Raw genomic sequence first — 66,462 nt, 5'->3', positions numbered from 1 at the left:
AAAAAAAAATTAAATGGTGAAAAATGCTTAAAAAAAAAAAAAAAAAAAAAAAAAAACTACCAATAGTTCTATTTTTCTTGTGCTACGAAAGAAACTCTCTATGTTTATATTTTTGATATAATCTTTCCATATTTCTCTAATTCCAGTATTATCAATTTCCGTTCATTATTATTTTCCGTATTACTTTTTCTAACAATAGCTTGTATGAGCAAATCAGCAATAGTGCTATCCTCAATTCGGTCCTCTTCAAAAGCATTGGGATTCTACGGATGCACTGCCAATAAGTTGGCTCTGGATCTTGGTCTACCGGGACAGGGAGTCATTTTTTAACCAAAAATTAGGAGTACACGGCGGCCAAATTGTATCAAACGTTGAACGAACTTGGACACTTATTTCCAACTGAACTGCAAAACAACAAAGGGGGGGGCTTTTGTTTCACGAGGTTTTTATTTTTAAATAAACAAGGAAGTGAGTTACAACAGTATGCGCACCTATAAAATGAGGCATCTGCCCCTTTTTCGCGCATCTTTTCAACCTTTTTATCTCTCTTTGAAATTTCTTCATTCTAAAGTTTGCATGTATGAGAAAGAAATATGATAATTAAAAAATAGAGAAATTGCGGTTAAAGAAGTTCTATTATCAAGTTCTAAAAAAATAGGTAGATTTGTTGTTGCTATTGAGATTCACGAAAATCTCCGTTGTTGCTATTGACGATCATGAAAATCTCTGATTTGTATTAACAGAGATTATTGTGACGAAAATCGTGAAAATCTCCAGAAAATATATCTTGAAAGCATAACTGAAAGCTATCTCTTCACATTTATAGAATAAAATTTTTGTATTTATTTATATATAGAATAACAAAAATGAAAATCTACGGTTTGTATTAACAGAGATTATTGCAACGAGAATCATGAAAATCTCCAGAAAATGTATCTTGAAAACATAACTGAAAACTATCTCTTCACATTTATAGAATAAATTTTTTGTATTTATTTATATATGAAATAAAATTTTTGTATTTATTTATATATTAATAGTTCGTATAATAATTTGCATATTATTATATATCAATTACATTTTATGCAGAAAATATACTTAAAAATGATATAATATTAATTAAAAGTAAATAAAGGTGGACATTTTATTTTGGGACAAATTTCATGTTTCCCTCAAAATTATCACATTGTCACAAAATGCTCCTCCAAACTTTAATTTTAGTTTTTTCCCTTTCGAACTTCAGTAACTCTTACAAATTTTTCCCCTCAATTAAAGTCTTACTTCTCACCATTGGTGAACCTCTAAAGCTCCTTAGGTCAAGCGAATTAAGGAGAAAGTTATGCATAGTAAAAAAACAACCATTCTTATTGCATGATTGTACTTCTGTGTGACTGCATTAATTGTTCAACGACACTTATTATTTATGTAATACGTGTTACTTTTGCGCTAAGAATTAACAGAGGGGAAAATTTGAGTTACTAAAACATAGGGAGTGAGGAATTAACAATAAAGTTTGTGGTGTATTTTGTGACATGGCCTATAGTTTGGAGAGGGGGAAATGTGAAAATTTTCATTTATTTTTTCATTAGTAATGAAATAATTTAGGGGTTGTTTACAAGAATGCCATACTTATATGCCTTGCCATGAGAAAAAATGTTTGTAAAAAAAAAACAAAAAAAAATGTCATGCTATGTCATAACATTGTATTTAAAATACCTAATATACATTTAAGATACCAACCAGTAACTATCCACCATGATACTTTGTAATTACCGATCTGTAACCTATTGTCTCTACTATGATACTTTGCAGGCACCAACTAGTAACCGCTAATATCAACCATGATACTTGGCAACTTTTGTCATAATCACCAGTATCTACCCAAAAAATTTCTATTATTGGCAACTGCCAATCGTACAACCACAAATTTTTCTCATCGATATACTTGAAAAAAACAAAAAAACAAAATCCACTAAAATCACATAAAATCTACTAGGCCACGAAATTCTTTCCTAATGGTATTAATTCTTTGGTTTATCTCCTTGATCATGAAATCAAGATGGTTAAGATTGAACCTTATGTTTTGAAGTGCTCTTTGGTTAACCTTGTCTGTACTAGATAGTTCTTGAGTATGTTGAATGCCAATGGGTACCTCCATTCTCATGAATGGAATTGAATATCCGACTTATGTGTCCCTAAGCCCGTCCATCGGGAGCACCCATGAATTTGTAAGGCACTTCTCAAAATAAGGGCCTACACAACTAGTGTTTAGAGTGAATTCTCAAGTTTAATTAGGAGTGGTGTTTAAAAGATTTGATTGTACTATTGCTATATGTCCCAATTTTTAGTATGAATGGTTGCACCTATTCTCTCTTCTATTTACCTTATAGATCGGCCAACAACATTTTATAGTCTAACACAAATGTCCCCAAATGATCTTAGGCTTAGTTTGGTATTGCTTTTTCCTTCCAAAATCAGCTCATGTTTGTAGCCCAAGCTGATTTTAGTATTTGGTAAATCTCCTTAAAAGTTCTTTTTAAAGAATTTTTCAGGAATCTACAGTCAAAATCAGAAGCAGCCTAAAGACAACTTTAGCTTTTAAATTGTGCGGGAATCAGCATAGTACAATTAATGAAATTTTCATAATACCTATAATACCCCTAATGAAATTTAAAATTTATAATATTCACAATCTAAAATTCAGACTCGTAATATAATATAATATAATATAATAGTAATATTGTGACAAATAATATCATAATTATATTAATAACTCTAATATTATTATTTCATCATATAATATGATATTATAATAATATTATAATTATTTTAATAATATGATATTATAATTATAATATAATTATAATATGATATTATAATTATTATTTTATAATATATTATAAATAAATATATATTATATTCTAATTATATATTATATTATAGTATAATATAATATAGTTGTAATTTTTAAAACCTCATAATTTACTAAACGCTATTACACTAATTTTAGAACCAGCACAACTACTATAATTATAGTTTACCAAACACTCAGCTGCTTTTTGTAACATCTGTTTCTTCCTTTAGCACAGCTAAAAGTAATTTTTTCAAAATCTACAACACTACCAAACTAAGCCTTATTCTGTTGTATAAGAATCTTTTAAGTAGGGTTTTTTGCAGTCTGGTCATCTTTAAGTAAAAACCATTGAGCAAAATAGAAATAATTTTTCATGCAGTTTGGATTGCTTGATCATTTAAATAAATATTAAATTAAACCAAACTAATTATTATTCGTTTGGTCAGTTTAGGTTTAAGATTTAAAAATTTTGATATCGGACAAATATTTAAAGTTTTTTTTATATGATTTCAAAGTTTGTCATTTAACAGCAACATAACAAAATTAAAATATTTAAAACTTTTACTTCCCTATTTAGTATTGTAGGGTACACTTTGCTATTTTAAAACCTACTTTCTATAAGCAATAGAAATTATATTACAAAAATTTATTATAAAAATCTGACATTTTCATTGGTGCATTTTGGTAGTTGCTCATGTTTAAAACACTAAGGGTCTGTTTATTTTATGCATTTGAACCTAAATTTTGATTCTGTTACAGTAATTTTCTCTCACAAAAAATTTGAATAAAAAAAGTTTCTGCCAATAAGTTCTTTCAGGAAATTTGAATTCAGAATCAAAATCACATATTTAAACGCGTGAACCAAACGGATCATTAGATATAAATATTTGGTGGAAAAATTATATTCCCAGTTGAATCTCTTGCTCAAATAGCATAATTGCAGTAAACTAACGACCCTTTGTATTCAAGAAAAGAAAAAAAAAAATCTCACATTGACTACGAAAAGTAATATGTATAAATACAAGGGTGATTTACTATTATGCATCTTGCATTTTGAGTTAATTACCAAAAATGTCTTTTAATTGTTATAAAGATTGTGCCTCTGTATTTCAAATTCATGTAAAATTTGTATATTTTCTTAACCAATAATTGATTTTGTTCCTTAGACGAACATACCTTTCTTAGCTTATACATAACCCTATAACTAAACACTAATTCGCGTCATGTTGAAGGAAAAAAAAATACATAAAAATCATAAAATTATATTTTCAAACTAATATAGAATAAAATTTTCAATTACTATTTATTTTCAGGTTTATCCATAAATTATGAAGGCTTAATTTATGAATTAATTGGTCAAAATTATTTGTTGGCCAAAAAAAGATAAATTTAACATGAATTATAATTTGATGGCACAATCATAAAAATACTGAAACTAGAGAATACAAGGTATATACTTTTGGGTTGATTACAAAGTTATACTTTTTACTTCTAATTATTTCTCATTTTGTCTTCTGTTTTTAGAAACTACACGGGTATCCTTTGAATTTGGAATATTTTATTTTATTGTTATCCCGCGCATACCTCTTGTTTGGAAAAATTTGAGCGAAACGACATGAATGCCCTTGATAGTTTATGAAAAAAGATTTCCTACGTTAAAAAACATTAAGAAAATAAAAACATCATTTTATTTCAAGAAAAGAGTTCTTAAATTTTATGATTTTTAAATGTTAAAATATTTTTCAAAATTTTTCTAGAAAAATAGATTCTTTTTCAAATATAAATTCAGTCTAATTAAGGGTATCTTTTTGTTTTCACCTTGTATTTTTGTTCACAAAAATATGGTAAGGATGAGATTGAAATAAGTTTTTCAAATTCAAAATATACCTAGTAGTTTCTCAAAACAAATAGATAAATTGAGAAATAATTAAAACTAGGCCGTAGAATTATTTACGTAACTAACACTTGTATTTTTATAAACTCAAAATGTAAGATAAAAAATAATAAATGTCCCTTAATAGAACTCCTAGTTTGATTCGAACTGGGTAATTCAATGGCTGATTCCATGAAATCAAACATAAGTTGTATGTTCTTTTAAAAGTTCCTTCTAATTACGATAAAAATATCCAGGAAGATTGCTAGTAAAATTAAAATCCTATTAGTTTTCGTATAAGTACATTAGCCTATACATACATACGTACATATACATATTATATATATATATATAGTTTTGGTTGAGAATTTAATCACACAACCGAGCTTGTGTTAGATTAGGGTTTACAGAATTAACAACATCATGTCGAAGAATGCAAATGGACGAGCCATTCTGCGAAGATTGCATGGAAGATTATGATCTACACGCAACACACGATGTTATCAAAATACGTAATTAGTCTTTTTTATTTTATTTATTTTTTTACAGTTTATTAGCTTTTCTTAAGAAAATTTTTTTTCTTTTGATGCTTTTTTTTTTTTTTTTTGGGGTTGGCCGGCGGGTTGATCATCAGGTGTGCAAACTTTCACATCACACCGTGATTAAAAGAATAGACGTTGGAAATTTGTTGTTGGCGATCAATGACTTACAAAGTTATTTGGTTGACTCAAAACCAATAGTTTTTCTCTTATGATAGAGCGCAGAAAAATTGGGAAAAGTTGCCTGGTGATGATCATGTGTCTAACAGGTGCAAGATTTGTCGTCGGTTATTGGCTAAGGATTTGCTTATCAAGGTTTGTTCCATTGAATGTAAAGTGAGTACATTATTATAAAAATAATGTGTGATTTTAATTTTACTCATTAATCAAATTTTAATTTTCTTTTAATTTTTTTACACAAATTTGGGTTTTAATACTATCTATTGGGTAGGGAATAAGAGTAGGCGTTGATTTTTTATTTTTTTTATTTTTTGGGATAAAGGTAAGAAGCAGTAATGCAGATTTAGAGCCCATGATCATCTGCTGACTTCATTCATCAAATTGTGGGTTAAGAAAAAGAAAAGTGACGCCTAAAACATGATCTCTATTGTTTTAGAGACTGGGCACAACTCCTTAGAAAGCTGACAATTTTCTGCATTTAATTCTTTTTTCGCTCAAGAAATTGTCTAGTCTTTTTAGAAGTTTGCATTGGTTGGGATTCGATAATATACATTTGATGCTTGAGCTAAACACATTCTTCACTAATTGACGCTTTTTCGTTCTGTTTGTCACTCTGGTTCTTAAAATTTACATGTTTTGATATGTTTCATGTGGTATTGCTTTGTTATGGCTCATTTGAGTGGATACCTAAACTTATTATTGTATTTTTCATTTTTTAGAAATAAATTAGAGTCTTCTAATAGGTGTCAAACTAATTGTGATGTTGTTTCAGGCTTGGACATCACTTGTTCCTTCATTCAATTCAAATATAAAAAAGAGATTGCAATTGTATTTTAATTTGTCTAGGACACTATTATAACTACCTATTATCTTTTATAAAAACATAGTTTTTGAGAAATTTGCATGATCTACTTTCATTTGAAGAACTTCCGTGTGTTTTAAGAACAATAACAATATAATATTTACCACTGGGCGGCTGATACGAAGAGATGGGCTGTGCCAATTAGGAAAATAGGCCCAGTTAGCAGTATGCGAGTCGGCCTGGCCCATGTGTTTACTTAAAGAAAATTACTAAACTTGAATGAGTTTGGATTCTTATCCTTACTCTTAATTAATACTTTTTTATTAATATAATTATTTAACTAAAAATTGTATCAATCTTTTGTTAATATAGTTATTTAACTAAAAATGGTATCAAAGGTAAAAATGAAAGACTCATATTTATCAACATCTCTTTTTTTTTAATGTATTTTTTCCCAACAGGCCGGGCCACGGGCCAGAAGCATAAGACCCACCCAGGATTCATCCTTATGCGAATTCGGCCTATCACCAAGCCGAAGAAGCGGGCTTGCAAGATTTCAGTGAAAAAAAAAAAAAAAAAAAAAACAGAGAAAATAATAGGGTGGGCTTAGAACTCATTCCATAATGATTTTATTTTTTATATGAAAATAGAAATGAAAATATTTTCAATCTTAAACAAAAATTATTTTTGAAAATGTTTTTGATAGTTTTATCAAGAGATTATTTTCAGTATAAAAAAACTCATTAATGTCTCTCTCTCTGCTTGAGAGAGGAGAAAATGAAAATAAAAAATAAAAAACGACTAAAAGTCATTTTTTATTTTTCTCTCATTTTATACTAAACCAAAAAATAATTTTCATTTTTGTTTATTGTCTTTAATTGTTCCAAACGCCGTTTTAGAATTGTTTTCATTTATTCGTTCTCGAAAAATGTGAAAAATAAAAACAAGAACAATTCCAAACACGGTAATATATTCTAACTTCTTATTTACTTGACTTACTAAAACTAGTATTTTTAAAAAATTATATCTCTTGACTAGTTCTAGGATAATGGTAATATATGGGCTAATATTAAAAGGTATAAATAAAAAGAAGTGCCATTTCAATGGATATTTTAAAAAATTGCCCCAAAAAAGGTAAGAAAAGGCCCAAAAAACAAATAAATAAGCTTCAGGGTAAAATGGACCAAAACGAAAAAAAAAAAAAAGGATAAAGTTTTAGAGGCAAAAATTAAAAAAAAAAGTAACAAAAAAAAGGGACCAAAACAAAAAAGATAAAGTTTTAGAGGCAAAAATAATAAAAAAAGACCAAAATGAAGAAATAAATAAGTTTAAGGGTAAAAGGAATCAAAACGGGAAAAAAAAATTTCATGGCTAAAATAAAAAGGTAAGAAGAGAAATATAGTATAAATAAATAAGTTTTAGGGTAAAAGTAATGAAAGCAAAAAAATAAAGTTCAGTGCAAGAATTAAGAAAAAGGTAAAAATAAAAAAAAAAGGATCAAAATGAAGAAATAAAAAGTTCTAGGACAAAAGGAAAAAAATGAAAGATAATTAAATTTCAAGATAAAAATAAAAAATTGGTTGAAAAAAGGACTAAAATGAAGAAATAAATAATTGTTAAGGCACCACTGAAAAGAAATATCTAAGTAGGATAATATCAAAAAAAATTAGTGAAAGAAGAAAAGTTAGAAGTAAGGGCAAGAATGAAAAATATAAAATTTTGGAAGAAAAAAGTAAAAGAAAAGGAGAAGATGGAAAAGAAAAAAAAAACTCACAAAAGATAAAATAGAGAAACTAAAGTTTAAGTAGTGTTTTTGTATTTATATGAATAGTAAAGGAATTTTATCTTCTTATGTATTTATAGATTATAGATTATAGGTTATATATCATAGATTATGGATTATAAATATAGATTATAGATTATAGATAGAATCAGGGGATTTTTTTTTCTGGGTAAAAAGAAGGTCATATTTATATTCCCTTGGAACACAATCAACCAAATGCCTAACGCATAATGCTCATTACTCTCAAATATTTGACCGTTGCTTCCCGCCTTAACAACTGCTTCCCTCTTCGTTCTCTATTCACAACTCTCTCTACAACCAAACCCAACCATTTCACTCACCAATTCAAAACCCCTATTCACCAATCCCTTCACAATCTCTTAGAAAAATGCTCCTCCATGAGAGAACTCAAGCAAATCCATGCCCAAATCATCATCCACGGCCTCTCAAAAGAAATCCTCACGCTCGGAAAGTTTATATCTTTCTGCGCCGTTTCCGACACCGGCGATCTCCGATACGCCCGGCTTGTGTTCGACCGGATTCAAGAACCCAATAAGTTCATGTACAATAGTCTCATAAGGGGGTACTCAAACAGTGATGACCCAGAAACGTCTTTGCTATTGTACCGGAGAATGACCGGTTCGGGACTTTCTCCGAACGAATTTACTTTGCCGTTTGTTCTTAAGGTTTGCGCTGGAATGTCGGCGTATTGGGAAGCGGTGGTTGTTCATGGCCAAGCTGTTAAACTAGGAATTGGGTCTCAAGTTTGTGTGCAGAATGCTCTCATGAATGTTTATGTTGTCTCTGGGTTGATTAAATGTGCTCGCCAGGTGTTTGATGAAATTTACGAGAGGACACTGGTTTCATGGAATACGATGATTGGCGGGTATTCTAGAGTGGGATTTTGCGGGGAGGCGTTTTGGTTGTTTCAAGAGATGAGAGAATTAGGAATGAGGCCTGATAAGTTCACTTTTGTTCATTTGCTCTCTGTTTGTTCACAGAGTTGTGATCTCGATTTCGGTAGATTTGTGCATCTTTATGTTGAAATTTCTGGAATTGAGATTGATCAAATTGTGAGAAATGCTCTATTGGATATGTATGCTAAGTGTGGGAACTTGCAGTCTGCGCAAACTATTTTTGATCGAATGTCTGATAAAAATGTGGTTTCATGGACCTCCGTCGTTACTGCATATGCGAAGAACGGTTTGGTTGAATCTGCCAAGGAGTTTTTCGATCAAATGCCTGTGAAGAATGTGGTTTCGTGGAATGCAATGATCTCGTGTTATGTCCGAGAAGGTCAATTTAAGGAAGCTTTGGATCTTTTCCAAGAAATGCGTATCTCTAATGTTTTTCCTGATGAGGCTACCTTGGTTTGCGTTCTATCAGCCTGTAGCCAAATTGGTGATTTGGTAGTTGGAAGGGAAATCCACAAATACTTGTGCAATAGCAATATAGCCCTCACTATTACTCTTTCTAACTCCCTTATAGACATGTACGCAAAATGCGGTGCGCTTCAGACTGCTATTCATCATTTTCTCACAGCACCCAGAAGGAATTTAGTTTCATGGAATGTTATTGTCGGGGCCCTTGCATTGCACGGTTGTGGACTAGAAGCAATCGAGAAATTTGAAGAGATGCAAGGGCATGGAATCTGGCCAGACAAGTTCACTTTCACCGGATTGCTTTCAGCCTGTAGTCACAGCGGTCTTGTAGATATTGGTAGATATTACTTTGACAGAATGAATTCTTTTTACAAGATTTCACCTGAACTTGAGCACTACACTTGCATGGTCGATCTTCTGGGGCGAGGCGGCCTCTTAGAAGAAGCTGTTAGACTGATAGGAAGAATGCCAATGAAGCCTGATGTTGTTGTTTGGGGTGCTTTACTTGGTGCATGTAGAATCCATGGCCATGTAGAGATTGGAAAGCAAATACTGAAACAGCTGTTCGAGTTAGAACCACACAGTTCTGGACTGTACGTCCTTCTTTTGAACATATTTTGTGAAGCTCAAAGATGGGAAGATGTGAAAAACATTAGGAAACTGATGAAAGATGGTGGGGTCATCAAGTGTAAAGCAATTAGCTTCGTTGAAATCAATGGTTGCGTTCACAAATTCACAGCTAATGACAAACTACACCAACTTTCAAGTAGGATATACGTCGTGCTTGATCGATTAACAAATCACTTGAGGCCCGTCGGACCCTTGAACAATCTTCCAAGTGCATTTTAATTTGTGTTTTCAAGGTGAAAGAAAGAGCCTGGATAATGGCCAACTTACTGGACTTCTCTGGAATCCAAACTCCTTACAGGGATCAGATCAGTCCTCGGTTGGGGTTTACATACAACCGAGGCAAAAGTGGTCTCTGATTGAATCTCAAAGGCATTCTTATCATTTGGTAGATCCAAGTCCATGGCCGCAGCTTCATCAAATTCTTCATTTTAGCTATCATGTCTACCTGAACGATTACCAAGCCCCAGCCCCTGACTCTCCTTAATAAGTGAACTTTGACCCGGGCAGTCAAAATAGCTTGCTCTTGCCTGGGCATACAAGAGATGTGACATTGATGTAAAATGTTCCAAAAAAATCAAACCAAAACTATGATTAATTGCCAATAATTCTTTCTTCTTTCAATGAACAAGCATGTGGTATGCAGGGTTTAGTGTGTCTGAATTCTTTCAGTTTAATAATTATTAGTCTTTTTTTCTTAAATAGAGAAAAGAGGACCTTCATTCGTTAAAGACATGTGCATTATTTAATGATTAGTACTTTCTTAATGATAATTGAGTACTACTTTGAAAATGAAAAAACAATTTGCAAATGGGGTGGCACATACTGGCCTTTTGGGTTTGACCAAGAGAGGATCTTGGTGAGGGGCCAAAAGTCGGCCATGACAACTGTGCACGGGAAAAGTGCATTGACAAGGAACTTTCATAGTAATGACAATGAGCAACTTGTGAATTGGATCAGAGATAACCATGGCAGATATTGTCTGGCTTCGGGAATTCTCTTTTTTTTTTTTTGAGGCTTTATAAATCTAGCACAATGTGTTTCAAGATCGGATTCTCTTCAGAGCTTGTCTGATACTCAGAATCTTACATAATTTCTAGTGTAATGACTTTTTGCCGGGTTGGTGGGCTTCACTATTTGCCTTGCCAACCATGTTTTGCTTCTATAAAATAAACCAATTCCTTCTGCAAAAACATGTCAAATCCTCAGCAGTATGGGACAGAAAATACATGATATGAATTAACCCCTAATCTCTACTTAATAGCAATATCAAAAAAATAGAGTAAACTTTTGTAGTGATTCACTTTCAATACGAGAACTACGTATCCGGTATACTTTTTCACGCACTCATCTCACAATAGTATTTCATTTTTCTCTACAAATTGCAAACTAACCGCTTAAAAATTCTTTATATAATATAAAAAGTTCATATGTTAAATAGTGAATACAGAGAGGAGAGTGATAAAAAGAGTGATGCTAATATTTCTCAGGATACAAATACTAAGACAGAAAAATACATGATATATAAAATACCTAAGATACCCTTGAAACATTCGTGAGAGAGAGAAGTGTACAGTATAATTAGGCTCCATATAACTTTTACCAGAGTTATTTATTTCTACCTCGCACTCTCCTCGGGGTAGGTGAGACTTGGACACAATTGGGCCGGTAAAGATAAGTTGCAAGGAAAATAGAGGCCCATAATTAACATGGGCCGAGCCTAAACTGGACAAGATTTTACTTTGTGTGGTGGGAGTGGGACAAAAGAAGCAGGAGGTCCGAGGTCAGTTTCACAAACAAAAAGGCCTATTGTCTTGTAGAACATGAAAGGGAATTGAAAAACACTTGAAAACAAAAGTAGTGGAAGACTTGTTTGTCAGAGAGAGATGAGATTGCGTATACATCGAATCTTATATGAATATTTTGGGTGATTGATTTTTCGGTGGGAAGGAGAGAGCTAGCTGAAGAAGCTTCAAGGAAAAAAGGGTAAGGAAATTTTGAGTAGAGTGTGGGACATGTTTCAATTATCAGTCCCATTAGGCGCTACTCAAAAAGTTGTCCATAAAAAGGTGACTAGGTTCAAAATCTGTTTTCAGGAAAAATGAAAATAAAAATAAAAATAAAAATAATGAGTTTTTGAACTTGGATAAAAAAGGGTGTAACAACTTTTTAAAAAGTTGACAAGAAATGGAGATAATTATAAGGGCCTTGAATTGAACACAAGAGCACAAGTTAAATGCCATCTTAACGAACTACTACTAGACACTCTAATGGGAGTAAATTAGGTCACATATTTAACATTTAGTTGCTTGCTTGTTATGCAACTAATTAGTAACAAAAATCACCATTAAGCATTACTTCTAGGGTCTTTCTACATATGGGCCTTATAACGGTAGAGTACGATTTTTGCCGTTAAATATAATGAAAACCACATCAAAATTAAAAAAAAATATGCAGAATAAACAATTTCTAATACATATCTTAATTTTAAAACATAAAGGCATACTAGTAATTATTTTTTCGATTTTGAAGCCGAAATCTCCTTACATCTAACGTAGACATTTATCAATAAATAAATAAGATTTAAATCCATCCTCAAATGTTTCACACATTGCTGCACATTGCACATGTTCAGGAAGAGTAGAAAATTAAAAAAAAAAAAAAAGAAACTAGCTTAAAGTACATTCTTTTACATGCAAAATATTAAATAATAATATTGCTAAACAACATCATTATGGCTAATAAATCATCGAGAGCCTTGCATATGGGACTACAAAACAAAATTATATGGTACGACAAAAGATAACTGAATCTCATACCATAATAGGACAATATTTATTACATTCTTAAATATATATGTGGTGATTATATTGGGAATCGCAGTGCGCATTTGGTATTTTTCAAGCAAAGAATCGCAAAAGGACGACCGAGTTTTGGAATTGAAAATTTGGAAGCTTTCGATCGACGGATCGAGGAAGGAACAAGGAGAGTTGTACAGTACGATACGAAAGAATACATAATAAATTCAATGTTATCAATTTTCATTCGTTAAATTATCATGTATCTATACTCTTTTTTTTTTTTTTTGTATTACTTGATTTTAATCGGTTCCAAATTGTATTATTCGTTTTTCGTTAGAGAATTCCTTAATAATATATTTAAAAAACACTATTAATCAGTGAGCGCAGAGACAAAAATACTTGCAGGAGGACAAACGAAAATAAATACTTACTAAATAATTAAGATCACATAAATATTTAGTAAATACTCTCTCTTATAAAATAAGGGCGCAATGATAGTTTACAATTCTTTTTAAAAGTAAAAAAATTAAATTTTAAAATGTAACTTGCATTATTAACGAGATTCTGCCATAATTATTTGGGTGACAAAATTTTTAGTCGGCAAATTTTCATTGCTCTCAAATGGTCATACTTTATACATATATGACGATTGAAAATTATGTACTTGCAACTAATGAAGCATTATTTTTTAATATCTTGTGATACAATTAAGATATATGTTTTCATGTCCTATCGTAAATTGCGTAGATTAACAAAAAAAATGAAATATTGTAGTCGATCTGTTTGTGAATTATGCATATTGTGGATCTGTCCGTTGCGTGTGTTTTTGTTCATGGGTGTTTATAATAAACAAACAAGCAGACAGAAAAACAATAAAGAAATGGCGGGAAGTGGTGTGCCGGGATACAAGGACCCTGCAGGTTTGGGGTTAAACCAAGCAAGAACCGGATCAGCTTACGCCATCCCTTGTCGGATTGTTGATGAATGAAGAGATAGAGAGTGAAAGAGAGAGGTTATCCTTACGCCAGATTCTTTGATAGGCTACAGTAAAACGCTAGCTCATTTTATGAATCATATAAAATTATATTTTAATTTATATTAAAAATTTAAATTTATTAATAAAATTTTTTTAACCGTTAAATATGCGTAATTTTTTAATTTTTACATCATTTTATATAAATCTGATCTACGTAAAATTTAGTTTACGGTATGGTCGCGTACAAGAGAAGATTGTTACACTTAGATCTCATTTATTTCACCCATTTGAGTTTAAAATTCAAATTTTACTATAATAAAAGGCTATCGTTAAAAAGTTACATCTAAATTTTTTATTACAATAAAAAACTGTCATATAAAGTCACATCTCAACTCGAATCGAACCATAATATTTGTATACACATTTTCACAAATTCCAAGGACCTTCTCGTATTTCCACGTGGCTCCGCCGTGCCTTGCAGCGAAGCACCACCGCGCTCCATGGACTCCTCTGCTCTCCACGTCTCTCTCTCTCACTGCCCTTTCTCTCTTCTCCAAATCACCCTCCCATATGTCCATTATTTACATAATTTGCCACTCTCCTACGCTACTAGAGCAGTTTTGTCTCTGCATGTGTATAATAAGAGTGTCTTGTCACTTATCGCCTGCTCCAAAAAATGTGGCCTTCAAAACTTTTCACTTTTCTTGTGAAATAATTATCAGTAAGAAGAAAGAAAAAAATCAAAGATAAGGATAACTACTAACTAGTACTATTGTAATAATGTGTGTGTATATATATATATATATTATAATGTATATATCAATTCCTTTCAAGCAAAGAGCGAAAAATAAAATAGCAAATAATCACTTTCGTTGTATCTCATAAAGTTGTTCAAACATTAGACCAGAAAAGAAATTGGGTTTGTCTTATTCATCAGAATCTTGGACCATGTTGTGTTACTCCATAACAATGATTGCAAATGTACAAATTAAAACACTAGTTAACTGACAATGGTGTTTTTGTTTTGAATGAATTTTTAATTGACGCAAATTCTTGTTTTGTCAAAATAATTTTTTGTAAGCAACTTCTTAAGGAGCAAGGCTAATCCACACATAATAATGATGTTGATGCCTAATTTATTATGCACACCAAACACTTTTTCAAAAATGTTTTTAAGTGTTATTTAATAACTTCCAAATTATGCAAAAGAAAAGCTTAATGATCTTAAGCAAATTATTTAAGCTGTATTCCGATAAGGACAAGGGCATTTATCCGCTGATTACCACACTTAATTGACACTCAAAGGGCTATGCAATACTTGGAAATATTTGGTAGATCCAACGGTAACGAGACAACTACTTAACAAATTTATCCACTGATTCTCACATATGCATCAATGGCTTTTTTTTTTTTTTTTTTTTTTTAATTTCAAAAAGCTTAAGTGGGCCACCCACAATATGCCTTTCCTAATTTTTGCAAACAAACTTTTACCCACTTTTTTCCCAATACCCAATTCAGATCAGTTCCCACATTAGAGAACTGAATTATTCAACACATATGGTGGGTATTAGAGGTATCACTCTCCAATTATACCTTACCTCACGTGAATGTCTTCTTTAAAAAAAAAAAAAAAAAAAAAAAAAAAAAAAAATCCTAAAGAGAGAAAAAAAAAAAAAAGATGATTGCATAATTATACTTTTTGATTTAATTTTTTTTCTCAATTCATGATTTTATTTTTAGAAACGGCAAAAGTATATTGGGGTTTTGAAAGAAAAACAGTATTTATTCATCCCTCCATTGCTGCTTCGTGAATGAAAAATTGGACAAAGAAAAAAATACTCGTAAACAGTTTATGCAAATTTTTGAAACAGTTTTTTCATAATATATATATAATATCTTTAACTTTATGCTTTTTAAATGCTTAATTTTTTTGCCATAATTTTTTTCTTAAGAAAGACATTTTTTTTTCAAATAAATTCGATTTAAATAAGGATATTTTTGTCTTTGCTCTTTTTTTCATAAAGGTGCATATGCTGATTTAAACAAGTTTTTCTAAATAGAGTGATGAGTGCAAAAGAATTAAAACTAAGATATATATATATATATTTATGTAATTTCCTTAAGAAAAAAATGTTCCATGTATAAAAGATAGCGTATTCAAATAACTCAACAGGGCAATTAATTCCTCCTATTGTTATAAAATTGATTTGAACTCAAAACTTTATCAAGAAGAACAAACAATATTATCAACATAGGTAATGAAATTGGCTTGCACAAAACCCTCATCTAAGAGAAGAAATAATCTTGCCACCCCATCAGATGACTGGTTGGTTGTTCATGAGGATGCCTTGTTTGCTATCGTTTCTAACGTTTTTCTAAAATGATTGTTTCTGAAAATATGTTTAAAAAAACGTTTTGTTTCCGTCTTCGTCAAGAGGATAAATGAGAAGAAAACGTGTCACAAGAAGACGATATAAAGTAATTGTTCCTTTTCATTTTCACTTTTTAGGTTTATATACTCAATAAATATTTGAGTAATATAAGCATATACAGTTACTTGTTTTTTTTTCTTATGATCAAAACAATACATTTAGAAAACCAACTATTTAAATTATTCAATTTCATTTTTTATACTAAAAAAATCATTTATATAAAATGTTTGATGACGAATTATATTAGAATTTTTGAATTTAAATTATATAGTTATTTTTGGTATATTTTATATTTAATATCTAAATGTAAATTTACATTTATATTTATATATAGGATGATTTGGAATATTTAAATGATTCAGGTAAAAATTTGTCTTATTAGTTTCATATTTCTATAACTACCCTTAAGGTGAAATTAGTATTTCTGATAAACAGTAACCTTCTTTGTCTCGCTTTTATTTTTTCCACTTATCACATTACCATCACCTCAATCGACGGTGATAAACAAAGGTCCACACGGAACAAAACAATACAAGAATCACACTGTAAAAAGCAACTTCTTTTGGTAAAGAGATGAAAACACAACACAGACTCCAATAGAGCTCAGTCCCTTTCCCGTAATATCACCCATAAATGAGGGCTGTTTTGGAAGTGTGCCTAATTATATGCACATACAACCTGTCATCACCAACTTACAGCCTGGCGAGCCCTGCCCACTGATCGAAAAGCAAAAAAGGAAAATAATAATAAAAATTAGATAAGTAAACGACAAATCCGACGTGGCAACTTGGTACAATCGACGATGAAAAAAAAAAGGAAGAAAAAACTCACACCCTAATTTTTCCCTATATATACACCTCCACCCCACTCTCTCTCTCATCCGTCAACTCTTCCCTCACTTTCTCTCTCATCATTTTTTTTTTTTGACTAATTTAAATTATATAGTTATATTTGGTATATTTTATATTTAATATCTAAATGTAAATTTACATTTATATTTATATATAGGATGATTTGGAATATTTAAATGATTCAGGTAAAAATTTGTCTTATTAGTTTCATATTTCTATAGTGAAATTAGTATTTCTGATAAACAGTAACCTTCTTTGTCTCGCTTTTATTTTTTCCACTTATCACATTACCATCACCTCAATTGACGGTGATAAACAAAGGTCCACACGGAACAAAACAATACAAGAATCACACTGTAAAAAGCAACTTCTTTTGGTGAAAGAGATGAAAACACAACACAGACTCCAATAGAGCTCAGTCCCTTTCCCGTAATATCACCCATAAATGAGGGCTGTTTTGGAAGTGTGCCTAATTATATGCACATACAACCTGTCATCACCAACTTACAGCCTGGCGAGCCCTGCCCACTGATCGAAAAGCAAAAAAGGAAAATAATAATAAAAATTAGATAAGTAAACGACAAATCCGACGTGGCAACTTGGTACAATCGACGATGAAAAAAAAAGAAAGAAAAAACTCACACCCTAATTTTTCCCTATATATACCTCCACCCCACTCTCTCTCTCATCCGTCAACTCTTCCCTCACTTTCTCTCTCATCATTTTTATTTTTGACTCGGAAGAACCAGAACCATAACTTCACCGGGAAACGGCGAAATGGGTATTTGCAGTTCGACGAGCGCGACCCACGTGGCGACGGCGAAGCTGATCCTGCAAGACGGGAGATTGCAGGAATTCGCGTACCCGGTGAAGGTGTCGTACGTTCTGCAGAAGAATCCGTCGTGCTTCATCTGCAACTCCGACGAGATGGATTTCGACGACGCGCGACGGGGAGGAGCTCCAGCCAGGGCAGCTCTACTTCGCCCTCCCGCTCTCCAGGCTTCGGCACCGCCTCCAGGCGGAGGAGATGGCCGCATTGGCCGTGAAGGCGAGCTCTGCGCTCATGAAAAGTGGCGGTGGCGGGGGAGAGAAATGCGGGTGTCGCCGGAATTTGGTCTCGCCGATTGTGTTCGCCGGCGAGGGTTGTAAGGGTTCTTCCCGGAGAGTGGCTGATGCCGGCGGAGATGGCGGTGGTGGAGGGGCGAGGAGGATGAGGAGAGGGAGTGGTGGCGGCGGGAGGAGGAAGTTTACGGCGTTGTTGGGTTCCATACCGGAGTAGGGGTAGGGTAGGAAATTCACATTGGCGTGGTGTTGTAAATATTGTAATGGTATTGGGTAAAAATGTGAAATAACCCAAAAGAGAAAAAAAAAAAAAAGATTTCTAGATTTGTTGTAGAGCCGCTATCTGATTAGCGGGTTTTAGTGGGACAGTTCCTCGGACGATATTTTTTTCCTTTTCTTAATTCTCATATGTCGCTCATTTTGGGGTCGTGTTACAATTTTACCCTTGGATGGGTTGATAAGCTGTATACACCAAAACATAAAAAACGCAACCATTTCTTCTCTGAAAATGGGACCATTAGAGATGATTTTGCGTTAAATGTTAATTTTGCATGCTAAAATTTCAACCATAATATAGGATACAAAAGTGGAGCCGGTTTTAGAGTAAGATTGTAACTGCGTGAAAATCAAGTACTTTCCTGCTCGAGCTTTCTGCGCATTAAATTTTAATCAAAATTACATGAAAATATGTAAGAATTAATAGATATCTGAACCTTCTTATCTAGAACTTTCCATTATAATTATTTTAATTACTTTAAAAGTGGTCAAAATCAAATCCACATAAAAAGATATAGAAATTAACAAAATCTGATACGGACTTTGACGATGTAAAACATTGCTCTGCTATTGGATTTCATACCTTGTAGAATTTTTCTTAGTTAAACAGTAATTAAAAAGTTAATTTTTCCTTGGTTAAATATCAATTAAGTTCCAACGGATCGGATAAAATAAATTAAATGGAACAGAATATTTCACGCGTAACGCGTAGGGCGAGAACGACCTATGCCAACTTGGCAGCAAGGCAAACATTGTAGACTAATAAAACGACGCGGAATTGGTTTATTTGTGATGATAGGAATATAGGATTCACACACAATAACGGAGTTATTATTAGGAGGAGATCTTTACAGCTGTGTATATTTTATCATCCATTATTTATTACCAAATAATAATGGTAGATATTTTTAGTAGATGCATTCTTTTCCGTGAGAAAAAAGTATATTTATAAAAAAAAAAAAGCCGTTTGTTTTATGGGACAAAATTAACTTTAGTGACGTTGATTAACGGTATAGTTTTAGTTTAAAAGTGTTCGTGATATTATACGAAGTACTAGCAATAATGTGAGATCATATAGAATAATGATCAACCATAGATATTTGTCACTAGCTAAAGGCTGTTTGTTTCATAAGACCAACATTGAGGTTAGTCTTCAATGAAAGTCAACGCTTGAAACTATTTATAATTTATCGATCATTTAGGGTTTTTTCTTTCACATGATTTGAGTTATAATTTTAGTTGTGTGTGTAGGAAAAAATATTGTAGTAGAAAAAATTTAAATTTAAATTTTTATAAAAGAAAACAAAATACTATGACTTGAGTCGTGAAATAAACATTCTTTTAATATTTAATTAGTTTTTGATAGAATTTAGATGACGCGCTTCGGCTCTCAAGATAGCAATGGTATGGTGAGGACGTTTTGGTTTATAAATTCAGAATTATTCTCAATTTATGTGTATTTTTTATAAAAAAAAAATATTATAACGAGTCGCGAACTATGATCTGAACTATGACACGGATCTATCCTGCACTTTTATTTTACCAAAAGGCGTGCTTTGTTATATGTATGATAGGTCACTTTTTTACGTTTTGGTTTTTTATTACGTGGGTGATAATTTCGGCCATAATATTTGGCATATTGATCAGCAGCTAGCTGATCTGAGCGCGTTCTTTTGTATATTTGCTTGTTTTGCTTTTCAGGGGGGGGATTTGAAAGAATAGCATTTAGCATGGAGTTCTTTCTGAACAGCTGTTCTGGAGATATCACTATTCCACTGTGGATAAAGACATGATAAAATTACTTGTATAAAAAAAAAAAAAAAAAAGACGTTGAAATCGGGCTCTAGGTATTGTTCACAATAACACTAATCTAAAACAAAAATGGTTTATTGGCAAGTGTAATTAATTTGTCAGAGTAATAATATTATACATAATAATGTTGTAGGACACTAATAATACTTAACACTACCATCTAATAAAAAATAATAAAAAATAAGAGTGGAGTTCTCTTTTTTATTAAAGAGTAATGTTTAATACCGATAATGTTCTTAACTATTTTTCTATTATAAACAATTAAAAAACTACAACACGTACTGTACGTACTTTCATATGTATGCAATATTATATATAAATAATTTACTCTATGTGGTGTTGAACAAGAGAAATATTAATATTATTTATTATTTATTATTTATTATTTATTATTTAATATGTAAATTTTATTAATATAATATATTATTATTTAAATAAAAAATGAGATAATAAAATGAATGTGTTAAATAATAAATATAAAAAATGATAAAAAAATGAGCAAATATTTCTCGTAAACCAATTATTTCAATAAAAAAAATGTGAGTAGTTTTTTCCTAGGTAATCCTAGTGAATCATCATGACGTTTGTACGTGAAAAGAAATAGTGCCTGGACGTGTAAATTGATAAATATACGGTTATTCTCAATCACTCACTAGAAATGTGATACTGAGAAGAAGAAAGTTCAAGAGTATATAGGAGAATAATTTACCTACTATATACATCAAACTCATTAATAAAGTACCAAAATATGAGAGAAAAAAAAGGGGAAAAAATGATAATTGATACGGATAGTCTTTAATTTTTTAATAGGTACCGGTTTGTTAAACAAAATAATTCTTATAGTCATTAAATTAATTCAATTAAGTCTTTTTTATTTAAATCCGTTAAATTTACAACAGAATCTCACATATGATTATCATTGATCTCTTTTTTAAATTTAAAAGACAAAAATATCCTCGAAATCTCACCATAAAAAATAAAAACAAGAAAACAAACAATTCTCACTAGCTCACCAAAGCCATCGAATCCACGCCATTTTCCATGGGTTCTTCTTCTACAAAACCCATCACAAATCAAGAACATCATCACCAAAACCACTCATCAAACCAATCAATTTACCCATCAGAATCTTAAAACTCACTCACCACTAAAATCCAATCCCCCGAAGCCCTATCTCTTTCAACCCCCTCGCCCGCTACCTCTAGCAAAAATGGTGAATCCACAGGCGATCACTTTTGTAAAAATAAAAAAAGTTTTTAAAATACCGTTTGACGTAATAAAAATAAAAATAATTTTTTAATTTAAAATAAAATAAAATAAATAAAAAATTATTTTTTATTTTTATTTTAACATCTCTTAAAAAGAGATATTAATAAATTTTTTTATATTAAAAATAATATATTAATAAAATTATCTAAAAATAATTTTTAAGGTTAAAAATATTTTTATTTTTATTTTTATATAAAAAATAAAATTATTTTAAAACGAATTTTAATCCCGTCCTTGTTTCTCTCACCTACACGGGTCGGTCCCGGCGCCTACTTCGATGTATCCCGCGCACGGCGGCTATCCGATGATGCGGTGGTGGCGCTGAAGGAGGTCCACGACTACCAGTCGGCACCCAGATCGGCGGCGGAGAACGATCTTTCCCGCGCCTTTCCCTCGAGTTCCGACCCAACCCTGAGCTCCCTCCACTGGCGCACGAACACCGACAATACGCAGATCAGCCGGCGACGATGCGTTGGACGAGGAACGGAGGCCAGCAGGCCGGCGACGCGCCGGTCCGCCGGCCTCGACACTCTCTCACTCTCTGCTTCCCTCTTTCTCGTGCGCATGAATCTCTAGCGATGGCTTCGGAACAGCATGATCGTGGCCTCCACCGCATCTCCGAACACTGACGAAGCCAGCACGAAGGAGATTTCATCGGATCTCTCTACGACACCGCGCGATGATGGCTCCGTCCTCGAGGCCGCAGATCATGACGGCGATCAGAAACGCAGATCGTGGAGATCTGAACAAAGATCGGAATTCACCGATCTTCTTTGCGTTGAACTCGGCCGAACACCACCAAACTCGAACTCTACCGAACTCCGTTGAGGGTTGAACTCCGTCAAACTCCATTTGTGAATGTGGAGACTCGCAGATGAACTCCGCCTGTCCCCTCTCCTACGCGGCGGCACTTTAGCGGCGGCGACCACAGCTCCGACAAAGGACTTGCGCAAGGAGCCACTAGCGATCTCCAGCAGATCTGCGGCGGAGTGAGTGAGCGAGAGAGGAGAATAGAGGAAGAGTAATTCGTGGGTTAATCTAATTTCAGGGCAATTTCGTCTTTTCAGCGTAAAAATTAGTCACGTGGGTCGTTACGTCTCTTAACCCGTTATTATTTAAAACGGATCTTGATAAAAAAATATCTTAATTGTCCTAATTTAAAGAATTTAAAGATTGTTTTATTAAAATTAAAAAAATAAAAATCAAACTTTCACTTATTAAAAAAGTTAAAAACCACTAGTGGCAACTAAAAAAAGGGCCACATTTGGTGGATTAGCATGCATGTGATAAACAAGTGGAAAAGTAAAAAGCCCCAAGAAAGGGAACATTTTTGAAAAATCTTTTACATTATAGTAAACGCTTATTGGATGGACCATGACCAACTTCTCGTGAGGTGGTCCATTCAAAGTGCCATACTGTTATTACAATTTAAAAAAAAAAAAAAAAAAAAAAAAAGAGAGAAACACCGGACTACAAGTTGGTACGCTGTTCTCAAAAACTACGTACGAAAGGCACGTATAAAACAATCAATATTAAACGTTGTTTTGAGTGCTGATTTTCAAATCCCGATTGGGAGTATTAAATACTGCCTAATTTGAACACGATCTTATCCGCAGGCCAACCTCTAATTAACAAGAGAAAATTAAGTTATTATTTAAACAGTTGTTTGTGCAAATCCTCTATTGGTTGGGGTGGTAATGATGATGTCTCAATGAATACTTAATTAATTAAATGAAAATCTTTTTTTTTTTTTTTTAACTAATAGACACATAAGAAGAGGTTTTTACATTACGTATTATATAGTCAAAAGCGTACATTTTATATTGTTGAAGTGGAAGTGCTTTACCTATCCCCAAGGTCTTACAATGAGAAATACATGTCCACAAAAAATTCAGATAACTATATCTTGATCAAGTATATTCAAATCACTAAAAGATGAAATTAACCTGCCGTATCATGATCAACACCTCATATGATGTCAAGATAACTAATTCATTTGATATTGCATACATGCATGCTTATTATAATTACCAATATTATCGATATATATGCTACATACTTATAATTACATTCCTAGATACCAACAGGGAAAAAGGATTAATTTTTCTGTCTGTCCCAAATTGGGTTTCATTAGGACCTCACTAGAGAAAAGGATAGTTCATGATCACTACTTCATGGGAATTCGTTTGAACTGTACTTGTCACGAAATCACTAGTACATCCTGCAGGTATAACTTCATGATATATACGTGTGTGCCCTTTTTCCCCACATTGCTTGTAGACAATCAAAATCTATAACCTATAAATATAGACCAAATACTTAGAGAGGTATAATATTACATGCTTGATTTGATGATTTTTCAGATATATACATCCACACCAAACTAAGACCCGCCTCGTTGATGTATTTAAACCTAACTTGATTTTAATTCTGTTATAATATTTTTTCATCACAGAAAATTTAAATTAAAAAAATTTTCGTCAATGGTTTTTTTAATAAAATTTCAGTTAATAAATCAGAATCACTAACTTGAACGCATAAACTAATCAGACTTAAACTATAGAATATTTGGATTTTTGTTGGGGCTTTTCAAGATCACTTTCTTGAATAAAATTATTATTATTATTTTTTTAAAGTTCTCTCTTAGTTTGAGAATGGGAAGATTCCAACTTGCTTGTTTTAATTGCAACTGGGGTCCTTCATGCATATATGTAGTGTACTAGCTAGCAGCAGTGCCCACATTAGATATATCATTTTTCTCCTTTTGAGAGCTACTGATTATTTAATAACAAGTTAGGTATGTATTTCACCACCTTTAAAGGTCTTTGCCTATCTTGGGTTTGGCAGATAGCTTCATGTATATATTGTATCCATTTTCAATCAATATTGGCCCCATAATCATAGCTTTCATTGCCTTGGAAGTAGAGCCTTTTGAATCCAGTTGTGTTTCATATTATTCTAACTTGTTGTTATTTTTCTTTTATTTTTCGTTAAATATTTGAGATGAATATAGCTAGCCGAGGTTCTTGGACTTTGCTCAAGAAATGGTAAAAAGAGTGGAATTATTTGACTATGATCTAATAATTCAAAGCAAAAGGGAGACTATATACTATTTAAATATATTGTTGAGCCACAATTTCTATTACTTCTTTCTACTACAAAATCTGTGAACGGTTTGATTTTATTAATTTCCCACAAAAGCATTGATGGTTTTGTTCAAACTTCACCGCTTGTTTGATTAGTTGGTCGCCAATTAATTCTCAGTACTTCAAAGGAAAAGTGTGATTAATCTATTTGGAAAAAAAAAAAAAAAAATTTCAGATAATAATAATATATTTTTAGGTAGCTAGCTCTTTATATGTTCTTGAACTAGTTCTATAATATTGTATCTATTCGGCTTTTCAATACTACTTTTAATGAGCAATTTGTTTTATAAGAAAGTTAGCTCTCGATGGTCCGGCGAAATTAGAAAAGAAAAGCTCCCACTATATAGGATTTAATATCTTATGCAATCATCAGTATTATTGGATCTCTTCTTATCATTAATATTGAAGTTTTCTAAAACAAATTAGTGCTTCAACTAAATACTTCTTTCATTAATTAAATTGTTATGTGTAGATGCAATGAATTATTCATGCATGTAACTTATAAGTTGGGGAAGGGGGTCCGTACGGCCGGCTTCCAATCTCATTAATCATTAGAGTCCATAGTTTGGATCTTAAGAGATTGATTCAAATCATAAGCTATTAATTCCAAATCTTTTCTTTAGTATTATAAAGACTAGTTTTCTGTTGTAACAACCTAATTTAGCAGAATCTTACTAAAAAAACTTTAATAAAATGCTCAAGTACTGTCACTGATCTCTTATAATTATTAATAACTGAACATTAATTGTTGAGGGAATTTCCTCCACATTGAATAAGAACATGACACGTGGCCTTGGAAGTCCAACAATTAAAATCAACGGAGGTCGAAGAATCAGGTTCCTTCGGCCTATTAAAATGACGCCGTCTGATGACTTTGCGTCCATTTAATTTGTTAATTTGAGTTGATTTATGATTTTATGTGAAAATTTTTTATTGTAATATAAAAATTAAATGTGATTATTTTTTAAAATTTTTTATTATAATAAAACTTAAAATTTAAATTTAAATCGGTGAAATAAACGAAATTTTTTAATTTATCTATCGAGATAGAAGTAACAATTAGATTAGTGTGGATATTTTGATCACTATAATTCACGTTACGTTGAACTCGAATAAAAGATCAGGGTCAAGATTATTATGCCACGTGTCGAGAGGCCAAGCTCATTATGTGGCTCGACAAGTGTGCACAATTCTAGAAGCATTAGGGAAACAAACAAGGGATTTCCTTAACTGTACATATAAAAAAGGAGAATTAATCCTTAGATATTCCCAAAACCTTATGCAAGGGATGTCGTGTACCGGTTAAAATGGGCCCTGTGGAATTCCTCTAATTGGATACCTCGCTTATAAATAGAGCACGTGGTTCACATTTGATCCATCCTTTTACTACTTTCGTTAAACTCTTAAAGATTGTTTTTCTTACTCGAGTGTCGGATAAGTGGAGTGATTAAGAGTGACGGAGAGCAACAGAGTAGGTAGAGGAGCAATGACATTGACAAAAAATTTACTCCAACATTATAGTTAAACCGTCAAAAGCATCCCAAATGTAATGTTAAATTAGTGCATTAATGTTAAATTTTAACATATGCTTAAAGTATATGACGAATTTTGGTATTTAATTGCTATTGATTGATATGTTTACCCTTCATTAATTAAAATATTAATATTTTTAAATTGTTTTGAAACTAAAAGTTTATTCTTAAAACTTGTAAAGCTTAATAATCATGAGTAGATTTATAGTATAAAATAGCAATAATATTGTGCATTAGAGCAAATGAAAATAACATATATCAAATATATAGGTCATAATTTTTATAAATTTTAATGTTAAATTATAAAATTGTCATTAACATTAACTTTAGAGATGATCTTATTTGATAAATTCTAGCAGTATTTGGTCAAATATATAATATATATACTACTACGTGTATGATACTACGCATAGTATTTTAAGCCCGTCCAGTTTGCTAATTCGAGTTGAGATGTAATGTTGTGTGAAAGCTTTTTACTGTAGTAAAAAAGTTAGATGTGACTGTTTCTAAAAATTTTTTATTGTAACAAAACTTAAATTTTAAACTCAAATCAGTAAAAATAACGACACCTTAGATAATTTTCAAATATGCATGGTTAGAATCAATTAATCAGGAACGATGTTCAGTACAGTTATGATGACGATCAGATAAATGAATATATTTTGTCATTGATCTGTTTTCTGAAAAGACAGAATATTAACATAGGCTTAAAAAGAAACACATAAGCCTCTAAAAAGACGTTATAGGTGAATGTGATGTACAAGATTCAAAGGAAAATCACTGGAAGTTTCCGTTTGATAATTCCTTACTAATAATGCCTCTAAAAAGTTTTTGCTTGACTTGGATTTCAAGTTGTTCGAAAGGCATCATGAAAGTTATTTCATTTGTTTAATATATAGTTAATTAGGTACGGAATTGCATTGAAGAAAATCACATTATGCTTGCGTAGAAAAAATCCATTCGACTGGGATCCCTTCTTGCCTGGTGAGCAATGTATTGGGACATAAATATTATAAAATTTGCAATTATACGCAAATATTTAATTTAAGTTTTTTATTCTTTTAAAATATTAGGGGAAGGAACCATATTTTTTATATATGTGGATGTGACAAAGAGGGAGAAAATACATTAAATTAAAGTTTTTGCTTGACAAATTTCTAATGCATGCAAAGAATTTAGACTTGACATGATATTAGTGAGTACATAGATTATCGTGCTTAATTATTAAATTGCTTGGTTACCAAATTTTGGAGTTGAGGAAATGATGATGTGCACCTTACTCTTTAATTTACGTAAGTTAATATTCTTGATAAACAAAGGAATAAAAGGGAACATGGCTTTTAACCACTTACAATTAGAAATTGACAGCATATTTGACATTGTCCCAAAACAAAATAATGTCGTTTGACAATGAGACATTTTGTTTTCATGTTAGGTACAATTGGATGAAAGGGATATTGCAGAGTAAAGATAATACTAATTAATACTTAGCACAAACGACAGTGTAGAATACTAATATGAGATTCCTACAAAAGAAAGAAAATATATCACAGTATAAGTGAAAACGAACATATGGATGGTTTTATGATTATTAGTAGCGACAAACATATAATTAGATTCATTAGTTACCCATTCGAACTTGCAACAATTTTCTATGCTTTTCCAAACCACATAAAGAAAGTATCATGAAATGATTTTTTGTATGGCCAAAGTATAGACCACGTTGTTCTTAGTCATGATTTAGAAACATTAGGTAATAAGCTAAATGTGATAATAGTTATCGTCTTAAGTTCAGTGATTGTAAATTCAAGTGGTGTAACTTTTTTTTTGTTTGTTTCTTTTATAGATGCGTAACTTTTTAGTGTAACATGATAAATACTGAAGCAAGTTTAATTGGTAGATGTTGTGTGGGAAAATGTGATGGACACCTGGACCAACGGCGCCATGACACGTGGCTATACTTGCTTTCCGCCGAGCACCCAACCCTCGACGCTTCGTTTCCCTCACGATCAGCTATAGAGCCCGAAGATGAAGTCCATGATTAGGGCGACGATCCCATGAGACGTCGATGGTTGATTCCGTCTGGGCCGACACGACAAAATCTCTCGACTGCAGAAGAGATCACTAGAAGGGGCGAGAAAGGTTAAACAACCACTGACGACGAGGGGAACGTCCTTTTTCGACATAATAGGTTACATACAAAGATAAGAGAAGTCTGACAGCATTTATTGCAAGTTTACAAACCGTCCCCCCTAGGGGACAGAAAAGCATTACGGAGAGTCACAGAGCCGTAATAGAAGACTAATTGGTTGAATGAACAGTACTGATTAGTGGGCTATGTCTGGGCCTAGAGCACTTGAGTGTTCCTACCTACGAAGGAAACCCACCCAGCGAAGGAAGTCCGAGTATAAAAAAAGAAAGACTCCAATAGGGAAAGGCGAGAAAAATTCAAAAGGAAAAAGAACGAGGGAAAGAGGAAAGAGAACGAGGGAAAGAGAGAGATAGTATTCATTGTAAACTATGATCTCTACAAAAGAAATATAATATATACAGTGGATGTAGCTCTAATTTTATAGAGTGAACCACTATAAAATTCTTCTTGTTCATTTACATACAGTTCGTTCAAACATAAAAATACTTAAATCAAACTAGAATCCACACTTTCATTAAACCCACAAGCCGGTAATCATAAGAATAACCTCAAGGTATTCCGGCGGGTTTATTGTTGACGAAATTCAACCGTCAACAGTAGATTATATTTTAATAGACGATTTGCATGAATATTATACGAACATATAAATAATATTGTCATAACGATGAAAAAAAATGTTATATATATTTGCCCGATTGATACGATGGCAAAGACATTTCCTGTGATATGTGTAAATAAGTTTGAAATTGTGTTAATTTAATTACATGAATATGATTTTCATGCCTGGTAATGGTTCGTTGAGATTGAGCATAGTTTCAAAGAGAGGTACGTGACTAATTATATAAGTAATACCACGGTGATAATTTAAAGTGGAATTTGTCAAAAATGGGGAGAAAGACGTTAAACTATAATCTTTGGTTGACACATTTCTAATTCAAAGAATTTGGACCCTGACACATAGGTCTATCAATCATGTTTAATTGTTTATTGAAATTTGAAAGGAAAATTGCTTCTTCCTCTTTTCCTATAGATACGTCGTTGTTAAAATAAGGAATAAAAGGGACATGGTTTTAATACTTAGAATTATATATATAACTATGATACACAAACGACATTTTCCCAAGAAGGAAATTATTATGTCTTTGACAATGAGTACACATCTTGTTCTTACGCGAGACAATTGGATGAAATCTGGGCATCTGCAGAAGGGATAATGTATTTAAATTAAATAAACTGCAAAATTTCAGCCCAAAAAAGAAAAAAAAAAGTGAAAAAAATATGCTTACTGTAAAACGGAAAGGAACCTTATGAATACTTCTGTATTCAACATGTTTGAAGAATTGTTCCATCTTTAAAGAAACACATGTGTTTGTATTTGTTGTCCATTTCATCTCACATTCTTATTATCTACGTAAACATATATACATATGATCAGATATATGTATGTGCAGTCAATGCTATGCTCACCTCATATTCTTATTATACGTACATACATGTCTGTATGTTTATCATATAAATGAACATGTATCTTTATCATATAAATTCATTTACAACTAGTAAAAACTTTTTCACGTAAATATTCTTTTTACGACTAGCAAAAAGATCTTTTTCACGTAAATAAATTTTTTTTTATTGTGTAAGTTATTTTTTACCAATCGTAAATGAAATATTTACATGATACATTATTATTTACTTAAAATAAATTTAAAATATGATGTTTACTTAATTAAGTTTCAAAAATCTGCTATTTACTACAATTTCAATTTTTTAGTTAATTAAGTTTCAAAAATCTGCTCTTGTTTTTTTTTGTAGTAACATGTTAACCGATGAATGAGCCCGAACCCACTTGACTTTCTTCTTCTTCAACTATAAATTCTTAATTCCAGGTTTTATAATATCCTAGATAATGATTCGATTAATAAAATTTACAATTAGGTACACTAACTATACGTCCATTCGAGCTTTACATTTTTTTTTTTTTTCAAACTTTTTCTGGGCTTTTCCACAACCAGAGGTCCAAGATTACAAAAGTGCCAGCCCAAATATCATTTTGTTCTCAATTTTTATATTTGGATACATCGCGCAACACAACCAGTGTGTAGCGCACATCGATCCAATAGCGTGTGAAATTCACCTAGGTTCTTCTTTTACTACATATCTTTTATGAGAAATGCTAACACCTCTTTGTTACTCTCTTTATCACTCTCAACATTCATAGTTTAATACGCAAACTCCATAAAAAATGAGATAACGTAGTCCACATATCAAACAGTAAATACAAAGAGCGATAAAGAGAGTAACATAAAGAGTGATGCTAACACTTCTCATCTTCTATTTCAACTGACATAATTAACAGGAATAACATTCTTATCCAGAGTATTGCGGCTCGATACTTTTATTTTCTGTATACATATATTTTATATTACAATATAATGATGTTCTTGGGGCAACGTTTTGGTTTATTTTTTAGTTCCCGGATTGAATTTTTAGGAATTTAGTTTTGTATTATTATAGTTTGGATTTCGTTTTGAGATTTTGGTTTGTTATTAGGGACTTTCTCCGGTACGTCAATATACTGGTAGGTCATATTTTATGTCCGTTGGATTTGTATAAAATTACATAAACATTAAAAAGTACACAGATCTAACGATTAAAAAAACTTAGTCTACTGATACGCCAAGCATATATGAAAATCTCCCGAGTTTAAATTTGATTTTAAGATATTGGTTTGTTTTTACGAGAATGTAGTGAATATGTTGATAAAATTTACGTCCAATTTAATGACTTTTACTTTGGTGATTATGAGAAGCATATACACCCTATCTAGGAATGATAATTATACCCTTTACCTACCCTTGACTCTAATGGGTGTGGTTAAACCCAACCCGTTCTAGATATTCCCATGTTCGTGTTTTGTTCAATTTTAGATGTCTCTGCCCTGCGACCCACCCGTTTTCATAACAGAAGTTGTATTAAATGTATTTTTTTTGGAAAAAAAATTCTATTAAGTCTATTACGTTATTATAATCTTATATGTGTTATTTTAATTGATACATATATTTTTAGAAAAAGAGATAAATAGGTCAAGACTTGAGATGAATTAAAATTAATAGGCCAATAGTTTACATAAGTTAATAAATATGTCAAATTACTGTTTTCGTCCATAACTTGTCTGGTTATGAACCATAACTTGACAAGTTATTCTCGATTTTTGTCCATAACTTGTCTGGTTATGAATCATAACTTGACAAGTTTATCCATAACTTATCTGGTTATGAACCATAACTTGACAAATTATGGCCTATTAATTTCTATAACTAAAAGTTGGTCTATATACTTTCTTAAGCTTTTCATATTTGCCTATTTCCTACTATTTCCTTATATTTTTATCAGTAGAATTAAGATTTTTTTTAAAAGAAATTTATCATTCTTGCATAAATATTAAACTTTTTGAACCGTTTAATTTTTTCAAAAGAAATATATAATTCTCTTAAGTTGTTAGGTAGTAAAAAAAATTTAGTAGAATGGCTTAAATGAATGTTTTCAATCAAACTGTGTTTCAGTTCAATATTATATGTGTATAGACGCATATAATATATTTGAGTAATAAAGATTTTATTGGAAAAATTACCTAGATAGAAAATTATATAGAGATTACATGAGGAACTAATAGTTAAGGGTGTCACAATAGCTAAAAATGAAAAAAAAAAAAAAAGTTTAATTAGGGACACATGAATAAGAGCAGAATAGAGAAAAAGTATTTATGAGATGACAACTGAGAAGGTTGTGTGAAAAAAAAAATCTTTAATAAGGATACATTGAGAACAAATATAGTAACAAGTCATTTATAAAGGTTTTCTTATTTGATATACTTTTGATATGATAAAAGCAATATGAAATTAGATATAGTAGAGACATTTAATTTTGGTTAATTACGAGGGGAACAAATATGAAAAAAGTTAAAGAACTATAGGCATTTAAAGGGAAAAAATCAAAACTTCAAGGGTCAACAAAAAATTTCTCAAAATTCCTTATATATATATAGGTTAAATTGAATGGAGGAGCCTCCAAAAACAATTAAATGATTAACCAACAAGTTATCCTATGTAACGCATATCTATCCAAATTTAAAAAAAAAAAAAATGAAATTGCGCAATTGAATAATATTACCACAAGGCAATTCTTTAGGAGTGTCCGAGGGATGATGCTGTCCTTTCTTTCCTCACACTCACTACAAACTCAAACATAAACGTCCAAACAAACAACTCTCCTTAAACCTCAACAAATCCATTTAAAAAAAAAAAGACAAAAAACAAAAAACAAAAAACAAAAAAACCCTCTCACTTTCTCTCACATAAACTCTTTTAGAGAGAAACAAAAATGGGCATTTGTGCTTCGTCTGAAACTCAAAGCAAAAGATCAAGGAGAGATGAAAGAAGACCATCATCATCATCAATCACGGATCGAATCAGACGGGTGCCAAGAAGCAGCAGCAAAGTGATCCACGCCGTCGATGGGCGACTTCAGGAGTACAAGCCTCCGATCCAAGCCAAGCACGTAACCTCAAAGTACCAGAGCTGTTTCCTCAGCAGCTCCGAATCCATGTCGATCGGCACGTGCGTCCCACGTGTCCCCGACGATGAAGATCTCCAACCGGGCCAAATCTACTTCCTTTTTCCAGAATCTCAGGCCCAAAAGCCCCTCTCTTTACCTGACCTCTGCTCTCTCGCCATCAAGGCTAGCTCGGCTCTTTCCAAATCCGGCGTTGACTTTTCCTCTAACACCCCCAAGTTGACCACTCCCCGGTGAGCCTTCTCGGCCGTTCATCGAAGTTTATTATTTTTTTATGATTGATTTTTTTTTTTCCCAATCTTTTCTTGATGTGCAATAACCATTAACCACGTTGAATGGTAAAAAAAAAAAGTCAACCTTTAGAATGATAAGAGAGATCTTTTTTTTTTTTTAATTGATGTTGAAATGTGTACATATGGTCTTGTTTATTTCAATGATTCGAGTTTTTAATTTTAATTTTATTATAGTTAAAAATTATCATAAAATATCATATTTAATTTTTTCTGCTACAATAAAAAACTCTTAAATAAAATTACATTTTAATTCGAATTGAAAATTAAAATCCGCAAACTGAGTGACACTTATGATAGGCCTATTATAGGGTCTTGTTAACACTAATTTATTTTGTGCACGCATGCTTTTTTATTTATGTTGTTGGTAGTTTGACTATGCTACATCATCACTAGACATTTGGTGAAGTATTTTTCAAAAGGAGAAAAATCAGGCTTCTGTTTTGTAAAGGTGAATATGGTTTTTGATATAGTATAAGGTAAGTGTAAATGTGTACATTAATTCTTGGAATTGAAGGGGCAAGGGCAGATTCGACTCATTTTTACTGTGAATGCAGCTGGGACCCACCTAGTAGTGCCCAATCCTTGAGGGAAGTCTTGAGGAATAGTACTATATTGGTGTGGTATCAAATTGTTAATTAATAACCCGTAGAAAAATATATTGTCTATTGTTTGGAGAGAATTTCTACCATAGAATTCGTCATTTTTAACTACTAGTAGGAGCTGCTAATTTTAATCATTAAATTAAATTTTTAATGACTAAATCTGTGAGTTGAGCGGTTTTATATCATGTAAATTTTTAATTTAACATTTACATATTAAACTGTTAAAAATTTAATCGAGTAATTAAAATAACAGTTCTTATCACATGACAAGTTACTTTTTATTTTCATGATGAAAGGGAATTTCCTTTCGTTTTGAGAGAAAACGACAAGTAAAACGGAGTGTGGCGTTTGCTTCCTAGGTAGTTTTTACAAGGTGGTAGTTTTTTCAAAACCAAAATGTAGTTACTGTTTTGGTCGTTAAGGTAAACGACATGTCGATGTCAGGTCAACGACATAAACTATATGTGATTTTAGATATTCTTGATTTCCGGTGAACGATATCGTCTAATAAATTAGATATGATTTTACATATTCTTAAGTGAAACAAAATACCACTCCAGAAGGTAAAAAAATATTATTTAAATCACTCAATTCAAAAGTTAACAAATGTATACTCAAGATGATAAAAAAAATATTATTTAAATCACTCAACTTAAAAGTTAACAAATTGTCATTTGATTAGTAAAAAAAAAACAAAAGACTACAACAACACTTAATTATTTAAAATAGTATAAATAATAAACCTGTATAAAATCACGAGAAATCATGTCCATCTCTCTATTCTCTGACTTCTTAATATCATTATGGTATCCTATGTTTTAAGTACTCTGTGTTCAAAAAAATCCTATTGAAGTATCTTGTTACTTAAGAAAACATCATTATATCTCAAAACACGGATAAGAGTACCTAAATGATATTTTCAAAATAACAAAAAACCTTAAAGGGATTTCCCAACTTGCAGCATACAAATTGGAAAAAAATAAAAAATAAAAACTAAAGTTACCCAGATGATACCCTTCTAAAACATGTCGTCTAAAATTTAGGCAAATCACATGTTTTCAAACAATAAGTCTTCAGATTAAGACAAAAGCAATATATTAATTCATCTCTTTTTTTCTTTTTTTGGCTGAAACAAATAGTTTATTCATTTATTGCAATGAAAAGATATACCATTATGTTTATCATAGAAAACGACACATAAAATTACGGCACAAGGCATATAGTTTTACTCACATTAATGCGAAAACGACTGGGGATAAAATTACATTTTGTTTTGGCTGAAGGAAATGACGTGATCATTTAAAACAAAAAAGAAAAGAAAAGAAAGAAGAAAAAAATAAAATAAAATGACATGTTATACTTATAGTTGAGCCGCGTATTCTAGGGCCCGTTCACTTCGCCGATTCGAGTTTAGAATTCGAGTTTTGTTACAGTAAAAAGCTCTCAGAAACAGTCACATCTAACTTTTTTGCTATTCTTATAGTACATCCTTTTGTAAATTTATAACACTCATTTATCTTTTTCACCGATTAGTTGAGCCGCGTATTATAAATGTAAATAATAGCTTTGTAAGTTTGATATGTATTAAAACATGTGAATTCCTTATAATTCAAACTCATTAATTAAGCAAGAGGAAAAAAGTATTTAAAAATATCACTTAAGTAAGGCCATATTTAAAAGGTATTTTAATTCAAAAAGGTGAGAAAAGAACAATATTTTAAAGAAGAATACTGTAAAAGAAATAAACTGCTAAAGAATATTAGAGGGAAAGGCAAAAAAGACAATATGTAAAAGAAGAGAAGAAAAACTAAAAATAATAATAAAGAAAAATAGGAAAATTTAAAAAAAGAAAAAAATAATTAAAGTTATCTAGGACATATCTGAAAGAAATTATTTTAAGTAAATGAAAGTAAAAAAAAAGTCTTTCAAAAAAGGATATGTAAAAAAAAAAATAACTACCAAAGAATATTATTGGAAAAAACAAAACAAAAAAAAAAGATAATACGCAAAAGAAAAAAAGATAAATAAAAAAATAAAAAGAGAAAAAGAAGAAAGTTTAAAAAATGAAGAAGAATGATGAGAACACATAACCTTAATAGGAATTAAATATTTCAAAAAAATGTTGTAAAAAAGTTAAAATGCTTAGGAGTGCATAGTACTTTAGAAAAAACTAAAAGGAAAATTTCATGGAGAAAAAAAAAAACAAAAGGCAAATGAAAAAAAAAGTAAAATTTGAAAAAAAAAAAAAAAGGCCAAATAAAGATAAAGAAAAAGTAAGAAAGAAAAAAAAGAGATATAGATATAAATTAAAGGTGTATGTATAGATATAGATTAACGATGCTAAAACACAAATTATCTAAGTACCTATAAGGAAAACGCTAATTATTTAAGTTCTTTTTTGGTGGGCATAATTATTAAGTTCATAATTTCGAGCAAAAAATTATTCAAGTTCATAAAAGCACATCTCTGGCACTGCAAAAGCAAAAATGCACTGCCATTAGGTGTCGTTTCTTTGAGTGTTTATTGGGCCTTTCTCTGCACCTTAAGGAAAATAAGCCCATGAAATAATCGGTCTGGATAACTTTTTTTTTTTTTTTTTTGGATTTTCAAAACTGTCACGTAACACAATTTTATTTTTACTACTCTTATTAAATTTATTTTATGTTATTAATAATTTATAGATTATTTTTTCATAATTTATAGATTATCTTTTATAATTTATAAGTTTTTTTCATAAATTATAAATTATCTCTGTAATCTGTAAGTTATTACTTCGTATTTTGTAAATTTTTTTTCATAATGATATTAAAACTTTCTATAATGACTTAAATAATTGAGTTAGAAAAAAAAAAAAATTTTCTCTTTATTTTTTAGTAAGGGCCTTCAATTTTCAGAGTAGTAGTAACTTCTAAGAATCAAAGGTGGAAGGGTAGTCTGTTTAACAAAGTGAATTTGCACACTAGAGGATTATAAATTCTCCTTGTGTTTAGCAAAAATAAAAATAAAAAAATAAAGAAAGAAAGAAAGGTTTTTATATGCAGAAGTTGGTGTCACGACTGTATGATTACAATTATTCAAATTCATAAACTTTGGTATAAAGTATATCACGTTGAAACTATGGATTGATTTTACAACTGTTATTACACAACTCAAAACCAAACACAAGAATGAGCAAAAGAGTACTTGGCATTTCACTACCCTACTAGGTTATATAATATAACTACCAAGTGAAAAACTAGACTAGATTGTATTTGAGAGCAATAAAAAAAAGGATTATTATCACTTGTGTCTTCTAAATTTTGGGATCACTCCTACTTTATCCGTTAAATTTTAAAAATTCTCACTTTACTACCCTAAACTTTTACGAACTTCTACTTTGCCCCTTCTGTCCAAATTTCCGTTTAAAAATGACGGAAAATGTCTCATGTGACTCAGGAGCATGGTATTTAAGGGTAAAATTATAATTGAATTTTTAATGATTTTGCATCATGCCCCCTAAATTTTGGCTCACCCCCAATTTACTCCCTGAATTTTAGAGTCGTCCCCACATTACCCCATGAACTTTTTCATAGCTCCTACCGTACTACCCAAACTTTACATCTTTCTCACTTAGCTCCCTCTACTTGATTACGATTGGTACCCACTTGCTCGCCTCTGTAGTAATCCTATCACTAAATACGATTCTTCTTTTTTTCTCTATTTTTTTAAACATGGTTTGATGTCCTTTTCATCATTTTTGTTTTCTATTTGAATTATTTTCATTGATTTGCTTCGTAGTAAGACATAGCAATACTTAGATTTTACGAAAATATCGATTAAAGTTGACCTAAAATATACAAATTCATCCTAGAACACTTTAACGACTTTTCGTTGATATCTCCAAAAAATTTCCGCAAACAATTTCGTCATTTTTAAAATGAGAGAAATTCAAAATTGAAGTAGAATGGAGGGAACAATAAAAAAGTTCAGGGGGCAAAGTCGAGGCAACCTCAAAGTTCAAGAGGGCAAAGTGGGGGCGACTCCAAGGTTCAGGGGATAACGTGGGGGTGACTCCAAAGTTTAGGGGGTATAAGTGTAAAATAGTAAAAATTCAATTATGATTTTACCCTCAAATACCATGCATGTGAGTACAAGTGAGACGTTTTCTGTCTCTTTTAAATATAAATTTGGATGGAAGGGCTAACGTGGAAGTTCATGAAATTTAAGGTAGTAAAGTGAGAATTTTCAAAGTTCAAGGGGTAAAGTGAGGGTGACCTTAAAGTGTAAGGGGTATAGGTGATAATAATCCTAAAAAAATGAGAAAAATAAACAAGTTGACACAAAATTTATAATGGTTCATTCTCGACCTAAATTTCACATACACTTATCTCAGTAGATTTTCATTATAATCGGATAAAGCCTATTACGTTTTTCAGGCCCCTTTATTTTAGATTATATTAGTAAAGTGCTAGCGCCCCTATAGGGTAAGGCTCTTCTGCTATACGAGGTACACTCAATTCTAAAATGCTTCTCTATTTCTATTTTCACAACAAAATGAATGTCCAAAAACTCCCTTGTATAGCATGGAAAAACCTGCATAGTGCGGTTAATTAGGCTATACACTACTCGTAGTACATTGGGTCCTCTCATCTGGAAAAAGAAAAAAAAATACAGTAAAGTTAGAGACACGATTACAAACATTTTTTTAACACAAGTGACAAAGAACGAGGAATAGACGGTGGAACACGAGAATAAGAAGCAAGTTCCTCTTCCTTTTTTGATCATTTTGATGGAGGAGGATGGAAGAAAAATGGACGAAACATGTTTTTATTTCTCATCCAACAAAAAAGAGTCCTCTTGAAAACGTTCCCCTTCCTTCTTAGATTTGAACCCGCATAGAGTGAGTCGCCCATATAGGTTAATTAGTTGGTGAGCCATATTCATACGATGGGCAACCATCTCTTGCAGCTCGGATCCATAGAATAATTAAGCTACACAACTCAACACTTAAATGGCGTCACGATTGCTCAATAACTATATGTTAAAAGAACTTAAATGTTAAAATAGACCTAGCATAAGGTCAACGAGCTAGGTTACATATACATGTCATGTTGGCCATTAACTTTAGTCTTTATTGTCTTCTCTTTACAGTACTACACTTCACTATTCTGAAGTCTTAAACATCCCTCTCTCTCTCTCTCTCTCTCTCTATATATATATATATATCTAACTCTCTTTTTTCCTTGAAAGTCTTGAACATTTATATCTGTTGCATTCAGAAATTGTATGGAGACCAAGCGTGTATGCAATTACGCCAAACTTACATAAATGCACCTCACATGGGCTGACTACCCCTCTCACTGATCGAAGTCAACATTGTCACGTGCGTTGCCCTGTAGAAATCCACTCTTTGGTTGTTTTCAGTCTCAGGCTCTACACAAAATTTTTCTTTATGGTATGGGAAACTACTAATCTCTCCTTAAATAGCAATAAAATATACCTAAACCCATCATGCACCGAAAAAACCCATATCACAGGAAAAAAAAAAAAAAGAACAAAAAAAAAGAAGCAAGGAATTATTTATATAATGACCATTTTGCCCTTGTTAAACAGAGTTATATTCAAGACAAATATCTATATATTACGTTACAAAATAACATGCTGCAATATATTACCATTTTCATGTACTAAAATTTCGCCCCTCATGCGTATTACAACATACACGTTGTTACTATTGAAAAACTAGGATCCTATTTTTCCATGTGGTATATGTCCTTCAGCTTGAGATAGACATAATTATTAAATAAGTTATACATATGATTTGCTTAAGTATATGTGAAATAAATTTTCACAATTCTAACATTATTCAGTTTGTCTCAAATTGGTATGTACTCACTTTCCTATACGTGTCAACCACACGTGCCATTCTCCTCCCATTTCAAGCGGGGAATTCCTTGCCCAAAAAATGCACACACACAAATATATACACACACACACACTCACACACACTTACATACATACACACATAAATAAATAGGCAAAACAGTAAATTCACATGGTCATATTCATAAAACAAGAAAAATATATAATAACATTATTCCTCCACTTCTATAAATAACACAAGTAGGTACTACATACAATTGACAATTCCACACCCAAAAAAAAAAAAAAAAGAATGGCGTCTCTATCAATATTCTTGTTCATACTACTCTTCTCACTAACACTACACCATCAGAGCTCGGCTGCGGCGGCGGCGGCTCCAGCGCTCTCGTCAACAGTGCAGGAGTACCTTGGGGCCCACAACGAGGCAAGAGCGGCGGTGGGGGTGGGCCCACTGAGGTGGAGCGAGGCGCTGGCCAACATTTCTAGCCGGCTGGCCCGGTACCAGCGGAACAAGATGAGCTGCCACTTCGCCAACCTCACCAACTTCAGGTACGGCGCCAACCAGCTGTGGGCGGGCGGCGCGGCCGAGACACCGCGCATGGCGGTGGAGAAGTGGGTGGAGGAGAAGCAGTACTACAACCACGCCGACAACACGTGCGCGCCCAACCACCAGTGTGGCGTCTACACCCAGGTTGTCTGGAGGAACTCGTCTGAGGTGGGCTGTGCTCAGGCGACGTGTGTTAAGGAGAAAACTAGTCTCACTATTTGTCTTTACAATCCACCGGGCAACTATATTGGAGAGAGTCCTTACTAAGATTCTACAAAAGAAGGAAAAAAAAAAAGAAGATTCTACAAAAGAAGGAAAAAAAAATGTTGAATATATATGAAGCTTGGTGACTGATCATGACATTGCTATGGTAGATATGTCATGAGTTGAAAAGAGCTTGGAAAGGCCTAGGCTAGTAGCTAACTGGGGTTTGAATAAGAATATTATGGTTTTCGTGGGGTTGAAGGTAATTTCATGTTATATGTGTATGTTACTAGTTTTAATATCGAACTTGGAAGTAAGGAGGTTCTCTGTTGTGCAATATGCCTAAAGTGGCCTATGCTAAATAATTATATGACAACAATTTCTCATTGTTTCTTTGTTTTTTTTTTTTTTTTCCTTCAAACTCCAAATGTTCTACAACGTTTTTAACCGTTCGATCGTCAAAATTATACTACATGAAAAATTGTATGGTAATTTAATGGAGCGTGATTAAAATTAATGGTTAAAAATTGTGTCATACTTGTTAGTTATGCAAATTTTCCCATACCATAAGAAATAATTTTCTTTCCTTTCTAAAATGTTAATGAGATTATCTACAAGTTTCAGTAGTTAAAAACAATGTCAAATAAGATTGTTCTAACAAGACTCAAACTTTGATTATCTGAACATTGACGGGGTTATAAATTCGAGGGTTGCATAGATGGTTATATGTTGGTTATTTGGATTTTTACAACTTTGCTCCAAATTGACCATGGATCATGAATTTACATAAAAGAGTCGCAGAAACTAGAAAAATGGCTTAGTGTAGATGTGATCGAAGAATTGTGCTGCAAAGATTTTGAAAAATAATAATAACAGGATTATGATCTTCACTCCACCGACAAATACAACCAAATTATAACTGTATAGGAGATGCCCTTATGAGACAGCACACTGTACCTGGCCCCCCTCTACATGTATAACAGTGTAAGTGAGGCAATAATAATTGAACCCCAAAAACATACCCTCAGAAAAAAGGAAAACATTTAAAAAAAAAAAATTCTTGGCAAATAAAAATAAATATTGAACAATTAATTATATGAAAAATGTCACTTTATTGAGATTGGACCTGTGCTGTACCAATATCACCAAAGGTGGGAACACTACTATTAATTTGATCATTTTTCTTTGGATGTGTGAAAAACAGTAATGCATTTAACAGTATAGCTGTCCAGGCCAAGTACTGACTCTCTTAAATCTTCCTGGTTTAGAGCAATTTTTATATATTAGTGTGAGATCAAGTTGTTTCAATCACAATTAAATAACATTGCAAGTTGCAACAATTAAACAAGTACAAAAATATTTCCTCTTAGGTGACTTGGCATTGAAGATGGGAATTGGGCAAAAAAAAAAAAAAAAAAAAAACTGATTCTATTTACAATAATAAATGTAAAAGATTTTGACTTATTCACAGCAATCACAAATGCTTTGCATAGCATAATATTGTATAAGATAGTGGTTACTAAATGCAGATACAAAATGCCACACATTGCACTGTTCATATTTTTCTTTTTCTTTTCTTTTTTTGCCCCATATTCTACTTTGTACAAAAGAGATGTATAAAATCTTAACCCTGGGAAATATGCAGGGTATTAGAGGAGATTTCATGAAAGAACTCACTTCACTAGCTCTTTAGAGATCAAATAACGGAAGGCGAAATTGTGAGGAATCCATTCGATGGACTTGCGCGATTTTCCGCTCTGGCATATCTTAACACTCTTCTTTAGTGATTCAGGCAACGTATGTTGAATCATCTCCAAAACACCAACCGGACACAAACCTGAATCCTTCGCGAAGGACTCAACTATCTTCGGCAATAGAACTTTCTGGTCCTTGCGTACGCCAAAGGTGGCTCTTATGTACTCTTCTTTCGCAGCTTCCAGTTCTTGCAACACTCTTTTGGGTGTGTATATCCGAACCTGAAAAAAAAAAAAGAAAATAGAAAGATTCTTATGATTGCTATCGCGAAAGATTAAACAGATTGAACAGTGTTTTTAAGCTCAAAACAATCTCTTTTCTTTTTGGATAACACATTGTTTGTAAACAAATAAGATAGAAAGTAGATCAAGAAATGTCAAGTACCGCAGGATCAGAGTGGCTTCCTGAACAAAGTGCAAAATGTAAAAGGGGTTCTGGACGGTCAATTGCATATGCCTGTCGTTCATCGCCAGTCTTGAATTTTGATTTTGTGGAAAGCAACAGGCGCAGCCACTACACGCAGATGCTAATTTATGAGTCACGAGAGTCGAGAGAAAAGAGGACTATGGGCATTTAAAATGGGTAAGTTTCATTTTGTAATGATGCAAGTTTATGGCCTTAAATGAGATAATAACTTCGAGATGAAATCCAAGAATTGAGATGCACCTGTCCGGGACGAGACATACGGCATCCAAGTATAGAACTCTGTATTGTGTCTGCACTTATTGTGTGACCCCCGATGTTATATGCAGCCTGGATAGTGCAAAACATAAAACCTCAGGAAAAAGAAATGCTGCCAATTTTCTCCCTTAGTACTTCAGAGGAGACGCTCTTACCTTAAGGAGTAAAAACACCCTCTTTACATTGTTTTGTGGAATCCCATAAGCCAAAAATGCCTAGCAGGAAACATAGAACCGTTTAGACCCAACTTGTAAAAATTTGGAGGATTTAGCATTGTGAAGAATTTACTAGTGAAAGCCATTACATGCATCACCAAAGCATTGTGTATGTTGATCCAGAAAGCTAGCTTCTCATCATGGTTCAATATTCTTGGATCAACTTCCTCAAGCCGAGAGATTAGCGACCTATTACAGAAACCCTCAATAAGCATGATAATGTAAACGTCAAGAAAACATATAATTTAATCGATGGCAACGTAAGTTAACAAGGGCTCACCTGAAATTTTGAAGCAAATGATCTATGTCACCTAATTTTTGACTCTCTCTATCAATCCATGGCACTTCAACCATTGTGCTATATGGCCCGCTAAACTCCTTAAGTCCCTCGACATGGAAAGGGTTATCCAATCGTACGTCAAAAGATGAATTATTCCTGAAACCTGGACTCCACATGTCACACTGTTCTCTTGGAGAAAACCCACTGACTGATGACAAAGATGAATTAGGAGATGAAAGGCCATTATGCGTCAAAGGTGGGTCAGCAAGCTTGCAATATATAGTGGACATGCATTTGATCATATCCTCCGAAAGCTTGTTAGGTGTCTCTGGAATATGATCGGAAATGCGCGTACCAAGATGCTCCGCTAGACTGATTATGTTTGATGAAGCATTCTGAGCGTACTGTGAAAAGCAATTAAATATTAAAAATCAAGATAAATTTTCCAATATCCAAAATGTCATACATACGGATAAAAGAGTGATAGTTACATTTACAATTATTTCATCACTAAAGGGCTCCACATCCTGTTATAGAGGTATATTCTCCATTAATTTTGTCTAAGGAAAAAACGGGGCAGTACAGCTAAACTCCAGAATGACCTCTTTTCAGTAAATGTAAGCACAAATTATTATCATTGTATTAGCACTTTTTAGAGCAAATATATATATATTATCACTGTGTTATGAAATGCCGTTATCATTTGTTGGGGCAACTTACTTCTAACTAGACAAAGACAAGAGATGATGAATGGAAGTTACCTCCATCATGGACAATGGTTGGGAATGACAGTAACGCACGGCTTTAGCCGAAGACTCTCCTGGTGGAGAAGCTCTAGTTGAAAAGGCAGAACGCTGGGACAGCGACGAGTGACAACGGTGGACACTAGAATCCAAGAACTTCTCCCCCCCGATTCCATTTGATTCCTTCCATGGATTTTCAAGTGACTGACAATTAGATTGAACTGCCATACTCTCCCTTTTTGATGTAATGCCAGATTTGGAAGCATCCAAAATGCTAGTTCTAGGAGTAGTCAGAGGTGAATACAATCTTTCATCCTTGGTAGGCGGAGAAAGAGAGGATACTTGCCCATCAAATGCTTTCCGGTATAATGAGAGAAGATATTGTTCCAAATGCATCACTTCCACTTCTAATACAGCAATCTCCTTAATTAGTTCTGTAGCCGGCTGGAGTCCACATAAAATTAATGTTAGAATAGATAGTCCAAAAAAAAAAAAAAAACAAAACAAAAATAGGGGAAAAGATCATCATGAGGACCAACTTTTATCTTGCATCCAAATAGTACGTAATTCACAGTTTTGCAGTTCTAAATACTTTCTCACTTCTTTTATATAAACAGGTGTTAAAGATACGTCTTATAAAAGTAAGACAATGATATGCACAAATAGAGTTTTAACAAATTTTCTTTCTGTAACATGAGAGTTACCTTGGGCATTTCAACGTCAGCTATATTACCATGGGCAGAAGATCGGTAACCCAATGCCTTCTCCAGGGCACAACGAACCTGAAATTGGTCTTGTAACCTTTTCTCGAGCTGCAGAATCTGCATACAAGATACACAAAATGTGCATTGATGAGCAAGAACGTGGTTTAACGCCTTCACCTTAATGAAAAGAATCAAAGATTAACAAGTTAAATTCATACCTCCTGTTTCAAAGAATTACAAACTTCTTTCTTAGGTGATTGCTTTTGCTTAGATGTAACGCAGGCCTTGACGTGCCCCATATCCTGTTGCAAGACAACATTAAAAACTCAAACTTCTGTAAATTTGTTTTGAAAAGGAAATTCATTCCAATATTAGTTAAGCATGTAAAATAACTAAACAAGTCATCTTCTCTAAAAAGATGAATTCAACTTAGAACAAATGACTATGACCAAAATATCCACCCAAAGGTGATTTTGATCAAAATAGACAAGCTATATAAAGCTGCAATGACATGATATATGGCATTCAAACAATATGTCAAATATTTTAAATTTATAAGCCATTATATTCCATTAAGATCTCTAATTTCTCTTAACAATCTAAAATATATAAATGCAAGGGAGATCAAAAAATAATGGAAAAAAAAAACTAATTAAAAAAAAAGAGTTGTTATCTCACCAATTTCACACGGTTTGATGCTTCCATGGAACCAGCCAAGTTATCTTCCTCAACCTTTTTCTTATCAGGAAAGCTGCCGGTGCACAAAAAAGAGTAAAAAGAGTGAACCTTCGATCCAAGAACAAATGACTTGATGTCTATCATTCTATTTTCCCACTTCACACCAAATCTTCTTTCCTCTCCAAAACCCCAAGCTACAAAAATTCTCTTCCTCACTTCACTTGTACCATTACAAAGAAATTTCATGGCAAGAACTTGCGCTTCACCCTTTTCAAGGAAATAAAAAGAACTCCAAATTTCTCACTAAAGATCTGAACTTTGACCAGAAAAACAAAAATTAAAACCAACCCTTTTCTCCATTGGAAATAAATGAGTGGCAAAGAGGACAAACATCGAAACAGGAGTGAAACACTTGAGAAAGAAACCACACAAAATGTGAAGGTCAGAAGAGCAGAACAATTCCCATTTTCACCACTAAAACCATTTTCGGAAGTCATTCCAGTTTAAGCAGCTTCTCGTTGGGTATGCATTACCAAAATCTATAAAGGGTCTTAAGCAGAATGATTGCTAGATGACAAACACAATTATATGACTTCACAACAAAAGAAAAAAAAAAAGATACCTTTTTGAACGCTTGTGTCTGGAAATCAAACTCAGTCCAAGCATTTTACTATCTTCACCCATCTCTGAAAAAAAGTATCCCAAAAAATGGTAATTTCAGTAAAATAAAAGAAACCCCATTTCACAAAAGCTTTAAAAAACAGAGAAAAACAGAGCAATGAGCAGCAACTTACCCACAAAACGCCAGAACAAAATGAGTGCTGAAAAACAAAACTTGATAATGGAGTTGTTTAGAGAAGGAAACAAAGCAGACCCACTAGTCCAAAGAAGATCCCAAATGGGAGTTATTAAAGAAGCTCTAAACAAACTTCACAAGCCCCATTTTGTCCCTTTTTGCAATTCAGCAAAAGCAGAGTCAGACAGAGCTTCTTGGAAGTACCCACAAAGCGATCATTTGGTGCAACAGACGTCTGAACAATAGGCAGAGCTGAAATGAGTTTTGCATAAAACACACCAATATTTCGGCTGTGAAAAAGATTAGGCCTTTTGACCACTCTCTCAAGCTACTAGGCTTTAGAGAGTTTTTTTTCTTTTATTTTATTTTCTTTTCCGTGCATTAAAAGGAGGTAAGCAGATTCATCATTCATGGGACTTTTAACTTTAGTTGTAGAAAGAAGAAGGGTTTTTTTTTTTTTTTTTTTTTTTTTTTTTTTCTGTAGACTCAAACTCACGTTAGTAAATGTCAAAGCTTACCAAAGTGGACAATGTTAAGATCTAAAAGGGACAAATGAGAGGAGGATAAATAGTGGCTATGACTGTTTGTTATGTGGGGATAATATTAATATTTTATTCTTCATCAACAGAAATTTTCTAACATTCTATTTTCTTGTTGGGAAGCAAGTGGGAGTTGGTGACCGCGTGTCCACCTTTGTCCCATACTCTTATACGTATAACCCCCTAAACCGTTTGTGCCCGGCTTCATTATACTTACACTCACTATTGCATTTTTGAGTAACTTGCATTTATACTAGGGGTGGCCATTCAAGTTGGCGGGTCGTGTTTGTGTCGTATTGACTCCTTTAGTTGACACGAATAGATCTGATATGAACACGACTCGTTTATTAATCGTATTGAAATACAAAATCCAAACACGACCCGTTTATTAGCGGGTTTACACGACACAACACGGATAACCCGTTTATTAAACAGGTCATAAACGTGTCGTGTTAACCTATTAATTACCTGTAAACCCGTTTATAAAATGGGTGATAAATAGGTCGTGTTAACCTATTTCTAAACCTATTTTTTAACTTGTTTATAAAATGAGTAATAAACGGATTGTGTATTTGTATTACCTAAATATGATACGTTTAATAGACGGGTTATGGCGGGTCAATTGCAGGTTGGCGGGTCAATCTGAAAATGACACGTTATTTAATCGTGTTTCACGGGTTCGACCTCATTTTGACTCATACCTATTTATGATAAACACAAACCCGTTAATTTCGTGCGAATTTCGAGTTGTATCATTGTGTCACTACCTGGATTGCCAGCCCTAATTTATAGTTCATTACGAGTCACAAAATAATGTTACGTTACTTTTCATTTGTGTACATGAAATAAAAAGAGAAAATACACCACACCACGACGGTTTGAGTCGGGATGTGAGATACACTTCAGACTCTTGACTCAATCCTGATTGGAAAATTTTTTTTTTTTGGAGGACTGATCAGAATGTTTAGTACTGTTCATGAATGGAAAAAATAATATTATCGCAAGTATTGGCGATTAAAATTTTCTATGCTGGATTGTATGTGGTCTTGTATAGTTTAATGTACATGACCTCCGCAACCATATGAGCAACAATTCCCTTATCCTCGGTATGCATTTTGAGTTACTTGTAATTAGGGTTCATAAACCTTACTTTAGTATGTTAGGAAACTACTAATCATCACCATTAATAGGTTAGTCAAAGTTTGCTACCTTTCGAGCCTTTGACATGTAAATCCATAATCACTCAAAACCTACCACTCTCGTTGTGTTGTGTTGTGTGGTGTCATATTCTTGTACAATAGCCTTTGAATTTGTGTTTGCTCAAAGTACAAATGAACAGTCTTAAGTCAAAGGTTTCAGGGCCAGAGTCAGGGTCCGAAAATTTGTGAACCCACATGAAATAAGCGAATTATAGGCCCGTTCATTTCACCGATTCGAGTTTTCAGTTTTAAGTTTCTACAGTAAAAAGTTCTCAGAAAATGTCACATCTAACTTTTTCTGCTACAGTGAAAAGTTCTCAGAAAATGTCACATCTCAGTTCGAATTAAAAACTCGAATCTACAAAGTGAACGAGACTTAGTGTTCTTTGATTTTGACGACTTCAATCAAGTATTTGATTTGATACACCTACCATATGTACCATTTAACCTCCAGCAATTAAAAAAATAAGCCTCGTAAAAGCATTTTGTTTTCACTAAAAAAAAATAAAATGTTGGCCCTTTGGAAAGATTTTCCAGCTCAAAATCTTTGACAATAAGAACCTTTTTTCCCCCCCCTCGCAAATGGTGGTGGTCCTTTTGTCACTTTCTTCTATCATATGTGACAAGGATGAGTGTTTTTTCTTTCGTATGTAAAAAAAAAAAAAAAAATTTCTACTATAGATGAATTTGCTTAGGGAACAAAATGAAATTTTGTCATGGTCTATGTGATGTTACAAGCAAGTCCACACAGATTAAACTCATTTTGAGCAAAGATCTAAAATGGGGTTTTGCTTAACTGTTGCTTTGCTAAAGCAATAAAAGTGAGTTAAACCTCAAAAGGGATGAAAGGTAAAGAATAAAGGAGACATTGGATGCTTGAAAGGAAATGAAGATTTGTGAGCTTTCTCTTTGTCTAAATCACTTTTTTTTTTTGGGAAATTAGGAGATGCCCAAATTGTCCTTCAGTATCCAAGAGACTATTGTTTGTCACAGAATCCCCACAATAAAAAAATGCTTATGAGCTTGACCTTTTCCAAGACCAATACAAAAGAAAAAAAGATAGTAGAAGGGTAAGGTAAGGTGGCCAGGTTCTCCTTTTGTCGTCATATTCAGCTACTGAGCTAAACATATACATACATACATATATATACATACATATGTATTCATATATGATATAGAAAAAGTACAGGAAAACAAAAAAAAGAAAAGGTTCTTTTTTCCAATGCACAGATAAAAGAGAGATAGAGAGGAAAAGTATTTGTTTTTGTTACAAACTTTTCATTGAGTAGTAGTTTATTTGTGTTACCTTTTATCTTGAGATTGCAGAGTAAAGTTCAAAAGCTTATTGTGACCACATGAGTGTTGGGGAGTATTGTAGGTTTATAGGATTTTAGAAGTGCTTTTTTATGTTGATCATGTGAAACAATATATATAAAGAAAAAAATTATATCAAAACATGTCAGCAATATTATGTGCACCAATTGAGAAATGATTTTCCGCATCTTGGACTGAAGAAAGAACCCCATATCATTGGCAATTGATGACAAAAGTAATGGCCACACCTAATATGATAATGACTAAATGAAGAGATCTTTAATAAATTCATTTATATATGTGTTTTATGTAACCATTTTTAATCTTATCTTCCACAGTGAAGCTCCATTTGGTTTCTAGGGTAGACAAGTTTAATGGCTATTTTTGGATCTATTTGATATAGTTTAAAATTAAGGGTTGAAATTTTTAGTCCCATTTATAAGCAAATGAATCTTCTCTTTTATCTTATTATCCAAGTTTTTGTACAAGTCAGATGTGCAGTTTTTCAATGCCAAAAATATCAGAATACCGAGAAGATTTTTTTTTTTTTCTTTTTCAATTTTCAAATGAAACTGACAGACATGCTTCATAGAATAATGAAACTTAGAGAGTTGCAATCTTAATTATATCCTAATTATATTTGAGGATTGCAAAAAAAGACATCCTCATTTCAAGGATCAAAATAACACACAGAGTTCCATGCACTGATTATACAGTTTTTTCCTCTTTCCTTTTATTTCTCTTTTTTTTCTATGACATTATATTATGTTGTATACACACATTTCTCGGTCTGTTGAGTTGAAATCAAGAAAATTTATGGCTATAAAAAACTTCAGTTCATTAAAAAATAGGTGGTGGATATGATAATTCTGATATGTTTACCATACACACTGTTCTGAAATTTAAATTACTGATTTAAATCAAGAGTGGAATATTATTATGATTTCAATAACTCCGATACAATAGCTGCAATACATATATATTTTCAAGATGACAAGCACATTTTTCTAGTTGAAACGCTAAAAGAAGACAAAATTGTATTGGATACCAAACAAATGTTTATTTAAGAGAAACACTCTTTAGTTGTTCTTTAAACAATTCCAAAGAAAACTGGTACTACTAAATTGTATCATGCAATATTTGCTTTTGTGGCTTTTAGTACTACGTGTCACTTATTTTGTTTTATGCGAGACAATATTTTTCACCATATTTGAACGTTGTTTCTTCAACCAAAAACTAATTTGTCAAAACTGATCAAACTGGAAAAAAACCAACTTCATCAGATAAGCTAAGTGCAAAGAAAAGGGTTATTTTATGTGCACTCAGACAAGTATTGTAAGCATTCATATTGATGAACATTTTTTTTCCCTTTCTTTTTTTGACTAGAACAAGAGAAGCTAAGTGCAAATTGCCAAAAGGAAAAGGACTTTTCAAGGGCCTAGCTAGTATTTTTGGGAAGATGAAAATAGGGAAAAATAAATAAAAAAAATAGAAGCAGAATCTTAGTGAGAGCTTCTTGGTCTGATAGATGCCTCTGGAGTCTGGCTTATGGATCATCTCTCACGAGTGGTGACTATTTGTTCTGTTAGTGCCTCGAGTTGGTAAATAATCTATATCCACAAAAGGTGTCCTCTAGCCGTATGAGAGAGAAGGAGAGAGAGACTTTTTCATTTTGTTTTGGATTAATTTCACAAATAATCTCTACTCTCAATCTTATTTTAGTTTATGTCTTTTAAAATGTCTTACCGTTGATTTATGAGGTTTTATTTTGTTTTAGTTTTAATCTTTTTATTAACTATGTATTAAATATTTAATAGAAATTGTGAAAGTTAAGAACCAATATTAGAAACATTTAAAGTTTAAAGACTAAAACAATATGAAAAATAAAAGTTTTTTTTCCACAAATAATCTATTTAATTTATATAAATTATGTCAAATATTTAACACTCGGTCAACAAAAAAACCAAAATTAAAATAGAATAAAACTTTAAAGACTAACTTAAAACATTTTAAAAGTCATAAACAAAAATAAAACTGAAGATCAAGGATCACTCGTGAAATTAATCCTTTTATTTTTTAATTTTGTTGTGTCTGTGAGTGTGTAGTGCGGTTTGGTGGTGGTGGTAAACTTGGGTGAGGCCTATAAGGGCAGTTTGGTTTTTTGGATGATTAGGGAAGGCGAAGAATCCCACGATTATAACACAAAAAGTGAAACTTTCCAAAGACATTTGGACAAGCAAGTCAATGCCAATCATAACCAGCAAAAGGGCATCTCTCTCTCTCCTCAGTTTTTGTCCCCACTTTCTATCTCTCTCATCTCATGTACAATTTTGTTCGATAGAATATTATTGCTACTCACAACGTCCATATGAAATGGATGGCCATACATCACTTTCCCTTTTTTATGCCATAATATTCAATCAAAGCATATCAAAATCATTAAATTCCTTCTATATTGTTGTAAAAACCATATCATGATATAGTTTTTGACTTCAATAAGAGCATTTCAGCATCACATGTTAATGGCCTTTGAGACAACTATAAACAGAGGCCATTCAAGATTGACTGAAAGTTAATTTCTAATTTTTCTGGGGAAAATTATATGATAGAATATTATATAGTTTTAAACTTTTAAACAATCAAATCATGCAAGAATCATATAAAATTATGAACAATATGATAATTTAACAAAAGTTAATAAAATGTTAATGTCTTAAAACTATGTGAATATAAATTTAAGGTGAGCCTACGTGATTTGAGCCTTGAAGAGGTTTTTAAGCGTCTCGTACCATCAATTCATAAAGATCTCCTAAAAATATGCGTCTAAACGAGTAGTTTCTAAGATTGATTTCTCGATCTAGTCTTGGATGATAAGGAATTTTTAAGAAAAATAATTATGTCAACTCCTACAGTACTATTTACTGCATCATGCACTATCTTTATTGCAAACCCATACGTGACACCAACATCTATAAGAATACATAGAAATTTAAGTCCGCAGTGACCAAAACGATGTCATTTTAGTTCAGAGAACTTGTTAGATAGCAGCCTTAATAGTATATAGAATGAGTTTTTCTACTCGTTTATAAAATAATAAAACAAATGGTAGGTGTCAGATATGTGACTTTTATTCAATAGTAATTCGGTTGAAATTTATATTAACTTTTATTCAATATGTGACTGTTACTTTAACTTAAATTTATATATACTTTTAGTTTATATACCTTTACTTATTTATTTTTAATCTTAAAGTTTATTTATTTATTTAATTTAATCTTTTTTTACCCTTTTTTTATTTTTGCCATAAAATTTTACTTTATTTTTTTTTGTTTTTGGTTCCTTTTGCCTTAAAATTTATTTATTTTTTCATTTTGATCCATTTTTGACCCTTTTATTATTTTTGCCGTAAAATTTATTTTTTTAGACCCTTTTGCTCTGAAATTTATTTATTTCTTCATTTTAGTCATTTTCTAGCATTTTTTTTGTTTTTGTCTTGAAATTTTATTTTTCTTCCATTTTGTTGTTTTTTGGCCCTAAAACATATTTATTTCTTCATTTCGGTCGTTTTTGACCCAGTTTTTAATTTTTGCCTTAAGACTTTATTTTTTCATTTTAGTCCCTTTTGTCCTAAAACTTATTTATTTCTTCATTTTAGACTAGCTTTTTTTTTTTTGGCTTCTTGACTAAAACTTTATTTTTTTCTTTTTTTTCTTTTTTGGAGATTTTATATTCAAATTTTATATGCTTTTAATAATAATACGAGTAATTAAAACTTAATATACAGATTACTCCCCACATACATAACACTAGGAGTCCAACTAATAAACAAAGAAAGTTGTTAACTGTATTGATAAGTCCACCTCTAACACTTATACATCACAAGCTGTTTCTTACTGATTTATTGGTCCTTGGGTTGCACTTCTCACCAAAATCAAGTACAGATAATTTTGTTAGACTGAGGAATTTGGTATTAAAAAAAAAAAAAAAAAAAAAAAAAGTGCACCCTGTAAAGAAGGAATCAACAGATGTATCTTTTTGAAATTGAAAATTTTTTAGAGTGAAAAAGAGCAAAGTTGTGTAAGCTTTTTTCCAATGATTCATTGAAAGTGCTTGGAGGCTGACGACTTGGTAACAAAATTTTCAGCTTTAATTTTATCCACTCCAAACAGTACCATCCAAGAAAAAACGCACGCAAACACATCCCTTTCTCTCTTCTTTACAACTCAAATTTTCCAGGTTCAAAAACTAGAGAATGCACTTGCACTTTTCTTTCTCTAGAACTCTACCTAGAATCTCTCTCTCTCTCTTGGAATTTCAAATTTAAGCATAATCTGCGAGATCACTCATGGAAAATTTGAAAAATCCACACCAAAAAGTTTGTTGCACATGATACCATTACCACAAAATTCTTGTAAGGCTTTCTGAACCAAGTGGAGCCTATCCAGTGTGATATTAATACAAGAAATGGTCGGAAGAAATACATCAATATCACTAAAAATATGTTCTCTTTACATTTATGCCATCTAATGACATAAACTTAACACTTATGCCACTCATTTTATCAGAAAATATACTAGTAGGATATTTTTAATATTCCCATATTAGATTTTTTTTTTTCCTTTCTCGACAAAGATGGCATGACATCTTCAAAGAGTATACTAGTAGAATACTTTGATATTCTGCCATAATTTTTGTTTAATCGACATAAACATAATATAAATGTAAGACTATTAGATTTTAGTGGCATAAATGTTCTACCTAATACATTTTTTTTTTAAATGAACAAACATGGCATGAACGTAAAATTATTGAAATTCAGTGGCATATCATGTAATTTTCTCAACAAAGTTTATGTCATGAAATGTTTTACTATCCAAGAACTGTGGTCCATATCTCCATATTGAATTAATGCATTTTGAACAATCATTATGTGCAGGATTTAATATTGATATTGATTTCTATACTCTATGGAGAAAGCAATAGTGAAGTTGACCATAATTAAAGCCCACACAGCCATGCAGCATGAAGAATAAGATCTTTTACCTTTCAACTCTTTTTAAGTAGATTTCATCACTTTTCCTTTCTAGTTAATAATATTAACTTTTTCAAAAGAAAGCAAAATGAAATAAAAAGTGTTACAAGAAAAGAGCAGAAGATTGGTAAATCTAAAAGCTCACAAGGGTGCAAAACTTATCCTTATTTAGAATTGACGTATGCATGAAGTTTTTGTGACAACTAATTTAGGAAGCTTAAATATCGGTCACCAGACAATGGAAAATAAAAAATAAAAATAGTCGGCTAAAAAGTGAAGAAAAAAAAAATCAATGTTTCAGATCTTTTTTTTATTTTTTTTAATTATGTCATTAGGTAAAATTGGAGTGCGTGATATTTAGCTTAGAAACTTCCTCCTCTAATATAATGTCAACAACCTAAACAACCAATATTTAGAGGTTGTTACGTAAAATAAAAATGGTATGAGACAGCTGAATAACAAGGATATAACTAATAACCCCTCCAACAAGTTAGATAAGAGAAGTTAATCAAGTTATTAACAACAAACGATTAATGTAATCACTTGTGGGTTAGTTAAAAGACAAAGCAAAAGTTCCCAACTCAAAAATGATCCAATTAAAGGGGATGTCTCTGAGCAGTTAGAGGTCACATGGGAAGTTGAGCTAGCAATTAATACTAATAGTGATACAACATACCTAACTAAACTGAACACATATTATTATTATTATTAAATTTTGAATCAAATCATTGAAGCTGCACCGCTGTACTCTAGAGAATGTTTATCAAGGACCGGATTCGAATATCAGGCATTAGTTATCATCATAATTCATAGCTAGCTATGAAATTTTATCATAGAGAATCAAGAAAAATAAGAGGGACCACTCAGGAGACGTTTAGTTCATGGATTCAGAATTATGATTCAGAATCATTCTCGTTTTACGTGTGTTTTTTATGAGAGAAAATACGGTAGCGAACCACGAACCATGATTCGAATCATGGTACGAATCTTCTTTCTAAACGTCCCCTCAATAACTGTAATGATGCAATAATCAAATGCCAACATATAAAGTAGAAAAAAGAAAGAGAAAAATAGAAGAGGCACAACAATACTTGTATGTAACGTTTCGATACATATGGTGTTCAATAATAATAAGGGAAAAGAAAAACACAAATGTTGAACAATATGTCATTTTTATGAAAATAAATACCATACATATATGTGTGTTTGTGTTTATTTTTATGTTTTTTTTTTCGGTAACATATGTGTGTGTTTATTTCGATGAGAAAAAGAAAATTAGCTCATGTTTGTATATGGAATGATCGTGTGTCCGGAAGATTGGGCCAAACAGGAGATGGGATGAATTGGAGAAGTACTACTTTCAGAAAGATGATACTCGTTATAATTCTATAATAAAATTTGGCTTTAATTTACACATAAAAATAGGTGAACTAGAGGAATTAGAGAATTTCTATTTGACATCACTTTTTGTGAAAATTTTGTAATAAATTAAGTGATATACATAAACATAGCAGGATGAATAATTAGGTTTTTAAAAATAAAAACTTGCTAAACTTGCCCTTAGAATGTATGGTTTAAATTTTTACCCTTTATTCTTGATTAATAAACCAGACTCATACGCTCAACTCTATAAGGGTATTTGTCCTCTTTTCTCATTCTAAAAACCAGTACTTAGCCTAATTTACACCATAAAAGTGGAAGAAAATGAGACAAATACTATTTTTAAAATGCATGAGTATGAATTTTTACTTCTTACTCTTGATTAATATTTTTTTAATCAAATATTATATCAGTTAAAAGGAGTATTAATCAAGAATAAATGGCTAAAGTTTAGACTAATGTACTCTAACGGTAAGTTAAAACAATTTTCTCTAAAAGTGCTAATAACTAGAGTGTGGTATTAGGTCTATTTTATGGTTTTCCACCGAATTGAAGGTAAGCCTCAAAGGCACTCAAGGTCCTAGGACAAGTAGCGGAGGACATGTCATTTTGTCCATTGATGGCAAGAAGATTTGTTGTTTTCCTTTGAAAAAGATGACATGTCGTTTTATATATTACAGAAACGACTTGTCATTATTAGAAGACATGCGGTTAAGGTTGTTGGAATGTAAAAACGACACTTAAGGAACCGCGTGAAAAAGGCACTTCGTTACCAAGATAAGGAAAGTCTGACATTGGTTTGTTTGTTGTCTGAAAAAACAAAATCTTGTTTTACACGTCAGAAATTCTACATGTCATTTTCTGGACATGTAGTTTATAGGACGTGTTTTAAAGAGACTTAAAAATAATAGCTTGTCTTTTGTCTATTACACAAAATACTACATATGGTTTTCAAGACCAGAAATCGAACTCGATGTATTTACTGTGCATGAAAACGGATATTAATGTATTAATACTACTGTCATTGTCAAGGGCAGAATTGAAATTGATATCATTTACTTGGATGAAAACTGAAAATCAACATACTTAAAATGATGCGTCGTTTGATTCAAAAAAAAGGATATGTCGTTTTTTAATGGAAACACCATATGGTGACATGTTTGTAACGTGTGTTGAAATAAAAACGACATTTGATGTTATGGAAATTACGTGCCGTTTTCTGAGAAAGTAGTTTCCGCGTTGAGAAGAAAACCACGAAAAGGTACTTAATTTGCACGATTTCCCCCTATTTTTTCGTGTTTGCAATCAGTCTCTTGATTTTTTTTTTCCGGCTAATGATTGATAAATAGTATATAGGCTCTTTCTTGGCTCTTTCTTCAAGTGATGTTTGTGTTTGAAGACTTGTCGTTTTAGTTTGATTTCTTCCCTCGTGACCTTGTTTTCTTGACGTAGGAAGTAAACTGAGATTCAAACTATCATCTGAAGGTGAAATCATATTAATTAGATATAATGATTATTATCATGTATAAAGTTGTAATCAATTTGATAATTATCACTATTTTTTGTTTTTAAAATTTTTAAAATTTTGATAACAGATTAAAAAAATAAAAACTAAAAACATAACCACTGAACACTTTTTCAAATACGATTTTCTCTTTTTTGTTTGGAAACACAAATAATAATAATAAAATAAAAAATTCCAACGCTACTGAACGTACCCTATATTGTTCACAAATAGTTTAACTTTTCAAAATTTTAGTTTTATTTCACTATCATAAAGTTGCAATCTTTGTGTTGAACTTTAATCTTTGTGTAATTGTGTTCATATTTGTTGACGGTAAAAACTCGTCAACAGAAATAAGCCGGGTCACTACTAGGTATCCCGTTGGATTACCGGCTTAATATTGATTGTATACTCAATATATGCAGTGAAGTGTTTGTGGTATTTTTTGTGTAGTGAACAATATGAGAAAAAATACTTGAAGTAGAAAAACACACAAAATTTATAGTGGTTCACTCTTATAAATGAAGAGCTACATCCACTGTAGTTTTCTATTTCGTTTGGGATCGTTACAATTTACACTAACGATTGCTCTCTCGTTCTTTTCTCTCAGGAAAAACCAACCTCCTTCCTGTATGAGACTTCTCCCCTTTTATAGCCGAGCTTCCTTCGTCGGGTGGGTTTTCTTTGTAGGCAGAAAAGTACTCAAGTGGTCTGCCTTTCTAGGCCCAGACCGTAGCCCACTAATCACTTTTGCGAACTGTTCACTCAGTCAATTAGTCTCCCATTACGGCTCTGTGCGTACCTGTAACCCTTTTCTGTCCCCCGTAGGGCAGTTTAAGGGTTTACATTTAATGCCTGTACTGCAGACATCTCCCATTTCCACACGCAACTTGCGATGTCAGGCTTTTCCCTCTTCGGGCATTCCTCTCGCCGTCTCTATTTGCTCAGCCTAGTTGTCTTTCTTGCCAATTAATTTCTTCCCAAAGCTGCCGTAAGGTCGACGGTACGACATGTCGTCGTCATGAGGAGTCGGCGTCGAAGGTTGGGCTTCCCTTGCAGTAGAAAGAAAGGGAATCCCCACCGAGTTGTTGCATTTTGAGGGAAAGTAAGGCCACGTGTCACACTGTTATTTTTCCATGCATCATCCACATTTTCCCACACAACAGCTGCCCCCCAGGTTGAGGGTTTCTTTTAGACAGCCTCGAGCTTAGGTTCGATCGTACCTTCATGCTTCGGGTGTGGGAAACTGATCCCGAGCCTTAATCTGCAATGATGGTCTGAATGCTTTAGATTTCCTCGAGGAGCGCAACCGTCGCGTCGGTTGCTTCCCATGCTGACGTAAGGCTTTATTTCGAAAAGATGAATATGAGCCATTGGATCGCATCCCTTCATCTTCTCGCCTTCGTTTTGCTGTCGTTCAATCTGGGAAAACTGCCCCTGCCGTTGGATTTCCATGAGCCTCATCTGACGGTCAGGGGTCGAGGGCCTGTTTTCCTTTAAATATTCTTCAAACCGAAGCCATTCTTTCCCAAAATTTTTAGAACTGCCGTTACTCTGCCTGAATTTCTCCTCGCGAATCTCTGACTTGCGTTCCCCGCTTCCTGCTTCCTTCGGTGCATCATGAAGCTACTTGGTTTCCAAACTCCGTCTAGACTCTGACTCATCGGTAAGCTTTAATTGTTGCTTATTTACGTTGCTGGATGATTTTACTGGCTTTCCCAGTGAACCATGCGTATGTGTTGATATGCGAAATGTAGAGGACAGTAACTTACTATGCTTTATTCGACCCACGTAGGATAGTTTTTTCTGATTTCTAGTTGAATGCGAGTCTTTGGCTTCTGGGTTCTAATGAACCTTGGTTGTCATGAGCGTTCATCGTTACCATTTTTATATGAATGGTTGACGTTATGTTGAGGTATTTCAGCAGTCGTTGTCTAGAATGGTCATTACTTAGAATGGTCATTTTTTTTTTTTTTTTTTTTTTTTTTTTTTTTTTTTTTTTTTTCTGATTTCTAGTTGAATGTGAGTCTCTGGCTTCTGGGTTTTGATGAACCTTGGTTGTCACGAGCGTTCGTCATTACCATTTTTATATGAATGGTCGACGTTATGTTGAGGTATTTCAGCAATCGTTGTCTAGAATGGTCGTCGCTTAGAATGGTCGTCGTTTTTTCCTTCCTCTAGACTTAGGATTTTGACGTAGCTCCTTGTCTTTTTTATTATAAGAACAATGGCCTCGAAAAACACCCGTCGAGAGGAACCGTCTGTTGTACAACCAAAATTCCCTTCTGTGACGGAGATTTCATGGTCATCTTCCTCGTCGGACTGCGACTCACTATTGCAGGAAGTTGAGGAACATGTGGCCGGCCCAAGCGACGACTGTAATGATAATTATGACAGCGTCTGCCGAATGATTGACGAAGACGTTAGTAGGAGGCCTTTCACAGGTGGCAACGTATGTGGGGTCACCGCTTCACTGGTGGACGCCCCCCTGGCTGCTACAAGCGGAGGCCCGGACAGGCCGTTCTTTATGGTCGATGTTGTGGCGTCGAGGGTCCGGAACAAAGATATCATCCGAGCTGTCAAAAAAGGCTGCATTGATGGGAGATGGTTCGAATACCTCCTTCCAGATATGCATTTTAGGACTAGCATGCCTCCGACCGGATACCTCCCTGATTATACCAGGGCTGTCACGGCGGGGATGATCTTACCAGTCCACCCCTTTGTAAAGGACTATTGCCATTTCTATAGCATCTCCCCTGCTCAGTTGGCGCCGAATTTTTGGTATTGCTTCGCTAGTGCCTGGATTTTGTGGAGCCAGCGGTTTGATACAGATCTACCGCTGGACGAGTTTAGGTTTTTGTGAAGGTTATGCCACGTCGCAAAGTGCGAAGGGTGGTACTTTTTGAGTGGGCATGGGAGATCTCAGCCCAGATTTGGCAAGCTAATACTGGGTATACCCTCGTCGTCGTATGGGTGGAAACCCATGTTTTTTATGATACAAGGGCCTTTTAACTTCCATCCCGACGACCGCTTGTCCCGCCGAAGGAAGGTGCAAGCGTCATTTGGGAATATAGGTGAGAGTTGTAACTTCTCTTCTCCCTCTATTTCTCTCCTTCCCCTCTTTTTTTTTGAACGCAGACAGTTCTTTTATCTGCAGTTAGCCATGATCGACCGAAGCTTACTGGAAATAGGTTGGCGAGGGTTGAGGAGGCCTTTTCGTATTCGTCGAGCGATCAACACATTGACACCCTCTTGACCGAGGCCAACCTTCGACATACTGGGTTGATTCTTAATTTTCCCGACCCCACTAATCTTAACGCCGTTCGTGAGTTTTTTCACCTAAGCGACGAAGGTAAACCCCTGGCTCGCCGCCTTTCCTATTCTGGCATAGTCTATCCAAACGTCGACTATATTTTTATCTCGTCGTTTGCACAGAAATGGCGTCTTTAAGGATTCAGCTTCCCGGTAATCAGCCACCTCAGCCAAGCCAACAGCCTCCATCCAAGGGAAAGGAGAAAGCCAACTCTTCTTCCCAGGCGCCAAGAAAAAAGAAAATCATAAGGGCCCCTTCGGCGTTGGAGGAGGAGGTTCCTGCGCTGAAAAGGAGGCGCAAAGAGAAGGTGCCGGTGACCAAAACTTGGACGCCGACGGTCCCAATTCCTGATGTTGCTAATGCTCCTCCAGCGCCGAGGGAACGCGTGCTTATCCCGGGGGCAAAAATCATGGACTCCAACTTCCAAGTCTCGGATATTTCTGATGCCGAGATTGGGGCTATGCTGAAACTTTCCCCTCGTTTCTCTGTCGTCTTCCAGGCTCTATATGAGTCTTTTCTCGAGCCGCACTGGATTACCGTCGCCCAATATTCTCTGGTTGACCGTCAGCGTAATCAGATTTTCTTCCAGATCTATGTAAGCCTCGATCGAGCTGCCTCTTTTTTTTTGTTGATTTCGTCCCTTGTATCCTTATTTTCTGACCTTTAATTTTTTAGGGCCTAGTCCTTGCCATTCTCAACCTTATTGATTTAGTCAAGGTTGAAGAACATGATAAGAAGATGGACAACGTGGAAGCCAAGCCTAACTCTCTTCTTGACGATGCCAAGAATAAGTGCTCGGCTGTCGTCGAGGAGAGGGATGTGGCCATGGGCCAATTGAGGAGTTTGGAAGGTGAATTGGCCAAGATGTTAGACCTTCAGAAGGAGTTGACCAACTTAACTACTGCAGTTGCAGATTTTACAAAGCGGCCATAAATTTTTGATAAGAAGTCAGTTGAGGCTACCGAGGCGGTGAAGAGGTGCTTTGCTGAAGGAAAAGCTGAGGGGAAGAAGGAAGCCAAAGCTGAGGCCGCAGCAATGTTTGACGCCAAGCGTGTAGAGATCATTGAGGAGTTCAAGGCTTATCCGGAGCTCATCGACATTCGCACCAAGAATTTTCACTCCGCTGGTCAGCAAATCGTCGATCTGATAAAACAAGAGCATCCTGAGTGGGATTTGAGCTTCCTTTATATTGCTCATCCTCCTCCTGCTGACGATGACAATCTTTCCCCGCCTGGTGACGGCGAGAACTTGGTGGCCGGCGGTGAGGCCTAAAGCTTTCCTTTTTTTATAGATTTTTGTGTAATGTGGGACATATTTTTTTTTATATATAATATTTGGGATTTTTACATAATTGCGTTCATTGCTTCCCTTGCCCCTCCTTGGAAGAGTTGGCTTTAGCTTTTGGCCATTGGGCCCGTCACCTTAGAAAATTTCATAAAATTTCCTAAGTTTTTCCTCGCCTCTCCTCCTTGGAAGAGTCGGCGTTAGCTTTTGCCCCGTGGGGTCGTCGCCTTAGAAAATTTCATAAAATTTTCTAAGTTTTTCCTCGCCTCTCCTCCTTAGAAGAGTCGGCGTTAGCTTTTGCCCCTTGGGGTCGTCGCCTTAGAAAATTTCGTAAAATTTTCTAAGTTTTTCTTCGGTGATCCGTAGATCCCTTACTGCCCCCCATTGTCTGTTTAATATACCTTGATTTTTTAAGCAGACAAGTTTATTCGAGGGGTGAATTCTTCTTACTTTTGGACAATATTTCTATAAACTCACAATTTATTTAAATTGTCAAAAATGTAACTAAGATGCGTTGAAAAAAACTACATACATTATTGGTAGTACAACTTTCGCTGTTCTGCATTCCATGGATGCTAAATCTTCTTACTGGAGAGGCTTTCCAAAATGTAGGTGCCAGGACGCAACACTTCTCTTATTCGGTAGGGTCCTTCCCAAGTTGGGCCCAGAGGACCAGTATTTTTGGGTTTTGTACTATGTGTTACCCTTTTTAATACTAGGTCTCTTGGGATGAACCTTCGTTGTTTGACTTTTTTGTTGTAATATCGTGCTGCCCTCTGTTGGTAGGCGGCGAGGCGTAACTGGGAGTTGAGTCTTTTTTCTTATAATAGGTCGAGTTCTCCATTCATGCCTTATGTATTACCGTCGTCATTGTAGGCTACAGTTCTTAGAGTCGGCGTCTCAATTTCTATGGGCAGTACTGCCTCGACGCCATACGCCATGGAGAAGGGCGTTTCGCCCGTTGTACTTCAGCTCGTCGTTCTGTATGCCCACAAGACCTTGGGGAGTTCCTCGGCCCATTTTCTCTTTAGATCGTCGAGCTTCTTGTTCAGGGTATACTTTAATATTTTATTGACTGCTTCGACTTGCCCATTAGATTGTGGGTGTATCGGCGCCGAGAAATCCTTTTGAATGCCCAAGCTGTCGCAGAATCTTCGTGTTGAGGCATTATCGAACTGTTTCCCATTGTCAGACACTATTGAGTGGGGGACCCCGAACCTGCACACAACGTTGCTCCACATGAAATTAGTGCAAGCTGCTTTCGTGGTTGTAGTCAGAGCCTTTGCCTCTGCCCACTTTGTATAGTAGTCTACTGCGACGATGGCAAAATTAAAGCCTCTGGGTGCAAGGTGTAACGGCCTGATTAAGTCGACTCCCCATTTGGCGAAGGGCCATGGACTGAGAATGGAGGTTAGGTTTTCTGGGGGTGCTCTAGGAATTGCGGCATATCTTTGGCACTTGTTGCAACGCCGAGCGTATTGGTATGCGTCCTTTTTAAGCGTGGGCCAGTAGTACCCTTACCTCAAAATCTTAAGAGCTAAAGACTGCCCCCATGTATGATTACCGCAGACTCCTTCGTGGATTTCCTAGAGGACCTTCTGGGCTTCATTATTGTCCAGGCATCACTGTAAAGGTGTCAAATAGCCTCGTCGGTAAAGTAAACTGTCGCACAATAAGTATATGGCGGCTCTATACCTGATCCGTCTGGCCTCATATTTATTGTTTGGTAGTTTTGCATCCATCAGGTACTGGACGAGTGGCGTCATCCAACTTTCGCCTATGTGGATGATTAGAGTTTCGTCTGCCGCTCTAGTTCTTCAATAGGAACGACCCCCAGTGCGTCGGAGTCTTTTGAAGATGCTAGCTTTGCTAGAGAGTTGGCGTTGGTGTTTTCGGCTCGTGGTATCTGAAGTATCTCGTAGTTTTTGAACTTGACGAGTTCTTCCTTTACCTTCCTCAAGTACGCACCCATTTTTTTGCCGCGCGCTTGGTATTCTTCTTTCACTTGCCCGACGATCAATTGGGAGTCGCTGAAGATGCTGAGCCTTTCAATTTTCAGGTGACTGGCCAATCGCAGCCCTGCAATTAGCGCCTCGTATTCTGCCTCGTTATTCGACGCCTTAAATTTAAATCGAACCGCCGAGGTAATCTTGTGACCTTCTAGGCTAATCAACAAGACGCCGACTTCTGACCCGTTATCGCTCGACGCTCTATCCATGTAGAGCTTCCATTCTGTCATCTCAACTTCTTTTGGTGTGGTGGGAGCCGGTCTATGGGAGAATTAAGCCAGAAAGTCGGCCAGCGCTTGGCCCTTGATCGCTGCTCTTGGTACATACCTAATATCAAATTGGCTTAACTCCACCGACCATTTGAGAAGTCGACCAGAAGTTTCAGGCTTTTGCAGCGCCTGTCTTAACGGGTGATTTGTGAGAACCCGTATTGTGTGAGATTGAAAATAATGTCGAAGCTTCCTCGAGGCTACCATCAAGGCGAGGGCCAAGCATTCCATTTCGGTATATCTTGACTCGGCGTCGAAGAGTCTTTTGCTCACATAGTAGATTGGCAGCTGGACCTTTTCTTCTTCTCTTATTAGCACGGAGCTTACGGCGTGTTGAGACACGGAGAGGTATAGGCTAAGCTCTTCGTCGGGGATGTGCTTTGATAGGATTGGGGGCTTGCCCAAGTGCTCCTTCAACTTCTAGAAGGCCTCTTCACATTGTGGTGTCCATTCAAAGCGCCTACTTCCTTTCAAGGCATCGAAGAAGGGGACACACTTATCCGTCGCCTTTGATATAAATCTGTTTAGAGTGGCGACCCTGTCAATCTCTGCACCTCTTTCGGTTTAGTTGGGGACCGTATATCCTGCATGGCTTTAATCTTTTCAGGGTTAGCTTTTATTCCCCGGTTACTGACCATGAAACCAAGGAATTTCCCTGATCCAACTCCAAAGGCGCATTTTCGGGGGTTCAGTTTCATGTGGTATTTTCTCAGTATACCAAACATTTCACCCAAATGGTCGATGTGTTGGGTGGCCCTGGCACTTTTTACTAGCATATCGTCGACGTAGACCTCCATTGATTTTCTGTGATGTTGAGTGAACATCTTATTTACGAGCCTTTGGTAGGTAGCCCCCGCATTCTTTAGGCCAAAAGGCATTACCTTATAGCAGTAGAGGCCCCTGTTAGTTATGAAGGATGTGTGCTCCTTGTCGGCTGGGTGCATGGGGATCTGGTTGTACCCATAGTAGGCATCCATAAAACTCAGCATCTCATGTCCTGCTGTGACGTCGACCATCTGGTCTATCCGAGAGAGTGAAAAACCATCCTTTGGGAAGGCTTTGTTGAGGTCGCTGAAATCGACGCATGTTCTCCAACTCCCGTTAGGCTTGACCACCAACACGGGATTTGAAACCCATCGCGGGTAATGGGCCTCCCTGATGAACCTATTGTTAATCAATTTGTCGACCTCCTCTTTTAGTGCCTCGTACCTCTCTAGGTTCATAGGTCGACGCTTCTGGCGCTTGGGGGGATATGAGGAGTCAATGTTTAGAGAATGGCACATGACCTCTGAGTCGATCCCCTCCATGTCAACATGATTCCAGGCGAAGACATCTAGATTTTTCTTGAGGAAGCCCTCGACCTCAACCATAAGTGATGGAGTTAGGTCTGAGCCTACTTTTAGTATCTTGGTTGGTTCGCCCTCGTCGACTTGGACCTTTACCAACTCCTCGACGGGTTAAGACCATGTGACCTCCTCCTGGATCCTGGGATCTATGTCTTCGACGGTGCTGTGATAAACCATCCTGGCCTCCTGCCTTCCTGGCTGGTCATATCCGCGCAGGGCATTGGAGTATGCAACCCTTGCCTTGTACTGGTTGCTCTTCATTTTTCCCACGCCATTTGGGGTAGGAAACTTGACTTTTTGGTGGTAAATTAAGGTGATTGCCCTCAGCGTCTGGAGGGTTGGTCTTCCAATCACGGCATTGTACTGGGAGCCCCCCTTTATTACCACAAAATTAGCCATTGTGGTGGCTTGTCGAGGTTTCTCCCCTGCGGTTATGGGCAGCCGGATAGTCCCCTAGGGGATGACGGAGTCCCCTGTAAAGCCGTACAACGGTCTGGAGGTCTTTTCCAGCTGCTCCTTTGGAATCCCCATCTTTTCTAGGCAGTCGGAGTATAGGAGGTCTACCGAGCTCCCATTGTCCACTAGGATCCGGCACACAGTATGGTTCCCAATCATGGCTTCTACCACTAGCGTGTCGTTGTGGGGGAAGTGAATTCTGCTGGCATCGTCCTCATTAAACGCTACGTCGGTGCTGCTGAATCTTGGTGTTTTTATGGCGGAGACACTCCAGAACCTTTCCTGGTAAACCCCTATAGCCTTGTGGGCGTAGTCCTTCTAAGATCTCCTTGAGTCTCCTCCTATATAGGGGCCGCCGAGGACAGTTCGTATGACGCCGATGGGTTCTCGGTCCTCCGAGCGTTGGTTCTCGTCTCGGCGTCGACCGTCATTCTGGCCGCCGTGGCCATCGTTTCTAGGCCTCCGCTCGGCTTTGAACTCCTACAGCCTGTGACGACCCTCCAATGAGGCCGCCACTGTAACTTAAACTTTAACTT

General features: G+C 34.1%; 4 protein-coding genes and 1 pseudogene across 5 annotated transcripts; 4 read left to right on the top strand and 1 right to left on the bottom strand.

Moving 5' to 3' along the window:
• The first annotated feature begins 8,261 nt into the window (after positions 1-8,261).
• Positions 8,262-10,298, top strand: LOC21394980 (pentatricopeptide repeat-containing protein At2g22410, mitochondrial). The gene has a single exon (XM_010105383.2). The coding sequence runs from the start codon at positions 8,262-8,264 to the stop codon at positions 10,260-10,262; it is 2,001 nt and encodes a 666-aa protein (XP_010103685.2). The 3' UTR covers positions 10,263-10,298.
• Positions 10,299-17,802: 7,504 nt separating this feature from the next.
• LOC21394978 lies at positions 17,803-18,701 on the top strand (annotated as a pseudogene).
• Positions 18,702-32,729: 14,028 nt separating this feature from the next.
• LOC21394975 lies at positions 32,730-33,158 on the top strand. The gene has a single exon (XM_010105378.1). The coding sequence runs from the start codon at positions 32,730-32,732 to the stop codon at positions 33,156-33,158; it is 429 nt and encodes a 142-aa protein (XP_010103680.1).
• A 6,799-nt stretch (positions 33,159-39,957) lies between these two features.
• LOC21394974 (STS14 protein) lies at positions 39,958-40,800 on the top strand. The gene has a single exon (XM_010105377.2). It carries the CDS (start codon positions 39,971-39,973, stop codon positions 40,490-40,492), a length of 522 nt encoding a protein of 173 aa, XP_010103679.1. The 5' UTR covers positions 39,958-39,970; the 3' UTR covers positions 40,493-40,800.
• Positions 40,801-41,895: 1,095 nt separating this feature from the next.
• On the bottom strand, positions 41,896-46,418 carry LOC21394973. 2 transcript variants are annotated; one of them, XM_024170295.1, is made up of 12 exons: positions 46,280-46,418; positions 46,108-46,171; positions 45,486-45,558; positions 45,026-45,109; positions 44,808-44,924; positions 44,122-44,547; positions 43,361-43,764; positions 43,170-43,269; positions 43,021-43,080; positions 42,851-42,937; positions 42,569-42,697; positions 41,896-42,405 (listed from the first exon to the last, which is right to left on the bottom strand). In XM_024170295.1, exons 2-12 carry the CDS (start codon positions 46,167-46,169, stop codon positions 42,103-42,105), a joined length of 1,845 nt encoding a protein of 614 aa, XP_024026063.1. In that variant the 5' UTR covers positions 46,170-46,171; positions 46,280-46,418; the 3' UTR covers positions 41,896-42,102. The 2 variants fall into 2 exon arrangements, with proteins under 2 accessions (XP_024026063.1, XP_010103678.2); XM_010105376.2 differs by lacking the exons at positions 46,108-46,171; positions 46,280-46,418 and having other exon boundaries at positions 45,486-45,691.
• Between the last annotated feature and the right edge of the window lie 20,044 nt (positions 46,419-66,462).

This window comes from Morus notabilis, unplaced genomic scaffold, assembly GCF_000414095.1.
Source record: "Morus notabilis unplaced genomic scaffold, ASM41409v2 Scaffold214, whole genome shotgun sequence".
Classification (NCBI taxonomy): domain Eukaryota; kingdom Viridiplantae; phylum Streptophyta; class Magnoliopsida; order Rosales; family Moraceae; genus Morus; species Morus notabilis.
This window is presented reverse-complemented; position numbering and strand designations above follow the sequence as displayed.

Excerpts from the sequence above, each read along its gene's own strand:
- LOC21394980 (XM_010105383.2), top strand. The coding sequence starts at position 8,262 with ATGCTCATTACTCTCAAATATTTGACCGTTGCTTCCCGCCTTAACAAC.
- LOC21394974 (XM_010105377.2), top strand. The coding sequence starts at position 39,971 with ATGGCGTCTCTATCAATATTCTTGTTCATACTACTCTTCTCACTAACA.
- LOC21394973 (XM_010105376.2), bottom strand. The coding sequence starts at position 45,629 with ATGATAGACATCAAGTCATTTGTTCTTGGATCGAAGGTTCACTCTTTT. Across the intron at positions 45,110-45,485 it reads CATCAAACCGTGTGAAATTG|GATATGGGGCACGTCAAGGC; the intron begins GTGAGATAACAA and ends GTCTTGCAACAG. Across the intron at positions 42,406-42,568 it reads GAAGCCACTCTGATCCTGCG|GTTCGGATATACACACCCAA; the intron begins GTACTTGACATT and ends TTTTTTTTTCAG.
- LOC21394975 (XM_010105378.1), top strand. The coding sequence starts at position 32,730 with ATGGGCATTTGTGCTTCGTCTGAAACTCAAAGCAAAAGATCAAGGAGA.